The 72,089-nt window shown below is 42.5% G+C and overlaps 2 protein-coding genes across 3 annotated transcripts; both read right to left on the minus strand.

The window, feature by feature from the left end:
- Positions 1-13,389: 13,389 nt before the first annotated feature.
- LOC147120519 (5-hydroxytryptamine receptor 5A-like) lies at positions 13,390-20,213 on the minus strand. Its single transcript, XM_085986566.1, has 2 exons — positions 17,189-20,213; positions 13,390-15,619 (listed from the first exon to the last, which is right to left on the minus strand). Exons 1-2 carry the CDS (start codon positions 17,885-17,887, stop codon positions 15,287-15,289), a joined length of 1,032 nt encoding a protein of 343 aa, XP_085842692.1. The 5' UTR covers positions 17,888-20,213; the 3' UTR covers positions 13,390-15,286.
- Positions 20,214-20,355: 142 nt separating this feature from the next.
- Positions 20,356-60,543, minus strand: ddx18 (DEAD (Asp-Glu-Ala-Asp) box polypeptide 18). 2 transcript variants are annotated; one of them, XM_085986564.1, is made up of 14 exons: positions 60,271-60,543; positions 57,414-57,587; positions 56,406-56,561; positions 46,482-46,617; positions 44,001-44,101; positions 43,282-43,481; positions 38,711-38,825; positions 37,207-37,346; positions 31,976-32,137; positions 30,624-30,776; positions 25,441-25,554; positions 24,687-24,743; positions 22,425-22,602; positions 20,356-20,953 (listed from the first exon to the last, which is right to left on the minus strand). In XM_085986564.1, the coding sequence occupies exons 1-14, from the start codon at positions 60,383-60,385 to the stop codon at positions 20,808-20,810; spliced, it is 1,947 nt and encodes a 648-aa protein (XP_085842690.1). In that variant the 5' UTR covers positions 60,386-60,543; the 3' UTR covers positions 20,356-20,807. The 2 variants fall into 2 exon arrangements, with proteins under 2 accessions (XP_085842690.1, XP_085842691.1); XM_085986565.1 differs by having other exon boundaries at positions 60,295-60,540.
- Positions 60,544-72,089: the final 11,546 nt, after the last annotated feature.

Consider the following 72,089-nt stretch of genomic DNA (forward strand, 5'->3'; position numbering starts at 1 on the left):
CCGCTCCCCTACCACAAGAATAACGTGAGCCACTGCTACAGCTGGGCTCCTCCCGCTCCCCTACCACAAGAATAACGTGAGCCACTGCTACCCCTGGGCTCCTCCCGCTCCCCTACCACAAGAATAACATGAGCCACTGCTACCCCTGGGCTCCTCCCGCTCCCCTACCACAAGAATAACGTGAGCCACTGCTACCCCCGGGCTCCTCCCGCTCCCCTACCACAAGAATAACGTGAGCCACTGCTACCCCTGGGCTACTCCCACTCCTCTACCACAAGAATAACGTGAGCCACTGCTACCCCCGGGCTCCTCCCGCTCCCCTACCACAAGAATAACATGAGCCACTGCTACCCCCGGGCTCCTCCCGCTCCCCTACCACAAGAATAACGTGAGCCACTGCTACCCCTGGGCTACTCCCGCTCCTCTACCACAAGAATAACGTGAGCCACTGCTACCCCTGGGCTACTCCTGCTCCCCTACCACAAGAATAACGTGAGCCACTGCTACCCCTGGGCTCCTCCCGCTCCCCTACCACAAGAATAACGTGAGCCACTGCTACCCCTGGGCTACTCCCGCTCCCCTACCACAAGAATAACGTGAGCCACTGCTACCCCCGGGCTCCTCCCGCTCCCCTACCACAAGAATAACGTGAGCCACTGCTACCCCTGGGCTCCTCCCGCTCCCCTACCACAAGAATAACGTGAGCCACTGCTACCCCTGGGCTCCTCCCACTCCCCTACCACAGGAATAACGTGAGCCACTGCTACCCCTGGGCTACTCCCGCTCCCCTACCACAGGAATAACGTGAGCCACTGCTACCCCTGGGCTACTCCCGCTCCCCTACCACAGGAATAACGTGAGCCACTGCTACCCCTGGGCTACTCCCGCTCCTCCACCACAAGAATAACGTGAACCACTGCCACCCCTGGGCTCCTCCCGCTCCCCTACCACAAGAATAACGTGAGCCACTGCTACCCCCGGGATACTCCCGCACCCCTACCACAAGATTAACGTGAGCCACTGCTACCCCTGGGCTACTCCCGCTCCCCTACCACAGGAATAACGTGAGCCACTGCTACAGCTGGGCTACTCCCGCTCCCCTACAACAAGAATAACGTGAGCCACTGCTACCCCTGGGCTACTCCCACTCCCCTACCACAAGAATAACGTGAGCCACTGCTACCCCCGGGCTCCTCCCGCTCCCCCACCACAAGAATAACGTGAGCCACTGCTACCCCTGGGCTCCTCCCGCTCCCCTACCACAGGAATAACGTGAGCCACTGCTACCCCTGGGCTACTCCCGCTCCCCTACCACAGGAATAACGTGAGCCACTGCTACCCCTGGGCTACTCCCGCTCCCCTACCACAGGAATAACGTGAGCCACTGCTACCCCTGGGCTACTCCCGCTCCCCTACCACAAGAATAACGTGAGCCCCTGCTACCCCTGGGCTACTCCCGCTCCCCTACCACAGGAATAACGTGAGCCACTGCTACCCCTGGGCTACTCCCGCTCCCCTACCACGAGAATAACGTGAGCCACTGCTACCCCTGGGCTACTCCTGCTCCCCTACCACAAGAATAACGTGAGCCACTGCTACCCCCGGGCTACTCCCGCTCCTCCACCACAAGAATAACGTGAACCACTGCCACCCCTGGGCTCCTCCCGCTCCCCTACCACAAGAATAACGTGAGCCACTGCTACCCCTGGGCTACTCCCGCTCCCCTACCACCAGAATAACGTGAGCCACTGCTACCCCTCGGCTCCTCCCGCTCCCCTACCACAAGAATAACGTGAGCCACTGCTACCCCTGGGATACTCCCGCACCCCTACCACAAGAATAACGTGAGCCACTGCTACAGCTGGGCTACTCCCGCTCCCCTACAACAAGAATAACGTGAGCCACTGCTACCCCTGGGCTACTCCCACTCCCCTACCACAAGAATAACGTGAGCCACTGCTACCCCCAGGCTCCTCCCGCTCCCCCACCACAAGAATAACGTGAGCCACTGCTACCCCTGGGCTCCTCCCGCTCCCCTACCACAAGAATAACGTGAGCCACTGCTACCCCTGGGCTACTCCCGCTCCCCTACCACAAGAATAACGTGAGCCCCTGCTACCCCTGGGCTACTCCCGCTCCCCTACCACAGGAATAACGTGAGCCACTGCTACCCCTGGGCTCCTCCCGCTCCCCTACCAGAAGAATAACGTGAGCCACTGCTACCCCCGGGCTACTCCCGCTCCTCCACCACAAGAATAACGTGAGCCACTGCTACCCCCGGGATACTCCCGCACCCCTACCACAAGAATAACGTGAGCCACTGCTACCCCTGGGCTACTCCCGCTCCCCTACCACCAGAATAACGTGAGCCACTGCTACAGCTGGGCTACTCCCGCTCCCCTACAACAAGAATAACGTGAGCCACTGCTACCCCTGGGCTACTCCCACTCCCCTACCACAAGAATAACGTGAGCCACTGCTACCCCCGGGCTACTCCCGCTCCCCTACCACAAGAATAACATGATCCACTGCTACCCCCAGGCTCCTCCCGCTCCCCCACCACAAGAATAACGTGAGCCACTGCTACCCCTGGGCTACTCCCACTCCCCTGCCACAAGAATAACGTGAGCCACTGCTACCCCTGGGCTACTCCCGCTCCCCTACCACAAGAATAACGTGAGCCACTGCTACCCCGGGCTACTCCTGCTCCCCCACCACAAGAATAACGTGAGCCCCTGCTACCCCTGGGCTCCTCCCGCTCCCCTACCACAATCGTTCCTCCGGACCTATCTTTCTGCCAGCAAGGCAGTCTCCAGGCTGCCTGAATTGTACTGGCCCCTTTGGCTCACCAGCAGCCTTGTAATAAGGCCCAGACCTCAAAATGGGCTGAATCTCCTTCCTGGCAGCATCAGTCACCCCATCATTTAAAATGTACACCCTCCAGTTTTAACAGTCCATCTACTATATGCATACAGCCATCCCTTTGATACTCTTGGTGCTTCAGAAATTGGACTTTCTGTCACCTTGTATCTTCAAAATTATTTTAGTTGGCCTTTACGTTTTTGTGAGCCTGGCTCCTCCTATATAAATTCTGTTTCTCACAGACATATACCTTATTTCCACATCTCTAACGTAGCTTTTCTGACATTTTATTTTCTAATTTTACCTGCCATCTAATCCTTTCTCGAACTCTTCTCATAGCCAAAGTCAAAGTCTTGCCGATCTGTATTAATTTTATTCTTAGACTTCACCATAATATAAAATTTAGATAAATAATGATTACTAGAACCCAAGTATTCATCTGTTTCTAGGTCACTAATCAATATGGTGGGCTAAGCACTAAAATATAATATTGCATCCACTCAGTACCCTGCTTCATGTGTTATATTAAAAAAACAACTATTGAATTATCAGTCACAGACGGTGAAGCACATTTGAAATGGACCATTGTCCTATGACCTTATGATATCATCTGTTCTTTGCTGTGATGCATGCTGCCAGTCAGATGGGTCTGTTTTTCTGATTGAATGAGATTTAATGAGTGTAATATCAAAGGAGCAATTTTATGGACTTTTCAATTAGGATAATTATGGAGAGCTCTTTCATTTCCATCCAGGCTATGGGTGGTACTATGCTAATGCTTGGTGTTAGAGATCTATTAACAGCAAACCAACATCAATAAACCACAGTCCTAGAAAATAGAGGTGTGGAGTTACTTGAGAATCATTCAAAATACATCAGCAACTGCATCAAATATATTAAATGTTAACTTTAGTTATTTGATATTTAACACTTAGAATACAGATGCTTCCCAAATAAAAGCGCGGTTTGAGTAACAGGAGCAAAATAGCCTGAAAAATGGTAGCCAGATCCACTTTAGTTGTATTGACTAAGAAACAAAACTCCCAGCACTCAACAATGAATTTATGTGTCTCTAATTATCTTTGAATGGATCACTGCACAGACTGCTCCTTCAGTGTTGCTGATCAGTTCAGTAGTATTCTATTTTTTTTTACTGAACTATAAAGGCGGTTTTATTGCACTGCTTTGTATGTACAGTATTTTCCTCACTAGGGCTTTACAAAAGAAAATGTGGAATTGTTTTCCCTTATTTTTTTCACAAGCAGCAAATAATGATTCCAGTTTAAAATTGGCAAGTCTGACTACTGAATGTTCCCCATAGCCTTGAATAGCCTGCCTAGGCTCACGGGTAAAGAATCGCCCCTTGGATAAGTACAGTCTCTGGCACTGTAATCCAGCAATGAGTCCATTTTTGAGGGAACAGTAGAAAATTGGTTGAAGAAGATAGAATAAGATAAAAGTTAATGTTTTGTTGATTAACATCTTTATTTAAAAATAATCCTGAATGATTATCCAGACGGGACCAGGGTTAAGGAGTATAAGCACATACTGAATACTCTGTGACATTTTGAATGCTGCGTGTAGCATAATGGTTTCTGAGGTGCTGAGAACATAGCAACATCAAGACAGTGCAAACAACTAGTCTAGAAAGAATAATGTAGGGTGCATAATTTGATTCATGTTCTGCAGTTTGCTCCATTTACTTATGGAGGGCAAAGGTAAACTTTGTAAAACTTTTAGGAAAAAAGAAGCTGCATTTATGCAATATCATGTCTCTGAAGAACATCGCAAGGCACTTCAGATGCAATAATTTTTTGAACTTCTATGCCTGTTATGTCGGCAAATGTGCCAGCCATTTTTCACATAGCAGGATCTCATAAATAGCAACCTGTTTTTGATGTGTTGGTTGAAGGAGGAATATTGGCCAGCAAACTGGGAGAACCTCCTCCACCCCTTCAAATTGTGCCATGAGTTTTTAACATCCATTGGAACCACCAGAGCAAATGGACCAGACCTGGGTTTAATATCTTGTCCAAAGGTGACAACATTAATTGGATAAAATCATGAAAGAGCATTGATCTGTTGAAAAATGGGCTCAATTGACTGGTCTTTACTTCTTCCAAGCTTTCTTATATTCCTATATATATTACCTTTCTGCATGTACACTCCTCCTAAGTATTAACAAAGACTGGGGTTCCAAGTAAGAATATAACTAACTTCTCAATTTCCATACAAGTTGTGGGAAATAATTATATTCTTCCTGGGGCTGCATTATATTAGTATTGTATGGCACTAAATTATTATTTTATAATGACCCACTTATTCTGGATTCATTTTAAATTAATATCTTGCTCTGTACTAAAGAGTAGTACAAAAAGCACTCAGGAAAATATATAAAAATGCTGACGCTAATTTATTTGGTATTGAGTTGCCAATAAATGTATTTTGTTTCTTAATATTTGCCCCAGCTAGTAGTGCCTAGTTACTACTAAGCGATTTGATCTTGAAAGGTTTATATATTGCAATTAAAGTTTTTGCGTTTTTGTTGAACCGTTTTTCCTTCAAATTGCTGCTGTATTGTGGATTGCTCGATTGGTTTAATTGGTCTTTTGTTTATCCACCTACACAGTGGGTACTAATCTCCGCCTTGCATCGACTATCAATGATTCTATTGTGCTCCGCATCAAGCCTCCCACTGCTATGTGCTAGTGAAAGAAATGAAAACGTCTGCAACCATTGCTTTTGTATTGAATTTACCTCAGTGCTATTGAATTTAGTTATTGTTCCTTGTGCTGCCTGCTCCTTACAGAATTGTTTCTTGTTGGATTGCTCACTTTCTCCTCTGTTTTTGTCTCCGTTGCTTTTCATTATTCCACTCATTTCTTTTTCGATTTAATCTGCGTCCTTGCTCTTTTGTACGTTGTTTCTTTTAGTTTTTCCCTTCTCTCCCTATTTTTGTAAGTGAATATTTGAATAGAACTCCTTGTAAAAGAGAGTGTTCCGCAAGAAAGGTCCTCATCCCTGGCACAAGACCACATTTCATTCACGATAAACGGTCGACTGCCACCGGTGCAACATCCAATGCGATGTGCTTAGTAGCAAATGAAAACGATTTAATACATCCACAAAATACATTCGAGCACCGTTAAAGAAATTTAATGCAAGTAATTCAGTATTTCAAGATCAACAACCAGTGAAGAGAAAATTTTGTCACGACATAGGCGATTCAAAGTAAGAAGTGAAAGTTTTCTTTCTATAAAAAAATCTAGATCATATAAATAAAATGATCCCAATTTCTTACGGTGAAAGCTGAGGTATGATACCTAAATCTACATTGTTGCATGAAGAGAAAAAGAATCGAGGTTCTCGACCAGAAAACCTGATGCGTTCTCAGGTGGCCAAAGTGTAGACGGAGACTGCAGCCGTACTTTCTGTAGTGCGAAAGGGTTTGCATGGAGAACAGGCTTTGATCTTGTATTAAATAATTATATAGACTGAAGCCTGTTGGAGAAGCGCAACGGATTACAATATTTATGTATTCATAAGGCGTGAGATCAAGTACTGTATTCTACTGGCGTATTAAGAATTGAATTGTATATACTGAATGCATTGTCAGTTTAATAGGTATTCAAGAACTCCTGTAACATATTAACAAAACCAATATCCAGAGAGCGAGGAATCTCAGATCAGCGAACTTTCTTGGAATTTTGAATAGCAGCTGCCAGGAGAGGATCCCAAGGGCTCTGGGTGGACTCTGCTTTACTGCAGCTTCAGACGGGCCAAGATTGGTTTGATTAAATTGTGTAAGAAGCTGATCCTGCCGCATCTGTTAAATCCTGTCGAGCCGACCCTACAAAGAGAAGTATTATGTTGTTTCTAGTATTGCTAATCTGTGTGTTTATTGCATTTAGTCGTTGTTAATAAAGAAATGAATTGATTAGAAATCTTGTTTCCTATTGACCGATAATTGCTTTACCAAGGCTGGGGCGCCAGACGTAAATATTTATGCATTTTCTGTTGTTATTTCGGATTTCCAGCATCTGCAGTATTTTGCTATCGTAAATATTTATGCAATGTGTAATTAAGTCCTATTCTTACATGGGAAATTAGCATAATTTAGAGTCTACTCGTAATTTAAAATCGATCTGAATTCAATTGTTTAGCACTAAATTCCTGCTTAATTCAGATTAATGAATAATTCACATTTTAGTGCAAAATATCTTTAAATTATCAGGAGTAAACTGTTTGTCAAACACAAAGGACTTCAGGACTTGAAATAAAAGTACTGCAAACTATTGATATCACAGTGGTAATTTTATATATTTTAAATAGTTTGTTATGGTCCTATCAGAACAATTAATATTCAAGCACAATGTAAATTATGGACATCAATAAATATATATCCCTGATTAAAGGCATATCTCCTAAGTTCAGCCACTACACTGATATTGCCATTTCTATCATATGCAAAGTCTGACATAACTAACTTTATTGTTTACCTCAACCTATTCCATTTAATAACAAATTTCAATTCTGCATTATTTTAAACTGGTTATATTTGTCTATCATGACTGTGCTAGAGGATAAATATTGGGTACAAAAGAACATAAGTCCATTGATAATCCACTATAAGAAATATGGCGTAATCTTTCAAACAAATGTTTTATTTCCATTTAGCTTTCATTGAATAAATAAATGTACAATACCTTGCCTGTGATGGAGTGTTATGACATATTTCATGTGTAAAGTATCTATAACTCACAAACACTGTAAATGTGAATGAGCCTTTTGAACAAGGTGAGATTGCTGGAATTTGCTATCACTGGAGATTTAATGGATACTTAAAGGGGAACGTTGTAATATTTAGTTGACCCCATTACTGACAAATAATACTTTTATTTGATTGTTTCTGTTCTCTTTGAGGTGAGAGATGTTAATACTGAAAAATAAATCATTTTTCAATTTTTAGACTTCCAGTGGCAGAAGCAGCAAGTTGGATGTAACATAACCAAATGCAGAATTAGGCAACATTTATACGATAAGTATTTGGACATGCAAAAAAGGAAGTGGAAGAGACCATCTGGTCCATCAAGACCACAGCATCCAGACATGGTGCAGCCGTGTACAATTCTCAACTTCCCCCATAACTCCCACCCCCACCCACAGTTAGACAATCTCCTAAGAGACAGTTTATAGCCAATTTAGGAAAAAAGACTTTTGGAAATACCTTTCTAACCCCTAAGGCACTCAAATAAGCTCCGGAAGACAGTGGTAACTCACGCGTCTCCTTATTCCCAGCTACCTGAACTGTCCTCCTCTTATATTACACAATGTAGCATTTGTGCAAAGCAAAACCATTTTGCATCAATGCTGCAATTATAGTGGGAATGCAACCTGAATCTGGAGTCAGGACCTAACTAGAACAACACGGAGGGAGCCTCGGTCTGCTTCACTCTTGAACCAGGTCTGGCCTTAACACTGGATTTATTCTGTTCAAATTTAGTGTCAGTAGGAAGCTGAAACCACTTTGTACCTACACTAAACTTGTAGTGTAAACACACCCTTGTACTACAGCCAGGCAGGACTGTATTTATTTTGCTAGACTTCCACCTGGCTGGAGCACTTATCTGTCCTGCTCGGGAGAGAGCTCTGTACATGTCTGAGTTCATGAATGTGCAGATATTTAGAGAGCAGGGGAATATATTGCTCTCTAAACTTTTAAATTAATGTTAATTAGGTTTGATATCATACTGCAATTGCACTCAATTTGGGGGATACCCAAGGAGAGAGGCGGGTTGAACCAAGGCTCCAGATTCACACTGTAGCTTTATTATTGGTGCAAAGTCAAAATTGCTTCATGCCGACACTAAAATTGCAGGGTTAATGAACAATAAAGCTTTACTCCAACAATATGCCTTAGTTCCTACTTCAGAAGAGAACCCCTGAGCTGTGGCTGTGAATATTTACATTTCCCACACTAGACATCCAGGTTACCTTTCTGTGTGGGGTTGCTGGTTTGTCAAATTCGAGCTGTTAGGCCACTCCCATTAGGAACTGTGTTGAGAATACACCAAGTCATTTTATGTAAGAATTTTTTATAACCAGCATGCCGTTAGTCCACATTGGATCTGAACCCATTTTATAAAGGTTGAAGATCAGTCTGCTGAGCCACCACACCACACCACATAATCCTCCAGTTACTAATGAACATTTTCTTTGTAAGTGAATTACACTTGAATATTCCACTGATCCGTATTCCCTATTGCACATGTACAACATGTGTGGATTCTTTATTAAGTCTAATAAAAATGATTTTTCTTTCATTGTGATATGAATTGTACAAGCATTAGAGTATTAACACTTCCCTTTATGTCATGTGGGCTGTTAATGGTAATTGTATTGGGAGTGAGCTCAACAGTGAGAGTAAAATGATTTGTTTCATGTTGCTGTGGGGTCTCAACACTCAATTAAGATTTTGGAAGGGGCATCAAACCAGAAAGTATGATTCGGGTGTTTTGGCCTAATTACTATTTTTTTCATCAATTAATAATGATGGTAATGGGAGTATTTAACCCAGCAAGTTGATTGTATTTTCAAATTAATTGTTGACATTTGTGTGAAAAAGCCAGATTTGTTGTTTCAGTTCCATAAATTCCAATGGGCGCAAGTATTAAATTGTTGCTGTAAGGCGCATCAATATGGTAAATTTATGGCAATATAGAATAAGAGAAGGAGGCCATTCAGCCCATTGTGCCTGTGCCAGCTTTTTGAAAGAGTTATCCAATTAGTCACACTCCCCTGCTCTTTCCCCATAACCCTGCAATCTTTTCCTTTTCAAGTTACAATTGAATCTGCTTCCACCACCCTTTCAGACAGCACATTGCAGATCATAACAACTTGCTGCGTAAAAATAAAACACATCTCCCCCACCAAAGATGTGCAGGTTAGGTTGATTGGCTATGATAAAATTGACCCTTAGTGTTAGGGGGATTAAATATGTAGGGGTTACGGGGATCGGGTGGGATATGTGTCGGTGCAGGCTCAATGGGCCGAAATGGCCTCTATCTGCACTGTGGGGTTTCTGTGATTCACCCCCTCCCAGCTCTTTTGCTAACTATCTTAAATCTGTATCCTTTTGTTACCGACCCTCCTGTCAGCGGAAACAGTTTATTCTTATTTACTCTATCAAAACTCTTCATAATTTTGAACACATCTATTAAATCTCCCATTAACCTTTTCTGCTCTAAGAAGAACAATCTCAGCTTTTCTTGTCTCTCCACGTAACTGAAGTCCCGCATCCCTGGTATCATTCCAGTAAATCTCCTCTACAACCTCTCCAAGGCCTTGACATGCTTCCTAAAGTGTGGTGCCCAGAATTGGACACAATATTCCAACTGAGGCCTAACCAGTGATTTATAAAGGTTCAGCATAACTTCATTGTTTTTGTACTCTATGGGGTCGATTTTCATTAAGCTGTCGGGGAAGGAGGCGGGACTACAACTTTCGGGTTTTAGTCGCACCTACATCGACGTCCGGCCAATCCACGCGGTTTTCCCTTGATTGACCTTGTTGAGCCCACCCAGCGGGCTCAGCAGGCCAATTAAGGGCCACCCAGCAACAGGTGACATCACAGACTGAAATTTCATCTGTCAAGAGGTCTTGACAGATGAAATATCAATGTTTCACAGCTGTTTGAAGCTGTCAAACACTGACAGTCTGACTTCTAACCTGAGTCCTTCTACACAGACTCAGTTAGAACTCTCACCGGCACTAAAAGCTGAAGGCTGTCACTTTTGACAGATCGCAGCCATTCAGCTTTCAGTGCCGGCTGAGTGATGGACTCCCGAAGCCTACAGGAAGAAAGGCTGTTAAGGTAAGTACTGGTAATTTAAACTTCTTTACACACTTTAGACACACCAAACACACTTACCTTTGCACTCATGCACCCTCCACTCACCTGAACACTGACATCGCGACCCCTCCAAGTCCTTCAACCCAACGCCCGCCTGCTCTAACCTGGCGTGGTTTGGAGCCGTTGGGAATCCCATACGACACCCCTCAAAATAGGGATTAGGCTAAAAACTGCCTGTTAACTATCTGTTAACAGGCAGTTAATTGGCACTAATCCCTTCCCGCCTCGGGTCGGCGGGTCCCAGTGCGGGGCGGGTACCCGCCTCCTCTGAAACTTACGTGGAGGCGGGTTTTGGGCGGGATGGTGTCGGGACCCCTGAATTCGGGATTTTTGCCCCCCACCCGCCTAAAAGCCCGCCTCACGGCACATTGAAAATCTAGGCCTATGTCTCTATTTATAAAGCCAATGATTGCATATGCTTTTTAAACAACTTTATCAACTTGTCCTGCCACCTTCTAATATTTGTGTATGTGATTCCCCAGATCTCTCTGTTCCAGCACCCCCTTTAAAATTGTACCATTTAGTAGTATTTTGTGTTGTGCTCTCTAATTACTGAATTGAAGCAGTAAGGGTAGGTTTTCTTTGTATGCAGTAGCAAATGATTTATTAAATATTATTTATATGGATCATGAAGCTAAACATTCTTATTTAGTTCATGATTCTGCTAATCAAATCAGGTCTGTACCACACATGGTGACGTTCCCAGGTTTATGTATATATGTAGCAGAACAGAACTTGTACAAAGCAGAATTGATAGATCACCTTTCACGACAAAGCACTTTACAGCCAATGAAGTATGTTTGAAGTGTGGTCACTGTTTAAGTGTAGGGGAACAGGGAAACCAATTTGCACACAGTAAGGCAGCCACAAACAGCAATAAGATAATGACCATCTGTTTTAATGATATGATGTTGGCCAGGACACCGAGAGAATTCCAATGCTCTTCTTCAAAGACTGCCATAGAATCTTTTACATCCACTTGCAAGGGGAAATAGAGCCTTGGTTTAACATCTTACCCAAATGACAGCACCTCTGAAAGTGTAGCACTCCCTCAATACTGCATTGAAGTGTCAGCCTACATTATATGCTCAAATCTCTGGCGTGGCCACAAACTTCTGAGTCGGAGGCAAGAGTGTTACCACTGAGCCAAGGCTGATACTGGTGGCAGAACTAACCACTCATTATTAGTTATGGTAAATACATTGCTCATAATATAGCTGCTGTACATACTCTTGTCTCAGTGAATTATACTACCACTGACCCAATGGATTTATTACCACATCAAGATGTGATATGTATGCATATTTAGGGCTGCAATTACCTTATACTATAACTGTGAGCCAGGAATATAGGATTCATTTTGGAGACTGAACTGTAAAGAAAAGAAACCATTCGAGTAGTGATCTTATCGCTTCTGTCTTCTTCTTAGGCAGTCCCGTGGAACCGAGGATGACTTGCTTCCACATTAAAAGTTAGTTGTCAGGTGACTAATGAGTCCATTGCGGGACCTACTGTCTCTGTCACAGGTGGGGCAGATGGTGGTTGAAGGGACAGGTGGGTGGGATGCTTGGGTTGACGTGCGCTCCTTGCGCTGCTTGCGCTTGGCTTCCGCTTGCTCCCGGCGAAGAGACTCGAGATGTTCGGCGCCTTCCCAGATGCTTCTCCTTCACTTTGTGTGGTCTTGGGCCAGGGATTTCCCAAGTGTCAATGCACTTTTTCAAGGAGGCTTTGAGGGTGTCCTTGAAGCGTTTCCTCTGTCCACCTGGGGCTCTCTTGCCGTGTCGGAGCTCCGAGTAGTGCGCTTGTTTTGGGAGTCTCGTATCGGGCATGCGGAAGATGTGACCCATCCATCGGAGCTGATCGAGTGTGGTCAAAGCTTCGATGCTGGGGATGTTGGCCTGAGCGAGAACACGGATTTTGGTGCACCTATCCTGCCAATGGATTTGCAGGATCTTGCAGAGGCAGCGTTGGTGGTACCTCTTCAGTGCTTTGAGGTGCCTGCTGTATATGGTCCATGTCTCTGAGGCATACAGGAGGGTGGGTACCACTACTGCTCTGTAGACCATTAGCTTGGTGCCAGGTTTGAGGTCCTGGTCTTCAAACACTCTCTTCCTCAGGTGACCAAAGGCTGCACTGGCACACTGAAGGCGGTTTGGACTTCGTCATCGACGTCTGCCCTTGTTGACAGTAGGCTCCCAAGGTATGGAAAGTGGTCCATGTTGTCCAAGGCCTTGTCATGGATTTTGATAATCGGGGGGCAGTACTGTGTGGCGGGGGCAGGTTGATAGAGGACCTTTGTCTTACAGATGTTTAGTGTAAGGCCCATGCCATCGTACGCTTCTGCAATAAGTGTGGTATTACAGATGATAAACAATTGAATACAGAGTTTCTAGCAAGGGGGTGAGTTGCATCAGCTGATGATTACAGCACGGGGAGGAAGGAGAGTTCTTTGCAGCATTAGAGTGTGAAATATAAATATTTAAACTAACACCGCAACACATTCTTAAAGTATATGCTTTGGATCAATTAAATGAGGTTGTTTAGGGACCAAATGGAATAGGAAATTAATTTGTTCCTATATTTGAACAAATAATGCAATGATCTGCAGTCCAAAATTGAAGGTATAAATTTTGTTTATTCTACAGGTTACAATCTCCATGTATGATCTTAACATAGAATAATTCTGAAATATTATCAAAAGAATAACTACTATGGTCTATAAAAATTACTTCTTGCAGTCACAGAATGAGAAATAGTCAGCATTAACTAAATATGTATTTGTACTGTGCATATATATGGGCATTAGAAAGAAAACTGCAAAAGCTCAAAATCTAAAATAAAAACAGAAGCTGTTGGAAATACATAGCAGTCAGCATCTTCAAAAAGAAAATATAGGTATTGAGTGTATATCCTTCATTAGAACTGAAGACTAAATGATAAACAAGCATTTTAGAAAAGTTGGGGGAAAGGGGGTAGAGAGACAGGAATCAATAGATAAACCAATCACAGAAAGGGATTTAATGGGTTAAATGATCTGATGGGCAATTCTTAAATAGCCCTGCCTTACTGATGGAGAGCCATGTACAGAAGCTGTTCTGATTATGTGTAAGATGCTGCATCTGCAAATGTACCAGTTACCAGCTTTAACAGCCAATGGAGCACAAAAAGTAAATAATATTTATACCAGTTAACAGCCTGTAAAATGAGCAGAATGCAGCCAGCAGTTCAGAGCAGACACTGTAGAAAATGAAGAGATGCAGTACTTTACACCTGTAACTCAGTGAGCTGTCCACAGGTTTATGAGGCAAACTTGAATCTTCAGTCATTTAAACACCTGACCCAGTGACATAACTCCAACCCTTTTTATTTTAAGATCAATGTTTTCCAATAGTTACATAAATAAATATTATAAATATTATGATAAAATAATTAAGTAATTTATACACACGATATTATTAGCAATGGTACAATTCACAGGTGCATGATAATACAATATATTAAAAGGTTGCCATTTTTCTACCTGTGTAACTTTAACTCTCATGTTAAAAGCAACTAGATGTGTGACCGTGGACAGGATGAGGCTCAGCTGCTCGTCCCTCACCCCTCAATGTGGAAAAGCCTGCTGATACCCACTGTCAATGCTCAGGCATGAATGATCAGTTGGGGTCAAATATCGGAGGACACTAGCCAGCACTGATAGCTCAGGAAGCAGTCAGCACCTCCAGGAGAGATGGGGATGGGGAATTGGGGGGAGGGGGGACGGACAGTAAGTTTCTCCTGGAGTTATTTTACAAAACACCCGAAAGTTTCAGTATAGCGTCAGAACAGTAAATTTACTAAACTGTGACCATAAACCAACTATCCATTTACAAACTATCATATTATAAATAAAATACCACTTTAACAAGTATTCCCTCAGCCTATCTACTAAAAGCACACTTATATTCTAGGAGTATGAAACAAAAAATTGTATACATCAATATTCAAAAAGGATTTACAGTTCACTCAGAAACACGGTTTCAAAGCTGCAATTATTCCATCATATATTAAAATAACAACTTCTTGAAAATATAACTGAGAATATTATATAATTTTAAATATAGGCAATATCTTAAATAATAAAATACCGATGTGTTTTATTTGGGATTGTATGAATAATTTCGATCGGGAGCTGAAAGATGTTAGTGTCGGTGTCTTGGAGAGTAAGCTCTCATTGTAATTATATACAGTAGGTGATTCTGTTCCACGAAGGGAACCCCCCCCACATCACCTTTCATTTAATGAGTACTTTTCGAAATAATAATCAAATCAAGTATTGCAACAACACACAGTAAAATAGCTGATTTGATATGTTTTTATAATTCAGACTAGAGATCTCTAAGCTTTAGAAACAGAGATGAAATAGAATGAAGTATTAAGCATGTTTTGTCAGTTACACGGGCGGAATGTTACTGTTGTTCAGTAACTTCAGGACACCGCCAAGGGCAGATTCATCCGTTTACATCTAATCTTTTATCGCTGCTTTATGAATAAATATCTGAAGGCGTTGTTGTAATTTTTGTTGAAAGCTGTGTAGATGAGAGGATTGAAGAAGGAATTGGAATAACCGAGCCAGACAAATATACTCTTCCAGACAGGGGGGATGTTGCAAGAGCACAGGGGACTGATGAGTTCAGTGATGAAGAACGGGGTCCAGCACAGGACAAAGACCCCGATCAAGATCCCCACCATCACCGCTGCCTTCTTTTCCTTCTGTTGACGCCAAGCTTCTCCGTCCGCCTGGAAGGTCAGGGCAGCGTGTCGGACCGCACACTCCATCTGGGGCTGGTGACTGGCTTCTTTCACCTACAACAAGGTTCACGGGTTAAAAACATCATCATCGCACGGAGCAGGACAAAAAAAATGCAGTGCTTCTTCCGCGTTGAATGTTCAAACCCCCCTGAATACTGCACCAGAATATAATTACTTATACCATATAATAGTAACACTCGCTCATACTGACCATTTAAGTCATCAGTGTGGACTAAGTTGTCACCAATTAGAAATCCATTTACCTTATTTGTATCTATGCAATATTAATTCTAATGCCCTGTCCTCATAATACTGTGCTTTAAGAAAACGGATCAATAAAACCAACGTGTAAAGGACTGGGGCGAATTACTGAGAACTGCATTCGGTGCTCAGCACCACTTTCACAATTGAGGTACTTATTATCAGAGAGAAATTCCAATCAAAAATATAAACTCAGGTACTGTAGCACATTGTGAGAGTTACTGGACCACTATTTTTTTAGTCCAGAATTCAAACTAAACAGACATCTTCGGATTACACCATTGCAAAATTCAGTGTTGCCCGAAAACACAGGGCGTTTGCTGCGAAGTTCTACCCCCGCGATCCCAACTTTTCGTTTGATGCTAGCTGCTCGCTGCCTTTTCATCATCCCGCGCAAGCCGCTGACTCCGCGACCCTGCTTTGTTTTCGGCTAAGGAATAACACAAACGACAGCCTTGCCCTTTTAACACCTTCTCCCTCCAGCAGCTTCTCTAACGCCCCGTCCCCTCTCCACAGTCACAGCCTCCTCCGCCCACTCGACAGCCGGTGAAACAGTCAGCGGAAGCTCATTTTGAAGCGCTGTCGATACCCAACCTCTGATTTTATCCGCTGAGAATCTCGACAGTGTTTCTACAATTAGGCATTTTAAAATCTAGTCCAAGAACTTTACTTTTATCATTTGGAAAGATTGCGTGAAGCAAAAATACGTGAATATGTAAACTGTGGATGAGTTTGCCAGGTTAATAATAGTTTTGCCTGTTTTTATACTTTTGATACAAAAATATTTTAAACTGTACCGATATTGCACTTTGAAAATAATATGCGGTTGTTTTTGACCTTGCTCTATGGCCTGAGTTTAACAGTCAATTGTTGCTGATTATTTGAAGGAATGCTGAGACTGAGAGGGAAGCCCCAGCACTTGTCCTCGCGGTTTAGGAAGTTTCAAAAAGCACTAGAAGCCACATTCCCGACTCGGTTCAGTCCTCCCCTGTCTGTTCTGCTGATCAGCTGTCATTTCACACCAACAAATCAGCAAAATACACTTCGATAGGTTATATTACGACATATATGAAAGCGCATTAGCAACCCGGCGTTGTGCGGCTTTTAAGATTGCAGTAGAATAAATATTTTACCAAAATATATTATAATTATCGTTCTAATAGCGTAATGAGATAACCGGCTGGCAATAAGGACGGTAACTCGCCGGGCCTTTGTTGGTTAGAGAAGTACTGACAGTAGATGCCTCCTCACTACATTTATGGTCGTTGGATATCATCGCTGCTGGATATGCTTCTGTACATGACAGATCTGTTCGTTATGGAAGAGCAGCAGGATCTGCAGCAAATACAGAAACTCTTTTACCTGCAGTATTTCGGCCATGGGGATAACAGCATTCCTCTTGCGGTTCCCTATCCTGAACTTGGCAGCCTTATAGATTTTCCAATATACGAACAAAACCACGCACAGAGGCAAGTAGAAGGCCACAAAGGTTGAAAAGATGGTATAGGAGGGCTCCTGGCTGACTTGGCAGTTCTCTTCATCGGCGGAGTAAGCCTCTCCCCATCCAAAAAGGGGAGAGAATGAGATGACAGCGGAAAGCGCCCAAGTCAGGACGATCATGATATTGGAGATCCTCTTTCTAGTCTTTAGCGTATACTCGAGGTGCCTGGTGATGGACCAGAACCTGTCCAGGGCAATGGCAGTAACGTTCCAGATACTTGCCGTGCAGCAGAGGACATCGAAAGAAATCCAGACATGGCACAGGACCCTGCCCAACCTCCAGCGTCTTCCCAACATCTCGTTGACCAGGCTGAGCGGCATCACCAAGGCGGCCACCATCACATCAGAGACGGCCATGGAGGCCACCAGGTTGTGCGGGACTCGGTGAAAGGTCTTCACTCTCAGGATAGTTACCAATACCAGCAAATTCCACACGAAGGTGGCGATGATGAGAAGGGCCAACAGAGTCACGATCAGGATATGAAAGACCGTAAAAGATTCTCCCTTCAGGCAGCTGCCCTCCGAGCTTTCATTTAGGAACAAGGATCCGTTGATGCACATGATTCACAGCTTTAGCGAAATAATACGCAAGTTAGCTTCATTCCCAACAACCGGCAATGGTAAGGTGCCCTCTTGCAGCGAGTTGAGTCTATATGCCCCGCCACAGCAAATTATGGCCCAACATTTTTTATATCTTATTTTATATATCTTCCATGGTTTTCAACTTGATCAAAGACGACCAGTGCATCCTGAATTTTTTAGTTGGTGCATTTATTTACCAAAAACATAGAAGAGAGCGAGCTTCTTTAACATTACCACTTCAAAGCTCTCCCAAGAAGCCCACACCTGATGCTGAGCGGAGCATCAGCGCTCTATGCAAATACCGTTCAAGGACTGAGCAATTTGTGACATAAAACCCTCTACGTGATTACCATGTTGATGAGACACAGAAATGGAAGAAACCTGTTCCCAGAAAGAGATAGACTCTTGGGATCATGTTTCCGTCTTTACATACTGACATGGGACGAATTACCTGTTACTCTATGGCATGATTTCCCTCTGATCTAAACATGGTTAGCTGAGTATTGCTTTCGGATTTATTATTCGCACTAAAATCACGACAATCCACTTAACATTAGTGATAGTAACAATAGGATTCGTTAAGCCTGCAGGTAAAGGACAATTGTCATTTTTCGCTTTAAGTATACTTAGAACATGCCCTCTTTCACTCTTATTGCGGATTTACCATAGCAGGGAGGAAAATAGACTCGGGTGAAATTCCCACTGTTCATAGCATGCACTTACTTCCCAACACGCTCCTCTCGCTTTATGTGGCAACTAAAGTATTAAAGTCTGGGATGTGCACGAAGCCTTCCTCGCCTCAAGCATCTATTACACACATATACACAAACATTACATCGATTCGTGACTGGTAAATACAAAGGATATATTAATAAAAACAGTATTTCTATTTTAAAATGTCAGAAGTGGAGGGAAGGTGTTCTAGGTGTAGGAAAATACTACAGCATGCTTTACGAACACATTCACGCTATTGCTACATCTGGCACGTTAGATATATTTACCTCGAATCAATATTTACATTAGAAAAAGGAGGATCTTAAGTTATCTTGGGAACTTGGCTTAATAATGATATAGGATTGGAGGCAGATGAACTTGCAAGGATACAACTGTTTTATAATCAGGCCTTGTCTGCCCTCAGGTCGACGTAAAAGATCCCATTTGAGTAAGGGAAGACCCACTAAAGCTGTCAAAACTAAGCCACATCCACAGAAACTTTTCTTTTCCATTGAGATTACCTGTTTAACGTTAAATGTAAGTGTTTTTTAATGTTTTTAAAAAACTTTTAGAAACCATTAAAACCTTTAGAGATTTGAAAACTCTTGATTCTTTCCTGTGAGATATATATAAATGCAATCGGAGTTATTTTCCGGGCTCCTTATTTTCTCTTTCAAACGGGAGATTCACTACACTGCTGCCTGAGTGAACCCATTCCCCAAATTAGAAAATAATTTGTCTTCAGGTCTTCATTACGTATTGCTCCTTTACAGCCGTTCTTTCTGTCGCAGTCAGCGCCACTGCAGATTGTTCTCATCTGTTTCTACTTTTACGAGATGGCTGTAGTTAGTGAGCTGTCAGTGCAATGGCAGGGACTTGGGCGCTATGTGCGTGTGTGCATTTTAAAGTTGCACAATCAATCAGTCAAGGTTCTGCATCACCCCACGATTTAATTTCTTCAGCTGCAGAGGAAAAACAGAGCGGCTTCAAGTAAACATCAGGAAGTTGTATTAGTGAATTAGCCCTAATCACCGTATTCTGGGCAATTTCACACAGCAATTTTAAAGCATTATAAGGAAGGCTAGTGAACAGGACGAGGAGGGTGAACGGAACTAGGAGGGTAGGGGTGTTGTAAGTTACACTGGAGGACCCCCAAAGCTACAAATATTCCAAGAAATAAAATCGAAACCAAGCTAGTTTTTAAATATTTTAAAAATTAATTTGCCTTCTATTAATTTTATCATAACACAGTTCTTCGAATTTTAATTTGTGCTTTTACTACTTATTCAGTTTCATGGGAATGAAGAGATTCAGCAACCTTAAGAGTTTTGTCTGTAATTGCTGGGCAGTTGGTTGGCAAATAACTCCACTCTGTGCCAGCAATTGTGAATTCCAAGGCGGCGGATGATCTGTCAAGGCATACCACTGGGTGCTCAAAGTGAAGCTTATGCTATTTTCAAATTGATATGTTTCAGCTTAATAATCACAAGTAAAATATAAAATGCATCATAAATTACTTTAGCAAAAGGAATAATGACTTCAGAACACAAACTATGGAGAAGACAAAGTAACAGTACAAATTGTTGCAAATGGTAGAAAAAACTGAACTGCTAAAGCTTTATACTTGGCAAGTGCTCAAAGACCACATGTCCACTAAATGGCATCAAACTCTTCAACAGGAAGTGTCCCAATGGGTTTTCTTCTTTTGGAAGACACTTGCATTTACTTGTATGTGGAAACATGGAATAGTTTATTACAGTCAGAAAAGTAGACAATTTTATATACATCTCCAGATTATTTAGTCAATGAGACACAAAGCTATCATTGTCTCTGGTCCTGTTAAATATCTTCATTAAAAAGATGCATTAGAAAGGGGAATGCTTTGGTTGATCTTAATACAAAATATGTCAATGAGTCATTTAATATTATTCAATGTATTCTAAGGATGCCACAATTGAAAGATTCATTATAAACAGGGCTTTAACGTTCAAATTAAAACTCATTTAAATAGCAAATTCTATACATGAGCAAATGTGTAAAAAAAAAGGTTTACACAAGTAGAACTGTGACCACGAGTCAGTTACTGAGCTTTAATCAGTACAGGTCTGAAGGAAGTTTCCAAAGCTGATTAAGCTGAGGCATATAACTCAAGGGATGGATAATATTGCAGTTGTGGTAGGGACATCTAACGAGAAAACTGTCTTTTGTCTGATTTATTCTTGCCAATTTGCTTGAAGATCTTTGCTTTACGGACATTTTTGGACTTCTGATACCCAAATCCACCTCCACCCCCTCTCTTCTTCAGTTTCATTCCTCTGCTGGCATTTACATCTAAAGTACTCTGGTTAAGAAAAAATGCAAATACAAATACCGAAGTTTAAACTACAGCAGGAATGACTAGGAAGAAATTCTCTCAGCACCATTCCAAACGAATGACAAAATTCAGGTATGTACATCATTAAAGGTGTAAAACAAAAAAAAAACTAAAGTTAAATCGACAGATTACTATCAAGCCAAACTGACATACAAGCTGGAGACATGTTGTTCAAATTACATTTAGTGAGTTACTTTATCCCTCCTCCTTTCAGAATATGAGCCAGATCATCATACAAATTGGAACAGTAAACCAAATGACTCAATAAATAAATGCACGGAGGTTATATATACACACACATATAAAATAATATATACACACAAGAAAAGTCTGAGGCTTAATCTCTAGATTGTGCTAAGTTAGCCAATTTAACCCAAGGATAATACAGGGGAGGGTGTGCAGAAGGTAAAGTCGTGGTTCAACTGGCTGGGAAGGCAACTGCCCCTCCCCCCAAAAACCTGGTTATGACCTCCAATCCAGACAGCTATCCAGTGAGCCTTTCTAAAATGTCTATTCACCTCAAGTACTACCACAAGGAGTCGTTGAGGCGAATAGCATGGATGCATTTAAGGGGAAGCCAGATAAGCACATAAGGGAGAAAGGAATAGAAGGGTATGCTGATAGAATTAGATGACGAGGGGTGGGAGGAGGCTCATATGGAGCATAAATGCTGACATAGACCAGTTGGGTCGACTGGCCTGTCTCTGTAAATCTATGTGCTGTTGGTGAGAATAGCCCCATGACTGGAAAATTCCCAAGACTGCCCACCCTCAAACAAAAAATTGCTACTGGGAGAACAAGGGAGAAATGTGGAAAGAGAATCAGAATTAAGTAAAATCTACAGCTAAATTAGTGACAGAAAAACACATGTTCTGTATTTATGGTCGTAATGAACATTCTAGTTTGTTTTCAATTGGGACTTCTGATTTAACCAACCCTTGGGTCAATATTCTAGCACAAAAAGATGCTACAATGTTTAAGAGTTTGCTATTTTTGAACAGTATTCTACCTTATTTTGCATTATTTGAAAGGAAAAACACTATCAATATGTCTAATTCTGTTTTAAAGCAAGTGGTGACTTTGGGACAAGCTGGTCAAAAAAACAAAGTTCATAAACATCTCAAAGTACCTCTCACTTGTGATGTTTGTTGCAAAAATTACATTTTCAACTAAAAATAAACCTCACAGGCACTTGTACCATTTTTTGCAATTACACATATATAATATCCCATGAAATACCAACTTCAGTGCCTTCACTTGAAACAGTTTCCACCCTCTTAGAAACAGAAAGTTTACTTTTTCTAAGACTGACAAAAGGCTAAAGACAAAGTAAAATAACTAATTTTTTTTTGAAGGGAGGGAATGCTGTTATATAACTTCTTAAATTTAGAATTGCACTACCAAAATAACGTAATTGCAGAAGGATACTGAGATCGACATATGGTGGTACTTTGAAGCCAAATGACAGAGCCACTTTGGGCAGATCCAGGGTGCTGACACTGTAGATCTCTTTCAGAGAATGAGAATCATAGGAACGGATATAAGACTTGTAAGCTTCCTGTGCCGATTTGTGCAAGTAGTAATTTTTCTCAATTAGTTTTTCAAGCTGTAAAAAAAAAACATGTTTAGATTCAAGGTGGTGAAAAGTGAAAGACAATCGCCAGGAATCTGTGGTCTGTACACTCATTACTCATCATACAGCCTCCAGAAAGTCTATATTTTCTAATGTTGAACAAATTAGAATTGAAGAAAAAGGAGTATCAACATTTTGTGCTGAAAGGAGTAGTTTGGTGCCAAAATACCGTACAACAGATTAGCAAGATGCAGTTCACCTCGTAGTTACCCACACGGCAAGTTCCAATCTCAGAACGGCTGTTTTGGAAAGGCAAGGTGCTAATTCAAAAGTAGCATTCACCGTTGCGTGGTTATCTACCCCACCCCCCAACTTCCCAAAGTCATGCACTAAAAGTTCAATTCCCAAAATATAAATGTTTTCACAAAATAGCTTTACATAAAAGGCAAAAATATTGTGCAGAGACTTCTCAAAAACAACAGTGATGTACTTCAAAATGCACCAAAATTCTACCAGGCACTTTCTAAGTTACTGCTGCAGTTTCCGGCTTTTGTCGAATGTGGAGTTCTTTACACAAGATCCATAGTTGCAGAGAAACTGCTCTACCCCTGGGAAAGAGCCAGGTAAGCATTCAATCCCAGAGATAGAACGGTTTCCCTGCCGCTATGGATGCTGGGTAAAGAGCTCCCCATTCCACAAAAGCTGTTTCTTTCACCTGCTGCCACCTCGTGCTGACTTGCGTGTTCCGGGTTTTAAGTTGTAAACGGACTTGGTACATTGAAGGCTGTCCGTAGTTCGGAATTTGCGAGTGTCCGAGGTTTAAAGGTGCAGCTTGTATCGATTACAATGCAAGTTATTTAGGATTTTCAGCAAGTGTCTGTTTTTGGGAGTGTCCGTTTGTATAGGTTTCACTGCACCAAAAGGAGCATAAAAATAGGAATGTTGCAATACTTAAAATTTAGATTTCATTTTACATCACAATCTATTTGTAATGCATGGCTCAAAATATGGTTTCTGAGAGTCTTCCCTGGATTTTCATTTAAGGTCAACTATCTATAACAATTCTCACTGTCCAAAATTCACATATAAACTAGCAATTAAAAAAAAGAAAAAATGGGTGATTAAATAGATGTAGTTTTTGAACTGCTATTTTCTACCAACTTGCAAAATCACATCTGCCTTGGATGAAAAAAAATTATATGCACATTTTTAACACTCCTAATATGGACAAAAGTGCCCATTATTAAATTACAGCAGCTTGAACGAGGCCAATTCAACTTTGGAGCCTATGGGAAACTGTAACTGTTTAAGAGCTTGCCAGGCAATGTCGTTATTTTACTGTGGTAAGTAGAGACAATTTACTGTGGTTTGGAAGCGGCTGAAGATGCTTGCAGATCAAATATGTTTGCGTAAAATTACTTTATTCTCCCCATTACACTCAGTGTTCAGATCTCCCTGGGCCATGCATCTCCTGGGGCTTTCCTGCAACCAGTTGCCGCTCTGCAGCCAGCTGCGGAGTTTTGTTACAGCAGCTATTTGACAATCGCACAGCATCAAAGATCAAGAACGCAGAGTAAAGGATAACCTCAGAAAGCTCCAAGTCTCTGTTGCATGGTACTGCAAGTTGTTGCTCCAATGTTTACCACCATAACCCCATACACACCAGAAAGGGTTACTGGGCAGATTTAACTTTCAAAAGCACACAATTATCTTAAATATGCAAAACACTGATTCACATATAGTTAATCTTAATTCAGAAATAGTTTCCGTAGCCCAATTGTATTCGTTCTTACTATTACAGCCATTTTGTTTCATTCCAAGATTGCCCACCAGTACAGTATGACTAATCCCTTCCCCAAATTCAGTCATGATCAGAGAGCTTTCCTTTTCCTGACTCCTACCCTGGCTTTTACAGATCACAGGATTGTAAGCAAACATGCAGTTCCAGATCTAAAGGATTAATTTTGTTACTTTGCATGATAGCTTCATTGGATGCATGGAATTGGTAATTAATTCTTGCAAAACTAATTTTTGAATCCAAAGCTTTGTAAAAAAAAAAAAACCTCTTAAATGAACACCATCACAATATATACATGCCATAACTATTGTAATTTTACCTGAACTTGTATGTTTGAGATCTTGCTCCAGGAAAAGTCAAACTCATTCAGAGGTACCTAGCAAAATAAAATTTAGCACTGTGTAAAGGTTATGCTATATATTTCTGCCAGCAACTAAAAAGATAACCCAAAATATATGTTTACCATAATATGTGAATTCCCTACATTACAACAGTGACTACACTTTAAAAGTATTTCATTGGTTGTGAAACACTTTGGGATGCCCTGAGGTTATAAAAGGCTCTGTATAAATACAAATTCTTTCTTTCTATTACAAAGCCAATTTGTTTTGGACAAACTCCTAGTTACACCAATAGACAAAGCAAAACTACAAATATTCCATGTTTCTATTTTTGAATCTCTTCCCACTTTTCAGCCCGTCACCATTAAACAGTAGATAGGAACTAGCAAGGTGAAATTACAGATTACAAATTTAGAGAAATTCTATTCTACCGCCATTAATAATTCCTTAATTTTTCTTCAGACTACATGGGCTCCTGAGTACTTCAATGGGACTCAAAATCTGTGGCTGGCTCAAGGATCATCAGACTGACCCGGTCTTGAAAGAATTTGGAAATTATGCAAAACATGCAGTAACACATGGGTCTTTACTTCCACTTTTGTAAAAAAGAATAACTTTTAAAATAGAAGCAAAAATTAGGAATTACTTGACTAGTATGAAAATGTTTAACTAGGTTATTGAACCTTGAATTAAATCCCATGTCCCATGCGAAAACAAATAAAAAACATTTACCCTGGCCTGTTTGAGATAACGAAGGAAACCCAGTTCTTCTGCTCTCAGGATAAGTAACGCATGTCCTTGTGCATTAATTCCTCGTGCAGTCCTACCCACACGGTGGATATATTCCTGGTAGGATAACGAAAAGGCAGAACATAATGGATTTTTATTTCATTTGGGTAGAAGTACAGCATAAGTATCTAAAACCACGTAAATCCTCCCAACAAGAGCTGCATAAATGGTGTATATGTGCTTCTCTTCTATGCAGTTAATAGTCACAATACAACACTTGAAGCTGTCAACATTCAAAAATTGCAGTATGTTTAGTACAATTTAAAATGGGATTCCTTCTCTTCTGCCTTGTTGTGACCAAGGCAGTCCCAAATCTGTGACCTCTACCACCTAGGACAAGAGCAGCCGACGCATGGGAACACCCTCCAAGTCATACACCATCCTGACTTGGAAATATATCGTTCCTTCATCGTCGCTGGGTCAAAATCCTGGAAATCCCTCCCTAATAGCACGGTGGGAGTACCTTCACCACACGGACTGCAGCGGTTCAAGAAGGCGGCTCACCACCACCTTCTCAAGGGCAATTTGGGATGGGCAATAAATACTGGCCTTGCCAGCAATGCCCACATCCCTTGAATGAATAAAAAAAGTTTTAAAGAGTCAGAAACATGCAAGGCCCATCAAAACATGTGCCTTTAGTATTTCAAAAATTCCAGTCCAGCATGCAACTGTATTTTGAAAGTCCATAATGTTATCTCTACTGCCCTCCAATACATTATTCCAAACATTCAGCATTCTGTGTGTAAAGAAGTTCTTTCTAATAGGTTTTAAAATGACATTTCATCTAATGTAATTCTTATATCCCCTGCTTGTACTTGGCTGTCTTATGAAGTAATATTGAAATGATATTCTTGGTTCACCTGTTTGTTCAACAGTCTTCTATGGACTATATAAAGATTGTGCTTTTCCAATCTTTCCCCACAAGTCATCCCCATTACATTTAAAATCACTTTTGCTCTTCTTCTTTGCACTCTCTTCAATAAATATACATCCTGTTTGTAGTGTGATAACCAGAAGTGAACAGTACTTCAAGTCCTGTCTGACCAGTTCATTGCAAAGCCTCAGCATAACCCCTGGAGAGTATATAATGTCGATCAGCCATCAAAGTATCTGTCTATATTATAACTCATATCTGCATGCACTTCCTGTCAACACCACCACTGGCAGCTGTAACTATAGCGTGACATGTTTATATAGGCAGTTTCCACTATAAATGTGGACATAGGAATTTATGACGGTAAAAAAGACAAGAATTATGCACAGGTGCAAGATTAATATAACATGGTATTTAATTTGATATTCTCTATCTACATAAAAAGGAACACATAAGAAATAGGAGCAGGAATAGGCCACTTGGCCCCTCGAGCCTGCTCCGCCATTCAATAAGATCATGGCTGATCTTGGGCTCAAAGCCACTTCCCAGCCCGCTCCCCATAACCCTTCACTCCCTTATCTTGCAAAAATCTGTCTATCTCCACCTTAAATGTATTTAATGACCCAGCCTCCATGGCTCTCTGGGGCAGAGAATTCCACAGATTTACGACCCTCAGAAGAAATTCCTCCTCATCTCAGTTCTAAAAGGGCGACCCTTTATTCTGAAACTATGCCCCCGAGTTCTAGGTTTCCCCACGAGGGGAAACATCCTCTCTGCATCTACCTTGTCGAGCCCCCACAGTATCATATGATTCAATGAGTATAGGTCCAACCTGCTCAACCTTTCTTCATAAGTCAACTCCCTCATCTCTGGAATTAACCTAGTGAATCGTCTCTGAACTGCCTCCAATGCAAGTATATCCTTCCTTAAATAAGGAGACCAAAACCGTACACAGTACTCAAGGTGTGGTCTCACCAATACCCTGTACAGTTGTAGCAGGACTTCCTGGTTTTTATACTCCAACCCCCTTGCAATAAAGGTCAACATTCCATTTGCCTTTTTGATTACTTGCTGTACCTACATGCTAACTTTTTGTGTTTCATGCACAAGGACTCCCAGGTCCATCTGAACTGTAGCATTTTGTAATCGCTCTCCATTTAAATAATAATTTGCTTTTTTATTTTTCCTGCCAAAGTGGATAACCTCGCACTTTCCCACATTATACTCCATCTGCCAAATGCATACCCACTCACTTAACCTGTCTATATCCCTTTGCAGATTCTTTGAGTCCTCTGCACAACTTGCTTTTTCACCCATCTTTGTATCATCTGCAAACTTGGCTACATTACACTCGGTCCCTTCATCCAAGTCATTAATGTAGATTGTAAATAGTTGAGGCCCCAGCACCGATCCCTGTGGTACCCCACTAGTTACCGTTTGCCAACCGGAAAATGACCCATTTATCCTGACACTCTGCTTTCTCTTAGTTAGCCAATTCTCTATCCATGCTAATATATTACCCCCAACTCCGTAAGCTCTTATCTTATGCAGTAACCTTTTATGTGGCAACTTATCGAATGCCTTCCGGAAATCCAAATACACCACATCCACTGGCTCACCCTTATCCACCCTGCTTGTTACATCCTCAAAGAACTCCAGCAAATTTATTAAACATGATTTCCCTTTCATAAAACCATGCTGACTCTGCTTGACTGCATTATGATTTTCAAAATGCCCTGCTACTGCTTCCTTAATGAAGGACTCCAGCATTTTCCCAACGACAGATGTTAGGCTAACTGGTCTGTAGTTTCCTGCTTTCTGTCTCCCTCCTTTCTTAAACAGGGGTGTTACATTTGCGGTTTTCCAATCTGCTGGGACCTCTCCAGAGTCCAGGGAAATTTGGTATATTGCAACCAATGCATCCACGATCTCTGCAGCCACTTCTTTTAAGATCCTGGGATGCAGGCCATCTGGTCCAGGGGACTTCTTGTCTTTTAGTCGCATTATTTTACCAAGTAATATTTCCTTAGTGATAGTGATTGTCTTTAGTTCCCCCCCTCCCTGTGGCCCCTTGATTATCCATTATTGGGATGTTGTTGGTGTCTTCTACCGTGAAGACAGATACAAAATATTTGTTCAGAGTCTCTGTCACAACATGCACAATGTATGACTTTATAAATTTGGTTGGCGAAGCGCCTTGGGACGTTTTTCTACATTAAAGGCGCAATATAATTGCATGTTTTGTTGGATGGTGGGAGTAGGCCGACATCAAGAAAATGTAAATAACAGATGTAAATTAGAAAAAGTTGGAAAGATGGTTGATAGGTAGAGAATATTGAAAAAGTAAAATAAAAATAAAAAGTAGAAAGGTAATTGGGAGTAAAAGGAAAAAAGGAGGGGACAGGATAGTTCAGCTGAAAGGATTGTTTTTTGTTAAACAAACAGAAAGTGAAACTGTTTTGGCATCAGTAGGTTGGGGTCAACATAATTTTTTTTGGGTGCGTGGCCCCTTTAAGGGGCTGCGCGACCAATTCAGTTTTGCGCATTGGAAAAGCCAGATCCCAGGCTGCGTGAGACCGGCAGAGAGCTACGCGGCCATGCAGCTTGGAGGGAATGTTGGCTAGGGTTATTATATCCATTTCTGGAGTCATTTTATTACTTAATATACACATTTTTCACGTAAAATTAGAGACAGGAGTTCCCAGAGACTGCCAGCATTATAGAGGTTAAATTATTTCAGTGAAGGCATACAGAATTTACCAGTCATATTATCAACAAGTCTGATACAATGGGCATTGAAATTTAAAATAGTTAACATCCACTGAACTCACCATAACCCTTTGCATGCCATGTGATTGGGCTGTGTGGATCACTAAGTATACTGAGCAGCCTTTCCCTGTCTATTTTTTCATTATAAGTTAATATGTCTGCTTTTATAACCACTTGCATTAATATAGCACCTTTAACGTAGTATAACATCCCAAGGTGCTTCACAGGAGTTTTATCAAACAAGATTTGACACCGAGCCACATAAGGAGATATTAGGACAAATGACCAAAAGCTTGATCAAAGAGGTAAGTTTTGAGGAGAGAGGCGGAGAGGTTTAGGGAGGGAATTCCCGAGCTTAGGGCCTACACATCTGAAGGCACACCTGGTAATGGTCAAGTGACTAAAATCATGGATGCGCAAGAGGTCAGAATTGGAGGGTCTTGGGTTGGAGGAGGTTACAGAGCTAGGGAGAAGTGAGGCCACGGAGGGATTTGAAAATAAGGATGAGAATTTTAACATGCGGCATTGCCAGACCAGGAGCCAATGTAGATCAGCGAGCACAGGGCTGATGGTGAACAGGACTGGATGCAAGTTAGGATACAGGCAGCAGAGTTTTGGATGAACTCAAGTTGATGCAGGGTGAAAGGCCAAGCAGGAGAGCATTGGAATAGTCGCGTTTAGAGTTAACAAAGGCATTATAATGGAACCTGCCGATATAAACTTGTCACCCTACCACTTCTCTACGGTTTCTCTTTTGATATGTCAATCTTTACAACTTTTCCATTCAAATGGCTGAAAACAGATCTTTAGAATGGTTTACAGCCAATGGTCTATTTATTTGAATTTGCCCCCACTTAAAATGAGGAAGAACAGGAAAGCAGTGGAGTGGTTCTGTTACTGAACTAGTAATCCAGAGACCTGGACTAATAATCCAGAGAACATGTGGTCTGAAAATTTGAATTCATTTGAAAAAACACCTGGAAATAAAAGTGATCATGAAGCTGTTGGATTGTCTTACTGTCCTTACCTGGGCTGGTCTATATGTGACTCCAGTTCTACACCAATGGTTGACTCTTAACTATAGGTTGTATTCAACAAATAGGCCAGAACAGCAGACAACTTGGAAGACATTTTGTTTAGCTTGAAAGCTGTTTCAAACATTTATCTAAACATACCTAGGGCTATTCAAATGCAATTTGCATCTAAGAAAACGAATGGGTCTGAAGCAATGTTCCCGTTAAGCTGAGCGGCCGCGGTCTGGAACTCCCGCACAGGCCACTCAACGGCTAAACAATGGAAAACCGCGCATGCGCGGAAGTTTGAATGGGATATAAAGAGGCCATGCACCCAAAAAATTTAGAGGGAATATTGGCCTGAAGCACTTTGATATATGAATAAACCCGGAAACCCGGTGAGAAAGCTTCCAACAAACTTTAGAATTAGTATACTAACTTTAGTGCTCATTTTATGTGAAATAATATACCTTTGGATCATCAGGGGGGTCATACTGTATAATCCAGTCTACTTCAGGAATATCCAGCCCTCTGGCAGCTACATCTGTACACAGCAATATTCCATCGTTTGCATTACAGAACTGGAAGAAGGTGGATGTACGTTTTGTCTGCTTTTGTTTTCCCTAAAAATATTGGGCAGAGAAAATTGAAACACTTATTTAAATGAAAATCATTTTCCTTGTTAGAAACATTCTGTAAATCAAGTCGCTGTTTTCAGTAACCACTAATGTACACAGAACTTGTGTCCATAATCTAGGTAGACACTTCAGTGCTGCCGAGACAGTACTGCAAAGCAGGTGTCGTCTTTCAGATGAGACATTAAACCAAGGCCCCTTCTTCCTGTTCAGGTTGATGTAAAAAAAAAAAATCAGTCAGCGATTTTCAAAGAAGGCAAGAGAGTTGTCCTGGTGTCCTGGCCAATATTTAGGCTGTGAAACACTTTGGGACATTCCAAGGATCTGAAAGGCATTTCATAAATGCAAGGTCTTTCAGGAAAGGGAATCTGCAACCATTACTCACTGTTACCCTACATGTAATTCCAGTCCCATGCTATGTCGTTGCCTAATCGCTATTTATGGACCAGCAACACCTTATCAGGACAAGTACAAATGGCAATAAATGTCTCTTGCCAGCACTGTCCACATCCATAATTGATGAAGCAGCTAAGTTTTTTCTAAACGAATGGAAACGTTAGTCAATGGATAGCTCAGAAATGCAATCATTTTAAACTATATTTATAGAATACATTTGTGTATTTTTTTCCTAAGTAACTAGCTAGAAATTACTAACGGTGCTACCATAAGGGAGAATTTAAATTATTAAGAGTACATTTCCATAAACGGGCACGTCCAATACAAAACGCAATAGCGTTATCATAAGCTACCCAGTGCAATCAAGACACAATAGAGAGATCCCTGTTTCCATGGCTCAACAGGTTTGTTCACTGATCAGATGCATCATACAGACCAGGAAGGCTCCAAGCCAATGTCTGGTCTGTGCTAAGTTAGCTGATCTCAGTGGTAGCACTAAGAGTACTACAAATAGCCTTAATGTCCATGGATTAGGGAGGAGAAAATAGGCTGGAGTTCCCACGCTTGATCACTATTCAGTGACTATGCTAAAAGGGTATGTGGGTACACCAGGCTTGTTGAAATTTCCCTCATGGTTTGAATAACCTACTCAACACCCATAGCTCACATGTGAGTGATTGCCAGTTGGATGGAGCACCAGAGGCAACTGGCATGTGTGAAACCATACCCAGCAACAGTTTCCGAAATGATGCAGAAAGAGAAGATTGGCAATTTTTTTTTTTTTTACTCACATGAATTGCCATAACAGGTAGGTCGATGTAGTTCAAGAGCTCATAGTGATACTTCACAGACATGCATGAAGAGAAGAAAACCATGAGCTTCTTCTTACGGTTCTTCTTTAGAAAAGTGAAGAGCAAGAGGAATCTTTTCTCAGATGGGCAAACTACATAACCCTAAACATGAAGGCAAATCAGTCAGTATTTAATTAAGTATTGCACATGAACTGTATATCCTTCAGCAAGTAAAATACATATAGTGAAATATTTTGTTTCATTGTGCTGTCTTGTGGGTTTTACTGTTCTGTGGACAATGCACCAGTCTTTTTAAAACTGCAGGATTACTGGTATATTTAAAGGTGATCAGTTTTAACTTTCTAAGGGGAAAAAAACGTTACTGGGAGTGGTATATAGACCTCTCAACAGTAAGGCGAAGGTTGGGGGTGGCATTAAAAGGGAAATTAAAGAAGCGTGCAATAAGGGCACAGCAGTCATCATGGATGACTTTAATCTACATATAGATTGGGCTAACCAAATTAGTAACATTACTGAGGAGGAATTCCTGGAGTGTTTACGGGATGGTTTCCTGGACCAATATGTCGAGGAACCAACCAGAGATCAGGCCATCTTAGACTGGGTATTATGTAACGAGAAAGGATTAATTAGCAATCTTGTACGAGGCTCCTTGGGTCGAAGCGATCATAATATGATCGAATTCTTCATTAAGATGGAGAATGAAGTAGTTGACTCAGAAACTAGGGTCCTCAATTTAAATAAAGTAAACTACGATGGTCTGAGGAGCGAGTTGGGTAGGATTGATTGGGGAATGGCACTCAAAGGGTTGACGGTGGATAGGCAATGGCAAACATTCAAAGACCGAATGGATGAGCTACAGAATTTGTTCATCCCAGTTTGGCATAAAAATAAAACAAAAAAGGTGACTCAACCGTGGCTAACAAGGGAAATTAGGGATAGCACAAGATCCAAGGAGAGGACATATAAATTGGCCAGAAAAGCAATAATCCTGAGGATTGGGAACAGTTTAGGATTCAACAAAGGAGGACAAAGGGATTAATTAAGAAAGGGAAAATAGAATATGAGAGTAAGCTTTCAGGGGACATAAAAACTGACTGTAAAAGCTTTTATAGATATGTGAAGAGAAAAAGATTGGTGAAGTCAAGTGTAGGTCCCTTGCAGTCAGAATCGGGGGAATTTATAATGGGGAACAAAGAAATGGCAGACCAACGAAATACATATTTTGGTTCTGTCTTCACAAAGGAGGACACAAATAACCTCCCAGAGATGCCGGGGAACGTAGGGTCTGATGAAAGGGTGGAACTGAAAGAAATCAGTATTTGTAGGGAAATGGTGTTAGGTAAATTGATGGGACTGAAGGCCGATAAATCCCCAAGGCCTGATAATCTACATCCCAGGGTACTTAAGGAAGTGGCCCTAGAAATAGTAGATGCATTGCTGGTCATCTTTCAGAACTCGATAGACTCTGGAACAGTACCCATGGATTGGAGGGTAGCTAATGTTACCCCACTATTCAAAAAAGGTGGTAGAGAAAAAGAGGGGAATTATAGACCGGTAAGCCTGACATCTGTAGTGGGGAAAATGCTAGAGTCCATTATAAAAGATGTAATAGCAGAGCACTTGGAAAGCAGTGACAGGATCGGAAAAAGTCAACATGGATTTACAAAAGGTAAATCATGCTTGACTAATCTACTGGAATTTTTTGAGGATGTAACTGGTAAAATAGATAAGGGAGAACCAGTGGATGTGGTGTATTTGGACTTAGAAGGCTTTCGATAAGGTCCCACATAAGAGATTAGCGTGCAAAATTAAGGCACATGGGATTGGGGGCAAGGTATTGACTTGGATAGAGAACTGGTTGGCGGACAGAAAGCAAAGAGTTGGAATAAACGGGTCGTTTTCCGAGTGGCAGGCAGTGACTAGTGGGGTACCGCAAGGATCGGTCCTAGGACCCCAGCTGTTCACAATATATATTAATGATCTGGACGAGGGAATTGGATGTAATATCTCCAAATTTGCAGACGACACGAAGCTGGGTGCGAGGGTATGCGGTGAGGAGGATGTCGTGAAACTCCAGTACGATTTGGACAGGTTGGGTGATTGGGCAGAAACATGGCAAATGCACTATAATGTGGATAAATGTGAGGTTATCCACTTTGGTGGCAAAAACAGGAAGGCAGATTATTATTTGAATGGCAATAGATTGGGAGAAGGGGAAGTGCAAAGAGACCTGGGTGTTCTTGTGCACCAGTCGCTGAAGGTAAGCATGCAGGTGCAGCAGGCGGTTAAGAAGGCAAATGGTATGTTGGCCTTTGTAGCAAGAGGGTTCGAGTACAGGAACAAGGATGTCTTGTTACAGTTGTACAGGGCCTTGGTGAGACCGCACCTTGAGTATTGTGTGCAGTTTTGGTCGCCTTACCTGAGGAAGGACATTCTTGCCATGGAAGGAGTGCAGCGAAGATTCACCAGGCTGATACCTGGGATGGCAGGAATGATGTATGAGGAGAGATTGTGTCGATTGGGCTTATACTCACTGGAGTTTAGAAGACTGAGAGGGGATCTCATCGAAACCTATAAAATTCTGTCAGACCTGGACAGACTAGATGCAGGAAGGATGTTTCTGATGGCCGGGGAGTCCAGAACCAGGGGTCATAGTCTAAGGATAAGGGGTAAGCCATTTAGGACTGAAATGAGGAGTAATTTCTTCACCCAGAGAGTGATGAACCTGTGGAATTCTCTGCCACAGAGGGCGTTGGAGGCCAGTTCATTAAATATATTCAAGACGGAGTTGGATATATTTCTTAAGGCTAAAGGGATCAAGGGATATGGGGAGAAGGCAGGAACAGGGTTCTGAATTTGGATGATCAGCCATGATCTCATTGAATGGCAGAGCAGGCTCGAAGGGCCGAATGGCCTACTCCTGCTCCTATCTTCAATGTTTCTATGTTTCCCTCCTCAGAGGAAAATTTGAAAAAAACTTTTGGAGAAAAATATCATTTGTGTTTCAAGATTTAAAAGACCACTGTGCCTTCCTCTTAAATTCCCTGCATCACTCTTCACATAGGGTGATCTCACTAGCATGTATATATGATCACCTTTAAATATACCAGTAATTTTGGCAAAATTAGAATTGGAAAAAAAGGAAAAGTTTAGACATTATTCTTATGAATCATACACTTGGAAAATGAGAAGTCACATTAACTTGAAGCACTGATCAGGGAGGGAAAATGCATTGGTGCAAAAATGTATTATGTGGAAGGAAACAGCCTTAATTTTATTCATGCATACATCAGCTTCATGTAGTCATTATTATGGAGCCGACCCCTGTTGCTGTGCTGAGGTTAGTTATCGGCAGATTAGTTGTTCCCTGAACTCCGATTAGTGAAAACAGAAAGTACGAGATATAAATGAAATAGGGAAAGGACAATATATTGGACGGGGAATACTTTCAGTAGGACAACAGCATAGAATGATGAATGCATTCATCACCCAATTATCGGATGATTTCCCCACCGTCCACACAAAAATATAACCCCTTAAAAAACATTTATTTTATCATAATAAACATGTTGAGTTCACTTGGGCACAGTACAATCCAAAACACCCCAAAATTAAAAGTGCTCTGGTGTTTTGGACTAGAACAAAAAACTTGTTTTAGATAAACTTATGACATTAATTTTCTAGAACATAAAACACAAGAATTTATACATAATTTAGAAATGAAACATTCTTTTGACGTGCCATGGTATAAATTTCAACTGAAATGTTGATTTCATTTTAACTTCAGACCATAGAGAACATTCGAGGATACTGTAGGCTGGTTAATTGAGGCCATTGTGAAGTTTATGAACAGCTGCAATTCCACTATATGCCTGCTGATGGTACTACTGGGCTTGGCTAAGCCACTGCTCAAGTCGGCAGACACAATAGCACTGAAAGCCTCTGTTATAACTCGGAAATTAATGAGTTACTTCATATGACCAAATAAAATGGAGAGGAGACAAGAAGAAGCAAAAGTGATGTCAGGTTAGGTACATCATCACGAAGCAACAATTAATTAATGGGTTTTAATAGTCTCTGTAAGCAGGTTTCTTTCCTCTTTAAAAAAACCTAGAAAGTGGTGAGAAATAGCTGAATGATAAAAACAAAGATCAACTCAAGGAGCCAAAATATGTGGTTGGAAGATGAAACAGAAAAGAAAACAGCAGGACAAAAGCAAAATACCGTGGATGTTGGTAATCTGAAATAAAAATAGAATATGTTGGAAAACACTCAGCAGGTCAGGCAGCATCTATGGAGAGAGAAAGAGTTAACATTTCAGGTCGATGACCTTCATCAGGAAAATGGAGGAGACAGCCAAGTTGCTAATGTCAATGTTCAGGTCAAAATGAAGATGAGATACTGTTCCTTAAGCATGTGTTGAACATAATTGCCAAAGCCAGAAAGATCAGAATGGGAACAGCAGGAAGTTCATGTGGCAAGTTACAGTGAGGTCAGAATCTTGTTAATGGATAGTACAGATGCTTATCAAAGTGTTCGCCCCTATGAGCAGTGAAGAAATATAAATAAATTGCTGTCTCAGATGGAAGACATGTTAGGGTTCTGACCAATGACTTGTGAAGGCACAAATGGACAGATGTTGCATTGGCTACACTTGCTTGGGAAAGTGCCAGGTGGTGATTGAAGCGTATCCTGAAAGGAATTGACCCTTCAGACAGTTTTAGAAGACCTTCAGGAAGGGAAAGAAGCAGCAAGACAAAGTCTTTGGAAGAAAGTTCCAAAGAGTAACCTCTGAAGATGGACCGGAAGACCAGGTTAGGGGCAGTAATCAAGAGTCAAAAGCAGAGAATTAGCTCCACTGAGGTCAGGTGGAGTGAGACCATGGAGAGAGTATGAACAACAGCCTCAAGAGAAAATCTACCTCTTCTCAGAAGATCACAGAACTGAGGTTGTAAGGCATTGTGGATCACGGTCCAGAGCATTTCCCGCCACTGGCACAAATCTGCTCACTATTTTCAACTGCTTTGGCAAGTAAATTGCTAAAGAACTGTGGGAAAACATTGCGTTTTGAACTACAGGTGGTATATTAAATTTAACCCCAGTAACTTCTGACAAATGTTGTCATGCGTGTATTTGCTTGATCAATAACCCAATATGTAAATACAAGCAAAAACAAAAACACAGTACTGAAAAAAAGGCATTCATCTCACCTGTTCAAGGCCATCTACAGTTGCAGTTTCTTTGTCGTCATCAACACCCACATACAAAGGTTCTTTCTTCAGTGAGATTTTGGCCAAATCTTCCACTTTACGAGTTTGTGTAGCAGAGAAAAGCATTGTCTGCCGCCGCTCTGTAAAGGTTTTGGAGTTACTTCAAATTAATTTCCTTTTGTTTCAAACATCTTCATTTTCTAGGGCATATTTTTCTTCAATTGCTAATATTAGCAAAAAGGTTGGTGTTTTTTGCCAGTCAACAAAGTAAAATGCACCCTTAGTATTAAATTAGAACCAATGTTCATATCCGAGAAATATTTATGAAGGTCAGAACGAAGCAAATTTAAGCTAGTTTATAAAGTTTACCCACAAACGGTCAAGCATCCAAAAATATTTGCTGTTAATTGCCGTGGAGTGATTGGAGAAAAAAAAACCCTTGTACTACTGCATCTGTGCCATTCCATTCCTTTTCCTTCCTGCAGTAACTTCTGACCCTGTAACAGATTGCTGCATTGAATTTGTGTAGCCTTTCGTTTTGTTACCTAACTTTGTACAACTTTTTAGGCATGAAGGCAGATACAACTAATCCTTAAATTGAGAAATTAAAAATCTACAAACTAGGGAAGAGATGGAGATGGGATTTTGATTTTTGCAGGGACCCTGCTGGAAAGTACATGTTGGGATGTTAGGTGAAAACAGGGTCAAGCTTGGTTTGATGACTTCCATGCTTGTATTCACAATCAAGGCTCACACATGAAAAATATCCATTAACTCAGGGTACTGGATGACCGCTGGTACTGGCAGAACCATGCATCAGCAAGGTGTCAGTGACTTCAGAAAAAAAGAGGTAAAATAGGAAGACAATGAATAAATTGCAAACACACTGAATATTCAGGCAAGACATAATGAAACAGAACTGAAAGGAAAAAAAATCTATACAAATGCCTCAAAAACACAGGCACTTCCCAACTCCAGGCCAAATGATTGGGTTAGTGTCAAAAAAAGTACAGCATACCACTTTTTTAAGGAACCAGCCAGCTACCGCAACATGCCAAATTTAAGAATGCTAATTAGTGAAGCATAATCAAAGGGGAAAGTACTTAAGTACATCCCTGCACATAGTATCCTTTCTCTGAGTATTTAAAAATCCAAATAAGTTAATACATATTTGCTTAAAACAGATTAGGGATTTTCGCTATGAACAAGCTAGATTCTAATGTGACGACAAATCAGGGTGGCAAATTATCTTAGGCTACATGAACGTTGAGACAGTTTGTCTGAAGATTGTAAATGCAGTGATGGAATGACGAAGTCTTAAGTTATCCTGACTAGAAAGGTGAAAATCAATTTGAAATGGGAAATATTTTGTATTGTATTTCTGGGATCTTGGAAAAAAAAATTATCACAGTGAAAATGAAGATTAAGAATATTTTAAAATATATTGCACCCATCGTTCCGATACAGTAAAAATAAAATGATTGGAATGATTGGATTAACGCACTTGGCAGAAGTCTGATGATCTGTTTCAATTCCTCTTCAAATCCCACTTCTAGGATACGGTCCGCTTCATCTATTACCAGACACTGCAGGTTCTTGAACATAAACCCTGGTGTATTCTGCCAAGAAGAGATTAGCAAAATAAGATCATACATTCACGGTCTCAAGACATCCAAATATTTTACGCACTCTGTGTCTAAGTGGAAGATTTTTCAATCTCATTATCTGAACATCTTTCCCCAGATTTTATGAATTTTTCAAAAATACATACAACTAGGCGCACACACATACAATATGAGGCATTCAGAGGAAAAAAGAACATTAAGGCAGATCCATTATGTGCGATGCAAAGTTGGGAAGAAATGTTCTGCTCAATGAGAAAGGAATTAATGCGATTTGAAAACATCAAGATTAGAAGTTCCAGTTCTAGGTCAATCCAATCCAAGTAAAACAATCAGAAAGGAATATTATACAAAAACAAAAACAAGCACATGGGCAAAGGAATAAAGGAAGCCAGAGAGTTACCAAGCACTAGGGTTTATTCCTAGAGGGATAGAATTGAAAAGTAGGGAAGTTATGCTAAACTTGTATCGAACCTTGGTTAGACCACACTTGGGAGTTCTGCATACAATTCTGGTCGCCATATTATAAAAAGAATATAGAGGCACTGGAGAGGGTGTAGAAGATTTGCAAAGATGATACCAGAAATGAGAGGGTATACATATCAGGAAAGAATGAATAGGCTGGGTCTCTTTTCTCCTGAAAAAAGGCTGAGAGCTGACCTAATAGAGGGCTTTAAAATTCTGAAAAATTTTGATAGAGGGGTAGAGAGAGAATGTTTCTACTTGTGGGGAAGAGCATAACTAGAGGCCATCAATATAAGGTAGTCACCAAAAAATCCAATAGGGAATTCAGAAGAAACATCTTTACCCAAAGAGTGATAAGAATGTGGAACTCGCTACCACAGGGAGTGGTTGAAGCAAATAGTATAGATGCATTTAAGGGGAGGCTAGATAAGCATATGAGGGAAAATGGAATAGAGGGTTATGCTGATAGTTAGAGGAAAGATGGGAGGAGGCTCGTATGGAGCATAAACGCCAGCATGGACTGGTTGGGCCTAATGGCCTGTTTCTGTGCCGTATATCCTATGTAAAGGATAAGCTTAAGATATTGTCTACCATAACATGGAGATGAAAAAAACCAGTGCCACAGGCTCCTTCCTTTTACGCCCAAGCATAGACACCCAACTTTTGTCATATGGACCCCTACTGATTGTGATCTCCCATTTTGAAGTACTGCAAAGACATGAATCTAACCTGGTTTAAAGTGGAGCGTGTAAACTATACCGTCAGACCAGCTTATTCTCCTGAGCATTTGAATCCTAACAGGCCGCTTAGCAACACATGAACAGCAAATATGTTCTGAAGGTACACAGCGGGTCAATTAGCTAGCCAATAAAATCTGACAAGTAGTTATAGAAAACACTAGAATGGAGTAGCTTAAGCCAATCCTGTCATTATCTTGACCTCTCTTAAAATCATAGCCCAGAATGGTTGAATTATAGACAAGCCCAAAATTATGAGATTGTTGGGTTCCAGTAGCCTCATCGATATCTCTCAAGCTCAAGAGAATTCCGATTATGCACCAACAACTTGTAACGCCTTTATTAATGTAGTAAAACGTCCCATGGCGCTTCACAGGAACATTATCAAACAAAATTTGATACCGAGCCACACAAGATGGTATTAGGGCAGATGACCAAAAGCTTGGTCAAAGAGGTAGGCTTTAAGGAGCAGCTTAAAGGATGGAAGTAGAGAGGCAGAGGGGCTTAGGGAGGGAATTCCAGGGCTTAGGTGCTCGGCAGCTGAAGGCACGGCCACCAATGGTGGAGCGATTAAAATCGGGGATGTGCAAGAGGCCAGAATTGGAGGAGCAAAGCTATCTCGGAGAGTTGTAGGGCTGAAGGAGGTTACAGAGATAGGGAGGGGTGAGGCCATGGAGGGATGCTGTGTACAGTAAATGTCATGCAAGATAGTCACCCATCCGTCCCTCAGCCAATTGCTAAAAGTTCACGCTGCTGTACAAATGCTTGCCCAATCCTTATTTGAAAGATATTTTCCCAGATATGCCCTCCTACACCATTCATACATGACTAGTACTCTGAGCCAATTAAAGTAAGTCAAAATAAAAAGGAAAAACAAATTCCAACATTGCCAACAGCTAGGAGACACAATCCAAGGCCCTGGCATGAATAACAGTGTCAGAACCGAAGAAAGTGATAGCAGTCACCACTTTCCAGGGCAATAACAGACATCACAGCCAGATTCCTTCTCCACAAATTTGCCAATGGTCTTTAACTCATCATTTGTTCAATTCATCCCCAGTTGGAAAAATATCTGGGTCTGTCTTGGAAGAGGCACTCCCTTAGGAAATTAAGAACATATGCTGAATGGAACACCTTCTTTGCAGTAGCTAGCCAGATCCAGGAACATCTGGACAAAGAGTTTGAGCGTATTGTTCTAGATACTGTAAAAGGTTTAGAAATACATTTTGAAATACAAAATTAAATACAAAAACATCACAGACCATGAACATTCCAGATTCAGTGCCCAGGCTAGGCCACGCTAAACCAGCTGATCTCAGCCAGGGCAGCTGTTGGAACACTACAAATTCCAGCAGCACCTTTCAACTTGGAAAGTAATTCCTACTGGAAGTGTACATCTATGGATACTGGATGGGGATGGATTGGGCTTGGCTGCAATGACCCTATGATGGAATAGCATTCTGACACTCCTATGTCAAGGCTCATACACTGAGCAAGGTGCTAAAGGGCGACCAGGACCTGTGGAACTATTAAAAAAGCGAAATACTGCAATGCTGCAAATCCTCAACAAGTCGAGCAGCATCTGAGGAGCGAGAAACAGAGTTAACGTTTCAGGTCGATGACCTTTCATCAGAACTGCTGAAAGGTCATCGACCTGAAATGTTAACTCTGCTTCTCTCTCTCCACAGATGCTGCCTGATCTGATAAGTATTTCCAGCATTTTCTGTTTTTATATCTGTGGCACAATGCCACATTAGGAGCCAATGCCACCAGAAGAGAGAAAATATAGTGAAATATATTTTAAAAATGTGAGTATTCAGGTTCAATGAATACTGTAAAGAATAATGTTTGATAACATTTTATAAATGTCAGTGGTACTCACTCATTCTCGTCTGAGTCAGAAGGTTGTGGGTTCTAGCCCCACTCCAGAGACTTGAGCACATAATCTAGGCTGGCATATCAATGCAGTACAGGAAACTTTCGATTAACCGGCAATGTCGGTTAACCGGCAAAATTCAGGAGTCGGTTTCAGCTAACTTTTATTACTTGCACAGCAACAAATTGAGGAAGGCAAGGGTTTGGCTGCAACTGTTGCTAAGCCTCAGAGACACTTGCAACTTGTGGACGTTCTTCTGAAGCTGTTGCTAAGCAACAGGGTTTGTTGCTTCGCAACAGGGTTTGTTGCTTCATACGGAGCTCTAAGATCTGTATCTTTCACTATAGCGTTCGGTTATCCGGAATTGTTGCTGAACCAGCATCACGTCGGTCCCGTCCGTGCCGGATACCAGAAAATTTCCTTTGAGGAAGTGCTGCACTGTTGGAGGTGCTGTCATTCAGTTGAGACATTAAACCGTGGGCCCATCTCCCTCTCAGGTGGACATAACACTATTCGAAGAGGAGTTGGGGAGTTCTCCTGGTGTCCTGGCCAACATTTATCCCTCAACTAACATCACGAAAACAGATTTCCTGATCCCCACTATTGCACTTTACAGGTCATTCTAAAAATACATAATTGGCTGTGAAGTGCTTTGTGATGTCCTGAAGTCATGAAGGGTGCTATCTGAATGCAAGCCCTTTCTTACATAATAGCAAAATACTGCGGATGCTGGAAATCTGAAATAACAACAGGTAACGCTGGAAAAACTCAGCAGGCCAGGCAGCATCCGTGGAGAGAGAAACAGAGTTAACGTTTCAGGTTGAAGACCTTTTGTCAGAACTGGAAAAAAGCAGGAAATGGAACAGATTTTAAAGCAAGTTTAGGGGCTGGGAAATGGGGGAGGGGATGAAAGAACAAAAGGGAAGGTCTGTGATAGGATGGAAGGCAGGAGAAGAAAAGAGGCATTAAGAGGCACCAAGGCAAGGGGAGATGGCAATGGGACAGCTTAAGAAACAAAGGATGGCTCTAGCTGAAGTGAGAATTGCGCTGGCAGAATGAAAGACAGCTGTCATGTGGGAGGGAAGAAAAAAAGGCACAAACAAAAAGTGTGGATAAAAAATATATATATGATAGGGGCCGAGGTTATGATCTGAAATTGTTGAGTCCAGAGGGCTGTAAAGTGCCTAATTGAAAGATGAGGTGCTGTTCCTCAAGCTTACGCTGAGCTTCTGTGGAACAATGCAAGAGGCCAAGGACAGTGAGGTCCGAGTGGGAATGGAGCGGTGAATTAAAGCGACAAGCGATCGGAAGCTCGGGGTCACCCTTCCTTTCTTACATATATTTACTCAGAGTTGAAGTGATAAATGCATAATACCTGCATATGATCCAGAAGTCTGCCTGGCGTTGCTATTATGATGTTGATTCCATTTGCCAATCTTTGTGCTTCTGCGGTTCTGTTGCTGCCTCCCATGAGCAAACCATAAGTGTGAACATGGTGTGCCATTAGTTCTTTCAGAACACCGTATGTTTGCATGGCTAATTCCCGAGTAGGTGAAAGAACGAGGACACCCGTCCCTGAGGAAACAAACTTATTTTCAATTACCGACCAAAACCTCAGCTTAGCTTCACGAACAATATATCTTATCTATTTCTGCTTCAAAATTAGGATGACTTTATTAGCAAAGAATTATGATATATTTAGGGTGGAGGGAAGGAGGCGGAAATCATCTCAAAAACAGGCTCAATGAGGATACTTTCTATAGCATTACATATTTTAATGGATTTTTCCAAGAGAATACATTTGTAAGGCTTGAAATAAGGTTAACCAGGGAGACAATTACTTACTCTACACTCATAACTGATAAGTTCTTCTTTCAGAAACAATTTCAGCCACTGATCCAATGAGTTTTAAAATTAATGCTCTTATCTAGAATGTATAAGCATATTGTTCCAAACACAAAGAATTAAACATGTTCTATTTGAATAATTAAAATCTTTTTTATAAATTATACTAAACTACTGTGTCAAATAGTGGATGTACATGCATCTAGCTTCAATCAACTAAAGTAGTTACAACTTGAGCCATTTGTTTACCGTTTCTAGGCATGAACTTAAGTTTGTAGATCAGTTCAATGGCAGGAATGAGGAATGCCAACGTTTTCCCACTGCCTGTCTTAGCAGCAGCCAGAATATCCCTAAAAAACAATAGGGAAAAGATTTAATTTTATAGCCTTGGCTCTAGTCATCTCTTCCTCACTTTTATTACCGCCTCTATTGAATGAATATGCAGTACACAGGAAAACACGTCTTACAAATTTACATCCATTAACAGGGAACGATTTATTGGATCAAATACTGTGAACAAACATGGCAACTGCAGAAAAAGGATATAATTCACTTTAAATATGTTTTCAAAGTAACAGCACCCTCAATTCAGATCATCTTCTGCTGCGTCAACACATTGCATTTATTTAGTATCTTTAATGTAGAAAAATGTCCCAAATGCATAATCAATAAAAATGACACCAAGCCAAATGAAATATTAGGGTGGGAATGACCAAAAGCTTGATCAAAGAGGTGGGTTTTAAAGAGGCTCTTAAATGGAGTAGAGGGAGGTCGAGGAGTTTAAGGGAGAGAATTTCAGAGTGTGGGACCTGGGAAGCTAAAGGCATCGCCGCCAATCGTGGAGCAGAGAGAAGGGAGCATGCACAAGTGGTCAGAGGAACAAGAGTTTTGGGGTGGGGGGTTGCAGGGCTGGAGGAAATTCAGAGAGATAAGGAGGAGCGAGGCCATGAAGGGACTTAAATTCAAGGATGAGAATTTTAAATTTGAGGCCAATGTAGGTCAGTGAATACAGGAGAGATGAGTGAGCGAGTCTTGTTGTGGGTAGGGTATGGGCAGCAGAGTTGTGATAGCCGAAGTTTACAGAGAGTGGTGGATAGGAGGCAGGCCAGGGGAACATTGGAATAGGCAAGTCTGGCACGACAAAAGCATGGATGAAGGTTTCGGTAGTAGAGGTGTTGAAGCAGGGGCGGAGACAGATGATGTTATGGAAGTGGAAGTAGACAGTCTTTGTGATGGTGAGTCACAGAGTCATAACGGCACAGAAGGAGGCCATTCGGCCCATCGAGTCCGTGCCAGCTCTCTGTAGAGCAATCCAGTCAGTCCCATTCCCCTGCTCTATCTCTGTAGCCCTGCAAGTTTAGTTCCCTCAAGTGCCTATCCAGTCTCCCCTTGAAAACATTGAGTGTCTCCGCTTCCGCCACTTCCATCGGCAGTGAGTTCCAGGTCCTCACCACTCGCTGCGTAAGAAGTTTTTCCTCACATCCCCCCTGTATCTCTTGCCCAAAACCTTAAATCTGTGTCCCCTAGTCCTTGTATTGTCAATTAGTGGGAACAGCCTTTCCCCATCTAGCCTATCCAAAACCCGTCATAATCTTGTACACCTCTATCAAATCACCCCTCAACCTCCTTTGCGCTAATGAAAACAAATCCAGCTTCTCCAACCTGTCCTTGTAGCTAAGATCCCCCATCCCCAGAACTATTCTGGTAAATCTCCTCTGCACACTCAAGTGCCTTCACATCCTTCCTAAAAAGTGTGGTGACCAGAACTGGATGTAATACTCCAGTTGTGGCCTAACCAGCACTTTATAAAGGTTCAGCATAACTTCTCTACTTTTGTACTCAATACTTCTATTTATGAAGCCCAAGATCCCATATGCTTTGCTAACCACTCTCTCTCACCTTCAGGGACCTATGCACATTAACTCCCAGGTCCCTCTGTCCCTGCACACTCTTTAAAACTGTGCCATTAAGTGTATATTGCCTCTCCCTGTTCCTTCTGCCAAAATGCATCACCTCACACTTCTCTGTATTAAATTCCATCTGCCACTTGTCTGCCCTTTCTATGTCCTGCTGCAGTTGATTAGTATCATCACTGTTTGCCACACCCCCAAGTTTGGTGTCATCGGCAAATATGGGGTTGGAAGCTCCGCTCAGGGTCAAATAGGCTGCTGAGGTTGCAAACTATCTGAGACAGTGGCCAGGGAAGACAATACAACTGTTAGCTATGGTACTGAGATTGAAGCAAGAACCAAAGATGATGCCTTCAGTCTTCCCAGATGTTTAGATGTAGGAAATTGCAGCTCAAAGGCTGGATGTTGGACATACAGTCTTACAGCAAAGAGGCAGTGGAGGAGTCAAGTGTGGTGGAGAGGTAGAGCTGGGCGTCATCAGCATACAGGTAGAAGTTGAACCCACGTCTGCGGATGATGCCACCAAGGGGCAGCAGACGAACAAGAGGACAGCGCCACGGATAGATCCTTGGGGACCTCCGGCATAACGCTGTATGGGCAACAGTTTCTACACCGCCATTTTCTGTGAAGGAGGAAAGCTCAAAAGAGAGGTCTATCTTATGCTACCTCTGATGTTTTATCCGAGTGATGTAGTCTAACTTGCCCACCAGGACGACAAAACAGTGACAGGGGGATAAGGTACAAAAAAACCCGGCACTTTTAAAAATCAGTACCCAAATAATGTTGAGCATGTACTAAATATATGATCAACACATCTTACCTGCCCTCCAGCAAAGGTCGGATACTTTTCTGTTGAATTAGTGTCATATGAGTAAAGTTCATGTCAGTAATGGCCTTTAAAGTATTCTCACTAACCAGGTCAGCCAAGGAAGAAAAAGCAGTGTCTTCAAAAGCTCCTAAACACAAAGAATATGAAATTAGCTAAAAGGTATCATCTGAAGGGGCAGCTATTCATCACATAAACATCAGTGACACTTACCACTCCTTTAGAATCACATTTTGTTAAAAAATTTCAAAGCATAATCACCCCAACACACATTAAAAATGCAGAAATGCTGTCACAAAGTTACAAAGTATTTACAGCACAGAAACAAGCCATTCGGCCCAACTGATCAAGCCAGTACTTGTGCTCCATATGAGCCTCCTCCCACCCATCTTCACCTAACCCCATCAGCACAGCCTTCTATTCCTTTCTTCCTCTTGTGCTTATCTAGCTTGCCCTTGAATGCATCTATGCTATTCGCCTAAAACTACTACCTGTGGTAGCGAGTTCCACATTCTGACCACTCTCGGGGTAAAGTTGTTGGCAGTGATGTATTACAAAACTGTAACTTCCTTAAATATCCTCACAAGGGACCAACTGTCACTGCCACTATACTGAGCAAGTCACCATCATACAACAAATATATTCTTCTACAATCTTACACATAAGTAGGCTCATGTGTTTTCATTCACAACCTATGTATTTTTCAAATGACATTTGCTAGCTATTGTACAGATATGACAATATTATGTGGCATTCTAAAACATTAGACAACTTGTGTATCTGACAAAGGATGCTTGTGACTTACCTTTTTTAGTGTCTTAGAAACCTCCTTTTCTTTCTCACATGTATTAGAGGTACAACTTCCTAAACTGCGTGGCATCGTGCAACTTTAGATTATACATTTTCTCCAACACACTGATGCGAGAAGTTTTTCTATCTGCGCTATGTGGGAATTCAGGGACACTGCTGGTGTCCCTGACGACCATGTGTGCCAGAAATGTATCCAGCTGCAGCTTCTAGCAGACCGCATTGAGGCACTGGAGCTGCGGATGAATGAGTTTTGGAGCATTCGCGATGCCGAGAGGGTCGTGGATAACACGTTTAGTGAGTTGGTCACACCGCAGGTAAGGGCTGCACAGGCAGAAGGGAAATGGGTGACCATCAGGCGGAGCAGTAGAAGCAGGCAGGTAGTGCAGGGGACCCCTGTGGCCATCCCCCTCTCAAACAGGTATACCGATTTGGATACTGTTGCGGGGGATGACTTACATGGGGAAGGCAGCAGCAGCCAACTTCCTGGCACCGGGGGTGCTTCTGCTGCTCAGGAAGGGAGGAAAAAGAGTGGGAGAGCAATAGTGGCAGGGGATTCTATCGTAAGGGGAACAGATAGGCGTTTCTGTGGCCGTAGACGTGACTCCAGGATGGTTTGTTGCCTCCCTGGTGTCAGGGTCAAGGATGTCACTGAACGGCTGCAGGGCATTCTGAAGGGGGAGGGTGAACAGTCAGAGGTCGTGGTTCACATTGGGACCAACGACATGGGTAGCAAGAGGGATGAGGTCCTGCAGCAAGAATTTAGGGAGCTAGGTAGCAGATTAAAGAGCAGGATCTCAAAGTTTGTAATCTCTGGATTACTCCCAGTGCCACGTGCTAGTGAGTATAGGAATAGGAGGATAGAGCAGATGAATGCGTGGCTAAAGAGTTGGTGCAGGAGGGAGGGCTTTAGTTTCCTGGATCACTGGGTCTGCTTCTGGGGAAGGTGGGACTTGTACAAGTTGGACAGGTTGCACCTGAACGGGACAAATATCCTTGCGGGGAGGTTGGCTAGCACTGTTGGGGGGGGGGGGGGGGGGGGGGTTAAACTAACTTGGCAGGGGGATGGGATACAGAGTGGAGCTATAATAGGGGGTGATGTACAGCCAAATATAGAGGAAAAAACAAGTCAGCTTGGAAGGCAGAGCAAATATGTAACGGCACAAGGGAGTAGGGCAAGGCTGGATGGCATTTATTTTAATGCAAGAAGTCTTGCGAATAAGGTGGATGAACTGAAGGTGTTGAACACATGGGAGTATGATATTGTTGCTATCACGGAGACATGGTTGAGGGAGGGGCAAGACTGGCAGCTCAATATTCCGGGGTATAGAATCTTCAGGCAAGACAGAGGGGGGGGGGTAAAAGAGGAGGGGGTGTCGCAATATTAATTAAGGAGTCAATTACTGCTGTAAGGAGGGATGATATATTAACAGGTTCCTCTAATGAGGCCATATGGATAGAACTTAAAAAAAAGGGGGCAAGCACTTTGCTGGGAGTGTACTATAGGCCCCCAGTCAGGGGGAGATAGAGGAACAGATATGTAGGCAAATCTCAGAGAAATGTGCAAATAATAGGGTCATAATAGTGGGGGATTTCAACTTCCCCAATATTAACTGGGATAGTCAGAGTGTGAAAGGCTTAGAGGGTGCAGAATTCTTAAAGTGCATCCAGGAGAGCTTTTTGAGCCAACATGTAGAAAGTCTTACAAGAGGGGGTGCGGTACTGGACCTAATTCTAGGGAATGTGGCCAGGCAAGTGGTAGAAGTGTTAGTAGGTGAGCACTTTGGTGACAGTGACCATAATTCGGTGAGATTTAAGGTAGTCATGGAAAAGGACAGAGATGGACCGGAAATAAAGGTTCTAAATTGGGGGAAGGCTGATTTTAATATGATAAGGCAGGATCTGGCCAAAGTGGACTGGGATCAGCTACTTGTAGGAAAATCCACATCGGAGCAATGGGAGTCTTTCAGAAAGGAAATTGAGAGAGTACAATGGCAACATGTTCCCATAAAGGTCAAGGGTGGGACCAACAAGCCCAGGGAACCTTGGATGTCAAGGGATATACAAGAATGGATTAGGAAAAAAAGGGGGGCTTTTGGCAGATACAAAGGACTAAAGACAGAGGAAGCCCTAGGAGTATAAAAAGTGCAGGGGGATACTTAAAAAAGAAATTAGGAGAGCGAGGAGGGGCCATGAAATAACACTGGCGAGCAAAATAAAGGAAAATCCTAAGGTGTTTTATAAGTATATTAAGGGCAAGAGGATAACTAGGGAAAGAGTAGGGCCCATTAGGGACCAAAGTGGCAATCTGTGTGTGGAGCCAGAAGATGTAGGTGGGGTTTTAAATGAATTTTTTGCATCTGTGTTCACTATGGAGAAGGACGATGTAGACATAGAAATCGGGCAGGGGGACTGTGATATACTTGAACGTATTAGCATCGAGAGGGAGGAGGTACTAGCGGTTTTAGCAGGCTTAAAAGTGGATAAGTCCCCAGGCCCAGACGAGATGTATCCCAGGCTGCTGTGTGAGGCAAAGGAGGAGATTGCAGGGGCTCTGACACAAATTTTCAGAACCTCTCTGGCCACAGGGATGTGCCAGAGGACTGGAGAACAGCTAACGTAGTACCATTTTCAAGAAGGGTAGTAGGGATAAACCAGGGAATTACAGGCCAGTGAACCTAACATCAGTGGTAGGGAAATTATTGGAAAAAATTCTGAGGGACAGAATTAGTCTCCACTTGGAGAGGCAAGGATTAATCAGGGATAGTCAGCATGGCTTTGTCAAGGGAAGATCATGTCTGACCAATTTGATTGAATTTTTCGAGTGGGTGACTAGATGTGTGGATGAAGGTAGTGCAGTGGATGTGGTATACATGGACTTCAGTAAGGCTTTTGATAAAGTCCCGCATAGGAGACTGGTCAAGAAGGTAAGAGCCCATGGGATCCAGGGTGCCTTGGCACATTGGATCCAAAACTGGCTTAGTGGCAGAAGGCAGAGGGTGATGGTCGAAGGTTGAAGGTTGTTTTTGTGACTGGAAGCCTGTGTCCAGTGGGGTACCGCAGGGATCGGTGCTGGGTCCCTTGCTGTTTGTGGTCCACATTCATGATTTGGATGTGAATGTAAAAGGTATGATCAGTAAGTTCGCAGATGACACGAAAATTGGTGGGGTGGTAAATAGCGAGGAGGGTAGCCTCAGTCTGCAGGACGATATAGATGGGTTGGTCAGATGGGCGGAACAGTGGCAAATGGAATTTAACCCTGAAAAGTGTGAGGTGATGCATTTTGGCGGGACTAACAAGACAAGGGAATACACAATGAATGGTAAGACCCTAGGAAAGACAGAGGGCCAGAGGGACCTTGGTGTGCATGTACAGGAACCTTTGTATTATCCGGAGGTTAACTGTCCGGAATGCTCGAAACACCGGCAAAAATCAGGAGCCGTTTCGTTAGGTTTTTTTGTTGTTGCTTTTTTCCCCCACCAGTCAGGCTCTGCAAGGTCTCGCTGAAGCTGTTGCTAAGCTACAGAGACGCTTGCAAGGTACTGCCGACTGTTTAGAAGCTGTGGGTTTGTTGCCAGATACGGAGCTCAAAATCTCCGTATGTTTCAACATTAGCACTGGTTTGTCCGGCAGTTTTGATGGGACGGCAACAGCTTGGTCCCGTCGGTGCCGGATAGCACAAAGTTTCCTGTACATAGATCCCTGAAGGCAGAACAGGTGGATAAGGTGGTTAAAAAGGCATATGGGATACTTGCCTTCATTAGCCGAGACATAGAATATAAGAGCAGGGAGGTTATGATGGAGCTGTACAAAACGCTGGTTAGGCCACAGCTGGAATACTGTGTGCAGTTCTGGTTGCCACACTATAGGAAGGATGTGATTGCTTTGGAGAGGGTGCAGAGGAGGTTCACCAGGATGTTACCTGGGCTGGAGCGCTTCAGCTATGAAGAAAGACTGGGCAGGCTGGGGTTGTTTTCCTTGGAGCAGAGAAGGCTGAGGGGCAACCTGATTGAGGTGTACAAAATTAGGAGGGGCATAGATAGGGTAGATAGAAAGGAACTTTTTCCCTTAGTAGAGTGGTCAATAACAAGGGGGCATAGATTCAAGGTAAGGGGCAGGAGGTTTAGAGGAGATTTGAGGAAGAACTTTTTCACCCAGAGGGTGGTTGGAATCTGGAACTCACTGCTTGAAAGGGTGGTAGAGGCAGGAACCCTCACAACATTCAAGCAGCATTTGGATGAGCACTTGAAATGCCATAGCATACAAGGCTACAGACCAAATGCTGGAAAATGGGATTAGACAGGGCTTGATGGCCGGCGCGGACGCGATGGGCCTCTTTCTGTGCTGTGTAACTCTGACTATTTACAATGCAAGATCTTGAACATAAGAAATAGAAGCTGGAGTAGGCCATTTGGCCCTTCGAACCTGCTCCGCCATTCATCAAGATCACGAAGATCAAGATCTTCTACCTCAACTCCACCTTCCCGCACTATCCCCATATCCCTTAATTCCCTTCGTTCCCAAAAATTTATCGACCTCTGTCTTGAATATACTCAACGACTGAGCAGCCACAGCTCTCCGGGGTAGAGAATTCCAAAGATTCACAACCCTTTGAGTGAAGAAATTTCTCCTCATCTCAGTCCTAAATGGCCGACCCCTTACTGTGACTGGGATCTCATGTTCTAGATTCCCCAGCCAGGGGAAACATTTTCCCAGCATTAACCCTGTCAAGCCCCTTAAGAATTTTATGTGTTTCAATTAGATCACCTCTCATTCTTCTAAACTCTAAGGAATATAGACCTAGTCTACTCAATCTCTCTTTAGACTGGTTCCAGGGGTGATGGGATTGCCCTATAGTGAACCTTTGCTGCACTCCCTCTAAGGCAAGTATGTCTTTCCTTAGGTAAAGAGACCAGAACTGCACACAGTACTCCAGGTGTGACCTCACCAATGCCCTATATAATTGTATAAGACTTCTTTACTATTATACTCTAATCCCTTTATAACAAAAGCTAACATACCATTTGCTTTAATTGCTTGCTGTGCCTGTATGTTAACTTTCTGTGATTCATGTACAAGGTCACCCAGTTCCCTCTGAGTGCAAACATTTCCCAGTCTCTTACCATTCAAAAAATATTCTACTTTTTTGTTTTTCCTACCAAAGTGGATAACTTCACACTTCCCCACATTGTAATCCATTTGCCATGTTCTTGCCCACTCAGTCAACCTGTCTATATCTCTCTGCATCCTCCTCACAACTTACTTTCCCACCTAACTTTGTATCATCAGCAAACTTGGATACGTTACACTCAGTCCCTTCATCTAAGTCATTAATATAGATTGTAATAAATAGCTGAGGCCCAAACACTGATTCTTGTGGTACCCCGCTCGTTACAGCCTGCCAACGTGAAAAAGTCCCGTTTATTCCTACTCTGTTTTCTGTCCATTAACCAATCCTCAATCCGTGCTAATATATTACCCCCAATAACATGAGTCCTAATTTTGTGTAATAATCCCTTGTGTGGCACCTTAGCAAATGCTTTTTGAAAATCCAAATACACTACATCCACTGGTTCCCCCTTATTCATCCTACTAGTTACATCTTCGAAAAGCCCTTAACAGATTTCCCTTTCATAAAACCATGTTGAGTCTGCCTAATCATATAATTTTCTAAGTGCCCTGTTACCACGTCCCTAATAATAGATTCTAGTATTTTCCCTACTACTGATGTCAAGCTAACTGGCCTGTAGTTTCCCGTTTTCTCTCTCCCTTTCTTAAATAGCGGGGTTATGCTTGCTTTTCCTTAAAATTGACACTACTGAAGAAAATACCTACTTTACATGGTATGAAAAATGTATATACAAGCATAGCAAAATCTACTTAAATAACTATTGCTAATTCCAGCTAAAACGGTGTACAAATCCAGGCTGTGCATTTAACCATTTCTCTCCACCTCCTAACAGATGCTCCATTGAAACAGATGAAACAACACACCAGTGTTGAGGAGATAAAAGCAAATCACCTGACTTGAATTGGTTTAAGCTTTTGGCAAAGTGAAAGAGAATCAAAACAAAATGCATCTCAGATTAGAATTTGAATAACTTCTTCAGCAGTTGAAGTTTAAAGAGGAAGTAGTCATTTTTAAAATTTCTAACAGGGTTTAAACTTAAAAAAAAAAGGCTGGCAAGGTACAATGTCAGCATGCAGAGTTAGAAATTAGGGGTTATCTAAAATGTATATGGTTATGCAAATGAAATTGTGATGCGAATAATACTGTGTTTAGATGATTGCATTAGAACTTGAGACAAAAGTGTCTCTTCAGAATAGCTGGATAGATGCTTAGAATTTGCTTATGTTTTTAATTCCCTGCAGATGCGATAACATTTTGTACTGTGGCGATCACATATGACCTTGCTTCCCAGGCTAGCTGTCTGCTGTTTGTGTGCTAGGAAGGTTGTTGACTGTATCTCTGATTTGGCCAATCTATGTTTCTTCCATTACTGCTAATAACTATTATAATACTAAGTTAGGATTTTGACTTTGTTTAAAAAAAACTTTTAAAACGTGTAAGTTAACCAGTGTGCGAGAATAGAAGATATCTTTGGGAATTTAATGATTCATTCCATGGTACAATAGTCTGATAATGGACTTAAAGTTAGTTTTGCATATAAAACTAACATAAATAACTGATAACAAGCAGCTATGAACATCTGAAGGCCGAGAATGGCATGTCTGACTCCAAACTTGGGAGGATAAGGACAGGAGAGATAGGAGGAAATCAGATGGATGGGCTTTCAGAATGTATAAACAGGTAAGACATGTGAGGAAAAGCATGAGACCCCTTCGGGGAGGGAGGGCCTTTATCTGAAAGTTAAAACAAAAAACTCGACATACCATTGGGCACCTTGTCTTAAGGGGAACCTCTATAGGTTAAATGGTCCTGCCCATATTCTACCCCAGACCCACCCACTAAGAAGAGAATAAAAGCAAGACCCGAAAAGCCATTAGCACAGGCAGCGGAGTGAGAATTCCCAAGGGTGGACATCATGCTGACTTCGGTCGAATACTCTTGGACAGTTCAGAAAGGACTCCTGAGGGTGGATACCATACTGACTTCAGTGTAACGCTCTTGGACAGTTCAAGAGACAGAGAGACACGTGAGACAAGGCGAGCTATTCGCGCACGTGAGACAAGGCGAGCTATTCGCGCACGCCAGTCGTCTGTCTGATCGGGACGGGTACCAGCTGCTTGTCACGGTCATATGTTTTTGCTGTATAACTAGTGTGTTATATTCCGTCTTAACCTCCGATTAAACACAATATACCCACCATATTGGTTTGCACCCCATCCTGATTATTTGAAAGACCTGAGATAATCTAATCTCAACAGCACGCATCAAATAATTGCCTTGAAGCATCATAACTGACTGATTTTACTCTGTACAACCAACAGATCAGAAGAACAAAGCTTTGCAACAACAAACAGCAGAGCAGGATCCAAGAATATCACCTCCTCAACCACACTAGAGCCAGCACAAGTGCAAGAAACAAAGTTGAGGGTCTTTGCAAGCATCTTCAGACAGAAGTGCTGAGTGTATGATTTTACTCGGCTGTCCCAAGGTCCCAACCATCAGATGGCAAAGTCCAGTCAATTCAGTTTATTCCATGTGACATTCAAAAGTAACCAAGTCCACTGGGCACAGCGAAGGCTATGAGCCGAGACAACATCCTGGCTCTGGTGGTGAAGCCCTGTGCACCAGCTGCTCCCTTAGCGAAGCTGTTCTATTGCAGCTATGACACTTGAATCTAACAAATAACGTGGAAGATTGCCCATGTATATCCTATCCACAAAAATGGATAAATCTATCCTGACATATTATCATCCTATCAGCCACGTCCCGATCATCAAGTGATGGAAGGAGTCATCAATTGTGCCATCAAGCCACCAGACCCACTTCTCTCCAGACTGCATCACAACCTTGATCCAGACATGGATGCAAGAGCCGAATGCCAGAGGAGAGGCGAGAGCAGCTGCCCTTGACATCAAGACTGCATCTGACCGTCCATGATACCCACCTGCTCTATCAACCCCATTCCCACTAAACTACTAACCACCCAACTTCAGTTCCTCGCCTCCATGCTCGTTGGCATTGTATACAGTTCCCTCTCAAGTACAGTCCCTTTCAAAATTATCGCCATCAAAAAACCTACACTGACCCCTCTGTCCTTGCAAACTACTGCCCCATCTCCAACCTACCTTTCCTTGTGTCCTTGAACATGTTGTCAGCTCCCAAATCCATGCCCATCTTTTTCACAACTCCATGTCAGAACCTCTCCAAATCAGGTTTCTAACCGGCCACAGCACCGTAACAGCCCTAATCAGTCACAGATTACATCCTATATGACGGACAGCTGTGCACCTCATCCTTCTTGACCTCTCTGTACCTTTTGACATGGTTGACCATACCATCCTCCTCCAGCGCCTCTCCTCCACTGTCCAGCTGAGTATGACTGCCCTCAATTGGCTCTACTCTTACCTATCCAGTTGTAGGCAGACAATTTCTAGTTCTTTTCCTGCCATTACCACTGGAGTCCCCAAGAGTCTATACTTGGCCCCCTACTCCTCCTCCTCCTCCTCATCTACATGCTGCCCATTGGCGACATCATCCGAAGACACATAGAAAAATATAGAAGATAGGAGTAGGCCATTCGGCCCCTCGTGCCTGCTCCGCCATTTAATGAGATCATGGCTGATCATCCAAATTAGTACCCTGTCCCTGTCTTCTCCCCATATCCCTTTAGCCTTAAGAAATATATCTAACTCCTTCTTGAATATATACATATGATGGCGGCATCAGATTTGACATGTAAGCTGGTGACACCTAGCTGTACCTCACCACTCTTGACCAATCCACTGACTCTTGTTGTCTGCCTGCTTATCCAACATCCAGTCCTGAAGATCCGCAATTTCCACATACCAACCAAACACTTGTGATGAAGAGGAAGTTGATGTACTCTGCTGAGATATTTTTGGCTTACATCATTATAGCTTGCTTTTGCACATAGCAGCAGTGCATCAGCATTCAAAGGTTTAAACCTCAAATAGATTTACCTGTCAACCCCAAAGGCAAAGTTGGCCCATCACCATCTTCAGCTTGCTCTTCATTTTCCTCATCCCTTTGATCTTGCTCCACTTCTAAGTCATCAGCTTTGTTCACCTCTAGCTCACCATCCTCCTTCAGTTCTGCATTTTTTGGCTTTTTGGTTTCTACAATAAAGAATAAAACAAAGTTGGCCTATGGTCAGGTGTGTTACTAACATTGGCAATATTAAACTAATTCTCTTCCTATACTGTGAACATCTTAATGCGTCATTATTCTCTCCATAAGGGCGCAGCTGTACTGACATTTTCTCGTCAAATCAAAGCAGTTTTGGCTGTGCATCGATGCAAACGTGCAAGTATAACTCCAGAATCAGAACTGGTGGAGTTCTCGTCTGACAGAAACACAAAGCCCACAACACAACAGGTTAATAGCTGTGTTTTGCATTCCAGCTACCGTTTTCTCCAAATAGTGCAATATAACTATATACACACACTATACATATTTTCCTAATGTGCTGAATCAGCAAAATGGCTCATCAGGTATCAAACACGTTCAGGTTACGTATTGCACAGGTTAGATACACAGCAACATTTCTGTACTATGCCTAAATAATGTACTTTAACCCCAAATCAGTTTTTTCACTAAAAAATTCAAATTATCCAATAATTTGAATTAAACAATGTAATAACACAGCTAAGTGGTAATTTAGTTCTAAAATCTGAATTAAGCAACTTTGAATGAAGAGCAGAATGTATTTCCTAATGTAGTTAATGGGAAACAGATCAATCGCATGGCATCTCTGTCCCATCAGTGTCCAGCAACAAAAACACTTGGGACTCATTCGGGGCAAGTACTTGCTGCTAAGTTTGCTTTTTCTCAGAGTTTCCTACAAATTAATTACTGCAGTATTTTAGATTTGACTAATTCCAAGTTAAACTTCTTATTCATTCTATAATTTCAATGACAAATTATTGCATATATGCATTATTGAAGTACTCAAACTGAAATTAACTTACCAGTTTCCTGGATGTTAGTTCCAAGTTTTCTTTTCTTTTTTATTTCTGGAACAGATTTATGTTCAGTCTCATCCTTCATAAGCCTCGGTTCCTTTTTTAACATTTTTGCAGTTTTTTCCTGATCAGTTGACGCCTCTTGTGACATTTCATTTTCCACTTCATTTTGTTGGACCACTGTCAACATAAAGTTTGATTTTGTTCATACGAATCCACATCCATTGAAGGTTCAAGTATTAGATGCTCAAACTGGCACAGATGTCAAATTTGGTTACAGACGATGAGCAATCTTAAATTGCTGTACGCCCGAGCTGGAAACTGACTGTAAATGAATCAGCTCCAAGACCAGTATGAAGAAAGGAAAAAGACTTGCATTTATACAGTGCCTTTGGATATTAAGGGAATCAAGGGATTTGTGGATAGTGCAGCAGGCTCGAGGGGCCAAATGGCCTACTTCTGCTCCTATTTCTTATGTTCATGGCCTCAGGTCATTCCAAACCACTTTACAGTCAATTAAGTACTTTTTTTTTTGACGAGTAATCATTGTTGCAAGGTAGGAAAGATGGCAGCCAATTTGTGCACAGCAAGGTCCCACAAACAGCAATGTAATAATAACCAGATAATCTGTACGATAGCAAAATACTGCAGATGCTGGAAATCCGAAACAACAACAGAAAATGCTGGAAAAACTCAGCAGGCCAGGCAACATCCGTGGAGAGAAAATAGAGTCGACGTTTCGGGTCTAACCCTTTTTCAAAACTGGAAAGGAAATGAAATAAATTGAAAGGCAGGGCTAGGAGAGAACAAAAGAAGTGAAGAGACATTAAGAGGTATTCCTTAATGTCTCTTCACTTCTTTTGTTCTCTCCCAGCCCTGCCTTTCGATTTATTTCATTTCCTTTCCAGTTTTGAAAAAGGGTTAGACCCGAAACGTCGACTCTATTTTCTCTCCACGGATGTTGCCTGGCCTGCTGAGTTTTTCCAGCATTTTCTGTTGTTATACCAGATAATCTGTGATGGTTGAGGGATAAATATTGGCCAGGAAACCAGGGAGAACGCCCATGCTCCTTTTCGAAATAGTGCCACGCGATCTTTTCCATCCACCTGAAGGCAGACAGGGCCGGAGTTTAACATATCGTCTGAAAGATAGCACCTCAGACAGTGCAGCACTCCCTCATTTCTACACGGAAGTGTCAATTATGTACTCAAATCTCTGAAAATTGCAGCCAAATGTTCTTTATGGAGTTTAACCCCACTGAAGTATCCCAAGAGGGAGGTTAGATCTTCATTGTTGCACCAGGTGAGAAAATGAACCTTAAAAAAAATTCAAAACACATGCTGGAAACACTCAGCATGCTGGTGAACATCAGTGGAGGTAACAGATAAGTTAGCATTTCAGGTTTAGACCCTTTGTCCGAATTAAAGTGTTAACTTATCTATTCACTCCCTGGATGGCAACTAACCAGTTGAGTGTTTCCGGCATTTACTATTTTGGTTTCAGATTTCCAGCATCTAGTTTATTCAAACTTGATTTTAACTATCTTTTTCAGTAAATAAAGGGAGAAAGTAATAAATGCTGGACTTGCCAGCGACACCCACATCCTGTGAAAGAATAAAATAAATCTGCTAATCAGAGCAGACACGATTAAATCCAAGTGGTTTTCCTAAAGTAAAGGCATCATCACTGTCGACGCTTAAAAACAGCAAAGTGAGGCGATAGAATCCATTTATCTGCATCGCTTGCTGCCGCTCGCAGACAGACCCCATCAAATAGAAACATAGAAGATAGGAGCAGGTCATTCTGCCCCTCGAGCCTGCTCTGCCATTTAATGAGATCATGGCTGATCATCCAAATTCAGTACCCTGTCCCTACTTTCTCCCCATATCCCTTTAGCCTTAAGAAATATATCTAACTCCTTCTTGAATATATTTAAATGAATTGGCCTCAACTGCCTTCTGTGGTAGAGAATTCCACAGGTTCACCACTCTCTGGGTGAAGAAATTCCTCATCTCTGTCCTAAATGGCTTACCCCTTATCTTTAGGCTGTGACCCCTGGTTCTGGAATCCCCATTGGGAACATCCTTCCTGCATCTAGTCTGTCCAGTCCTGTTAGAATTTTATAAGTTTCAATAAGATCCCCTCTCATTCTTCTAAACTCCAGCGAATATAAGCCCAATCGACCCAATCACTCCTGCCATCCCAGGTATCAGTCTGGTGATTCTTTGCTGCACTCCCTCCATGGCAAGAACATCCTTCATCAGATAAGGTGACCAAAACTGCACACAAATACTACCCCGCTTTCACACAAATTTTGTCTAGTAACAGAATTTAACTCCAAAAAACTAGCAATATCCTCAAACACAGCCCTGCCGCATACCAAATCATTTTGGTTTTACTATTTAATGTATCCCAGTCTCAAACAACACACCACGTGTTTCAGTAAGTTCCCAATCGAACTCATAGAATCATAGAACACAGAAGGCGGCAATTCGGCCTATTGTGCCTGTACGGGGAAAGGGCAGGGGAGTCGGACTAAGCGCCCTTTCCCCGTCGCCTTGCAAAACTTTCGCCTTCAAGTCTATCTCCAATTCCCTTTTGTAAGTTACTATTACATCGGCTCCAACCGCCTTTCAGGCCGTGCATTCCGGATCATAACAACTCCCAACATTTCTTGGGAGGTTGATAGAGGCCTGGACGGTGCAGCGATTGCAAATTCAGGCCAGCCCCGGAGTAATGAGAGGAATTAAACCCCCATGTCCCCAGCGCGGCGCGGACGGGAGTGGGGGCCCGGGGTCGACCGCTCACTTCCCCACATGGCTTTCTCGGACGGGAGGCGTCGCTCGGCCGCGGCCTTGTCTACCTCCTATAGCCGCCTGGCGCTCACCCTTTCCGCCCGCTGCTAGGTTGATCTGTTTAAGTTTCGCGTTCTTCTTCTGCAGCCTCCTGCGGATGATCTTCAGATGCAGATCCGCCATCTTGGCAACAACACGTGAAGGTACAGGACCCAGCGCTTGGGGTGGCTGTGAGAGTACCCGCTAACCGGAAGGAACGACTCGGTGAATTCCCGGATTATGCGCTTTAAAAAAAAATCTCTGCTTTAATTAAACATATTCCTTCGTGAAAGTACACTCGAAGAGCTTTTCAATAATTGCCATTTCTCTGGCGATATATTCAGAGCGCTATCAATCGCGCAGGCGCAATCGAGTTGACAACCGGCGGCGCGGCAGGGCCAATCGGCTCACTCTGAACAGGGAGGCATGGCAATGAAATAGGCAAGCACCGCAATAAAAATAAGGATTCTGGAATCACAGTCAGTAATTGTAAACATGGTGTGGAGATGCCGGTGTTGGACTGGGGTGCACAAATGTAAGAAGTCACACAACACCAGGTTATAGTCCAACAGTTTTATTTGAAACACAAGCTTTTTAAGTCACCTGACAAAGGAGCAGCGCTCCGAAAGCTTGTTATTCTGTCCGTGTGTAATTGAGACACGCAGGAGTTGGTTATAACAGGTCTTTACTGAGTGGAGACAAACTGGAACTACTATGCAAAAGTTACTACACAGGCTTATATACAGGGGTGGTCACTACTGGTACTGCAGTATACAGTGGCTGCAGAATATAGTTCCTTCTGCAAAGTACATACACTACAATTCCTCCCCTTTTAGCTAAACAGTACATAACATTCGATTAATAATTAAATAACATATTTACAATTACAGTTGCTAGATACATTAGCTGAGGTTAAGCAATTATAAGTTCAGTCTTTCAGGAGGCTTCCTGATTCTGTCTGGATAACGCCTCTTTGGGGTATCAGGTTCTTCTGGCAAAGTTCATTCGGGATCAACGTCGTTGTTTGGTTCGTCTGCTTCCAATATCACCGATTCTGAGGTAGATGCAATTGGTACTTCGGTTTCATCACCAGGTGTAGCGGATCATGGTGTGGAATTGACGTTTTCCAGTGACTCTAGAATCTGGTCAGCATGGCGTCTTACAATGCTCTCTCCAACGTCCACGGTATACATTAGAGGTCCTTGCCGTGTACAGATCGTTCCTGGCTGCCATTTCTCTGTGCGGTAGTCCCGGGCCAAAACTGGTTGACCTATCTTAAAACTCCTGGTCGGCCTTTCATTCATATTCTGAAACTGCCTGTTCTCCACATCTCTTCTGATGTTTGGCTTAACCAAATCCAAGCAGCATCGTAGTCTTCGATTGAAGAACATCATGGCTGGAGTTTGGTTGGTAACCGCATGTGTCGCATTCCGGTAGGCAAACAAGAAGTTATCCACCTTGTGTTGTAGGGGTATGTCTTCATTACACATTGCCTTGATAGCCTTCTTGAATGTTTGAACGAACCTCTCAGCCAATCCATTGGTGGCTGGATGATATGGGGCGGATGTGTAATGCTTAACACCATTGTTCTTTAAGAACCTCCGGAACTCTTCAGACACAAACTGTGGTCCATTGTCGGAGCAAATCTGTTCAGGCAGCCCATTTCTGGCGAATATGGTTTGTAAGACTGATAGTTTTTTCTCTGGTGGTTGAGGATATTTTTATTACCTCTGGCCACTTTGAATGTGCATCCACCGCAATTAAAAACATCGAGTCCATAAATGGACCAGCAAAATCAATGTGCACCCTTTGCCATGGAGATGAGGGCCACTCCCATGGATGTAGAGGGGCTTGTGGTGGGGCGTTTTGGACCTTCTGGCATCCTGTACAGCTCTTGGTCATCTCTTCGATTTCTCTCGATTCCCGGCCACCACACAAACGCTTTGGCTAAGTTCTTCATTTTTACCCCTCCCAGATGACCCTCATGAAGCTCATTGAGCACTCTATCCTTCAATTTGGGTGGAATTACTACTCTGGATCCACACATCAAGGTTCCTCGGCATACTGACAGCTGTTCTCTTCTCGGCGAGAATGCTGGCAACAGTGGTTCGCCATGTGCTGGCCATCCCTTCACCGTTAAATCATAGACCCAGGAGAGTGTCGGATCATTTCGTGTTTCCTTTTCTATGTTTGCATTCGTCACAGGGAGACATTCGACTATGGTCGAGTGGAATATCTCCACTGGATCCACTGCAGGTGCTTCTTCCACCGTCGGCAACGGCAGGCGCGACAATCCATCAGCATTCCCATGCTGTTAAGTTCCTTTGTACTCGATGTCATATTGGTGTGCCCCTAGGAAAAGGGACCACCTCTGTAGCCGTTGTGCTGTCATTATCGGGACGCCCTTCTGAGGGTTGAAAATGGAGACAAGAGGTTGATGATCAGTTAGTAGAGTAAATTTCTGACCGTGCAGGTAGTGATTGAACTTCTTCACCCCCCACACCAGGCTGAGGGCCTCTCTGTCAATCTGGGCGTAGTTACGCTCGGCTGAAGTTAACGAGTGTGACGCAAAAGCTATCGGCCTCTCTGAACCATCAAGGAATTTATGTGACAGTACCGCTCCAATGCCGTAGGGAGACGCATCACACGTCAGTCTTATCGGTAGTGATGGGTTGTAGTGAGCCAATACTTCTCTTGAAGTGATTAGGTCTTTACTCTTCTGAAAGGCCCGCTTACATTCATTGCTCCAGTTCCATGCTACTCCAGTTTGTAGTAGGGCGTTCAGTGGGTGCAGAATTGTGGACAAATTTGGCAAAAACTTATGGTAGTAATTCACCAATCCGAGGAATGACCTCAGTTGCGACACATTTTCAGGCGCTGGAGCCTTAACTACCGCTTCAATTTTTTCAGGGGACTTATGTAACCCCTCTTCATCAATCATGTGGCCACAATAAGATATCTGTTTCTTAAAAAACTCGCACTTGGGGCGATTGGCTCGTAGCCCATGTTCTCTTAGTCTAGTGAGCACCTGCTCTAGGTTGGCAAGGTGTTCACTGTCATCTTCACCTGTCACTAGGATGTCGCCCAAGTAACACTGAGTCCCCGGAATCCCTTGCAGGACTTGTTCCATCGCTCTTTGCCATATCGCCGGAGCTGATGCTACTCCGAATACCAGTCGATTATACTGGCAAAGACCTTTGTGAGTGTTTATCGTGAGATACTTCCTAGAGGATTCTTCAACCTCCATCTGCAAATATGCTTGTGCTAGGTCAATTTTTGTAAAACGCTTCCCTCCAGATAGTGAGGCGAAAATATCTTCTATCCTCGGGAGAGGATATTGTACTGTGTGAAAGACTGGGTTCACCGTCACCTTGAAGTCCCCACAGATGCGAACCTTCCTTGGCTCCTCAGACTTATTGTTTAACGTTTTCTTCATGACAGGAACGATGGGTGTCGCCCACTCGCTCCAGTCGACCTTAGACAACACGCCTGCCTTCTCCAGATTCTCCAGCTCTGCCTCGACGGCTGGGCGAATTGCATATGGTACCGGTCTTGCTTTGAAAAACTTGGGAATTGCATTCTCTTCTATTTTTATTGAGGCGGTTACGCCTTTAAGAGTTCCCAGTTCTTGTTGAAATACCTCTTTGGCGTTAGCTAAGATTTTTGACAATCGTCCAGGTGTGACGTCGTCATCCTTTTTACCAGCCACCGTCAGTGCCTGAATGGAGTGCCAGTCTAAACTTATCTTTCTGATCCATTCCCATCCCAATAACGGTGGTCCACCATCTTGCAGTATGTACAGATACAATTTCTGTATTTCCTTGCCGTTGTATTCGACAGGCACCCTTATTTTCCCTCTGGCGTATACTTTTTGCCCCGTATACATCTTCAAGGCAATGGATGTCTCTTTCAAGGGTATGTGTGAGAATAGCCGCTCGTAGTCTCGTCGATTCATGACGGTCAGGGCTGATCCTGTATCCAATTCCATTTTGACTTGGGACCCTGCTATCGTGAGGGTGACCCAAATGGTTCGGTGATCCTCTTTTGCGATTACGTTGTGAAGTTTGAGACAGCTTAGTCTCTTGTTCCCGGATTCACTATCGCTCATCTGGTCTTCGGAACTACTGTCCGTCATCTTTTGTACTTTCCTGTACTTTTCCTTAGTAGCCTTTTTGTTGTCGTTAGTCTTCTTCCCAGACCTGCAAACTCGTGCAATGTGTCCCATTTTTCCACATTGCCTGCATATTTTGTCCTTGGACCAGCAGTCCTTCTGGTCATGGGTTGTTCTGCCGCAGCGATAACATTTTTCAAATCCCCGTGTCATTTCGTGGGTGCCGTATTCCTGTGGCTTTTGCTGTATTTCTGCAGCTCCCCTTGCTGCTGCTTCGTACGATACTGCCACGCTGAAAGCCTTATCTAGTGTCAGCTCTTTCTCTGAGAGTAACCTCTTCTGGGTTCCTTCATTCAGGAGTTCACAGAGAAATTTGTCCCGTAGGGTATCTGCCAGTCCTGCTCCGAACTGGCAGTGCTTTGATAGCTTGCGTAGTTCCGTAAGGTAATCAGCATTGCTCTCATCTTTATGCTGATTTCTCCTGTGGAATTTAAATCTTTCTGCTATCAGCAGCGGTGTAGGATTTAGGTGTTCCTGTAGGATATCAACAATTTCGTTAACACTCTTCGCCATCGGTTTGGCTGGAGTAATCAGGTTCCGCAATAGGCCGTACGTTCTTGCGCCCATTAAGTTTAGTAGTACCGATGCCTTTTTCTCATCGGCTACTTCGTTTGCCTCGCAATATACTTCGACTCTTTCCACATACGTGGTCCAGTCTTCTATTGCATTATCGAAGGCAGTGATATTGCCAGTCTTCGGCATCTTGGAAATCTAAGATGGCGCCTCCCGCGCTTTGCCTTCTTCCCCGATTTAACAAAATTGCGCCTCCCGCGCTTTCCGTCTTCCCCGCTGCTGCTAGCGCTGTTGCTGGCGTTTTATGCCTTGATGGCGACGCCCTATGGTCTTCGCGCACTTCCCCCCGCGCTGCTGCTAACGCCACTCTCCGCGGTTCCCGTGGCAAACTGCAGCTTCTCGTGGCTTTCTGCGCTTCTAATTTATTTTATTTCCCCGTCGTCGGAGCAACACTGCGGGACACTTTCCTCCCTCTTCTCGGGTCTGTACGCTGCCCGGCTTCGTAGCACCGGCCGAGCCCTGTGTGCTCCACCCTCTCTCTCTCTCTCCTCTTCCCGACAACGCTGCTCGGCCCCGTTGAAAAGCCACCCGATCGAGCTCTAGACCGCCGCAGCCCAGGAAGGATCAGTGTACTACCTGCCACCAGCCCGATTAGCTGGAACACCATCGACAGGATAACCAAGCCCCGCTCTCGACAGCCTCTCCTGCAAATCTTCAACTCCGATGAATCAGAGGCGGTTGCCCACGGTCGACGCCCGTTTCTTCTGTTTGTTTTATTTATTTATTTATTTTTCTTCCTTCTGGCCTCGACCTCTGACAACTTCGCTTCAGGGATGGATCCCCATGAGGTGGTGCAGACTGTAGGTAAGTTCGGACCTGCTCGTCGCCAGTATTATGTCCGTGTGTAATTGAGACACGGACTGCAGGAGTTGGTTATAACAGGTCTTTACTGAGTGGAGACAAACTGGAACTACTATGCAAAAGTTACTACACAGGCTTATATACAGGGGTGGTCACTACTGGTACTGCAGTATACAGGGGCTGCAGAATATAGTTCCTTCTGCAAAGTACATACACTACACTTGTGATTTCAAATAAAACTGTTGGACTATAACCTGGTGTTGTGTGACTTCTTACATTAGTAATTGTAAAGAGGAGAGGCCGGGTTGTTTCGAGTGTGTGAGATTACACGAAGGGCAGTGGGTTTGGTGTTTGGGGCAATTCTCACAGGACACAGCGTCCTAAACTCAGCTCAGCGCCAACATCTCCAAACCTCTCTCTGGGCTCGGACTCTAAAGGAGAGGTTTCATCATGAAATTACAGCACAGGAGGAGGCCATTCGGTCCCTATTGCCAGTGCTGGCGCTCTCTCCTGTAACCACCCCCCCCCATTACATTCCTCTTTTTCAAATATTTATCCCATTCCCTTTTAAATGATCTAGTCTCCGCCTCACTAGCCACTTGTGATGAACCATTCCATGGTCTAATAGCTCTCCGTTCAAGAACCTTTCTTTTTCTCCCCCCCCCTTAGTTCCTTCAATGAGCATATCGTCTCGGCTAACACATTACTGCCAGAGGTACCGTCTTTCGGATGAGATGTTAAACGGAGGTCCCATCAGCTCTCTCTGGGACATAAAAGATCCCATGGCACTATTTGAAGAGAAGCAGGGAGAATTCTGTCCCAGCCAGTTTTTATCCCTCAACTAAATCACTAAAACAGATTATCAACAGCAACAACTTGTATTTATATAGCCCCATTAACGTAGTAAAACGTCCCAAGGTGTTGGTCATTTATCGCTGTTGTTTGTGGGACCTTGGTGTGCACACATTGGATGCTATGTTTTCCTATATTACAACAGTGACTATATTTCAGAAGTACTTCATTGGCTATAAAGTACTTTTGGACATCCCAAGGTTGTGAAAGGCTCTATATAAATGCACATTCTTTCTGTTTACCAACGCTGACTCTAAACTGCTTGAGTTTTCCCAGTTTATATTACATTGATTGATTGAAGTCTCCCATTAATTTTTTTTTTCCAGTTTTCAAATAGCCTTCCTATCTCTTCATAGAGGAAATTGTCAGAGGCACATCAAAAACAGCAGAAAAGGGATTAACAAAGCAGAAAAAAACCAAAATGCTGGAAATACTCAACAGGTCAGGCAGCATCTGTGGAGCGAGAAACAGAGTTAACGTTTCAGGTCGGTGACCCTTCGTCAGAAAAAAGCAGAAAAAACCTGGAAGGCTTGTTCATTATTCAGGTTTGGGAGGGTCTGAATAGAAGTCCTGAGTTTAAACATGGTTGTTTAAGTTGAACCTTTTAGTAATGTTAAGTAATGATGCAGAGATAATTGCTAAAAATGGAAGGTGCAATTTAGTTTAATCATTTAAGTTTTATACTTCTTGATCTTCATGATATTGTATGAGCTACTCTATTAAACTTTGAAATGAATTATAATACATTACCTTTGATCAAACATTGTATTTTGTGTCTCTAATCATGAAGGAAGTATAGAAGGAATTGTAGGACTGAATATTAATGTTTAAAGCTGTGTCTAAATTTTAAAGCAACAAATTGCATTTAAAATCCTTGTCTTCCTCTCGGCAGGCCAATTTAATGTAGATTTTTGTATATATCTGTCACTTTTAATTTCCTGAGAAAACCCTTATTTTATAACGCTGTTTGCTAGTTCACTATTGTAGCTGGTAGAGTTGGCCTGGCCTCAATGAGACCACCAGTGTGAAAGGACAATGTGCCAGAAACATGACATTAACTGCTAAGGTTTATTAGAAAGATCTAAGAATCTTACTGAAAATTTTTATATAGCACCCTCTGGTGATCAAGTAAAATAATTACGTCTGTTGGAGGTGATTTTGCCAGACTGTTTTACTGTGTAACGATGGCTACAATACATACAGTGCATATGTGTGCTACATGTCATTTCCTGTAATAATAAGTTACATTTCTGCATCTAGATATTGAATACAAAAGCTCATAAAGCTGTGACTGTTTGCTGGGGGGGATTTCAGTATTGTAGATTCATTTTTACCAGAACATATTATAAATGTTAACTATTAGCGACCATCCATAATCATTTGTCATCATTTTGCATGGTACACTCTTGGTAGGAGAGTAAAGCAAGAACACCCTTATTTTTCTGAGAACTGTGACAATTATGGCTAGCCCCTTAATATCCATTGTTGAGCGTTGATTTCCATCACTCATACAAGTGCCAAATTTAAACTCAGAAACCTGAAGCAAACTGATGCAGTTCTAAATAATATTCAGTGAGGTTGCCCAAAGGTATTGTCACTTTAAATTAGTAATTTAAAAAATACCAGCAGCATTGTTACTTTGGTCAAGCTCCAATTTCAGTAGAGTTGTTGAAAACAGTTCATGTTGCTAGATTTTATGCTTTTGCCTGATAAATTAAAGCCTAGTTCTAACTTTTTTGACTGAAAGAAATGTCCAGGTGCAGCTGAAAACTCATTCTGTACTTTGCAAAAGAGGGATGTTATTAGGTCTGCACCGAGCAATAAACACACACTGGAGAGAGAAATAGTTGACATTTCAGGTTGATGACATTTCATCAGAACTGGAAGATGTAGAGATTTTAACCAAGTAAACAGCCAGGGAAGGGGGCAGGAAAAGAACAAAAGGGAGAGAAATGTGATCGGGTGGAGGGCAGGAGTGATTAAATAACCAAAATTATGATGGTGCAAGAAAAAAGGAGGTGATAATGAGACAAGTGAAATAACAAAAGGTGGGTTTAGAGGGGGTGTAAATGGTTACAGCAGAATAGTAGAGGGGCAGGGAAGCATTGGAAAATCTGGCAAAGAAGAGAAGGCTCCCGTGGCCCGGGAACATGGTGGAAGAAAGGCAGGAAGACCCCAGGGGCGCTGACCATACCGAGCAGCAGCCCACACCTCCTCCACTCCCAGTAGCTCTGGTGTAGCCATCCTCCATTACCAGCACCTGCTGTGCAAGTGAAAATAGGAGTGGTGGTTAAGGTCTAAAGTTGTTAAACTCAATGTTAAGACTGGCAACACATGGTATGTTGCTTACCTCCTGCCAGGGTGAGTGACATCTCGAACCGCTTGAAAGGATATTGGAGAGGGAGGGGGAGGATCCAGTCGTTGTGGTCCATGTTGGGACCAACAACATAGGAAAGAGTGGGCAAGAGGCCCTGTTTGGAGGGTACTAGGAACTAAGTTAAAGAACAGGACCTCAAAGGTTATAATCTCTGGATTATTACCTGAGCCACGTGCAAATTGGTGTAGGGATAAGCAGATTAGGAAGGTGAACATGTGGCTGAGGGAGTGGTGTGGGAAAAGAGGGGTTCCATTTCATTGGACACCAGCATCAGTACTGTGACAGGAAGGAACTGTACCATTGGGACCAACTCCAGCTGAACTGGGCTGGGACCAGGCTCCTAGTGTAAAGGATAAATAGGGCGTTCACAAGGACTTTAAACTAGTAAATGTCGGGGATGGGAGAGGGCTCAAGTGGAAAAGGTAGTATAAATAATAGTTCTAAAACAAACAAAAGGGAAGACAGTAGAGTAATAGTCAGAAATTGTGCTTTAGACACTACAGGTAAAGGGAAAACTTAAAGATGTAAAGTAATTAAACCAGGAGAGCGAAATAAGAAACGTGTGAGTAAAATATTAGAGCAACATAGGTTGGGCCCAAATATGTGTTCTTTATACAAATGCACGGAGTATACAACAACTTGAATGTATTGCAGGTGCAAATTCAACTTGGTGGGTATGACATGGTAACCATTACTGAGACATGGCTGCAAGACAGCCAGGACTGGGAACTACATATACCAGATTATGGTGCGGATATGTGGTCAGAAGCTCAGCTAGGGGTGAAATATGACACCAAGGCTGCGAACAGTCTGGTTCAACCTCAGACAGTTAATAGGGAGAGGGCTGAAGTTGGTGGCTAGGGAACGGAGTTTGTGGCGGGGAACCGAAGACAATGGCTTCAGCCTTCCCAATATTTCGTTGGAGGAAATTTATGTTCATCCAGTATTGGATGTTGGACAAGCAGTCTGACAATTTAGAGACCGTGGAGGGGTCGAGTGACTTGGTGGTGAGATCAAGCTGGGTGTCGTCAGTGTACGTGAGGAAACTAACGCTGTGTTTTTGGATGATGTTGCCGAGGGGCAGCATGTAGATGAGAAATAGGAGGGGCCAAGGATAGATCCTTGGGGGACACCAGAGGTAACGGTGCGGGAGTGGGAAGAGAAGTCATTGCAGGTGATTCTCTGGCTACAACTGGATAGATAAGAATGGAACCAGGCCAGTGCAGTCCCACCCAGCTGGACGACGGTGGAGAGGCGTTTGAAGAGGATGGTGTGGTCAACCGTGTCAAAGACTGCAGACAGGTCGAGAAGGACGAGTAGGGATAGTTTACCATTGTAACAGTCACAGAGGATGTCATTTGTGACTTTGATAAGAGCTGTTTCAGTCCTGTGGCAGTGGCGGAAACCTGATTTGAAGGATTAAAACATGGAGTTCCAGGAAAGATGGGCACGGATTTGGGAGGCGACAGCACATTCAAGGACTTTGGAGAGGAAAGGGAGGTTGAAGCCTGGTGGCAAGATGAAGTGCAGTTCCTTGAGCTTGTGTTGAGCTTCATTTGAACCATGTAGGAGGCCAACGAATGAGAGGTCAGAGTGGAATGGAGAATTAAAGTGGGAAGCAACTGGAAGCTCTGGGTCACCCTTGCGGACTGAACGGAGGTGTTCATCAAGGTGATCACCGAATCTGCGTTTGATCTCCCCAGTGTAGAGGAGACTGCATCGTGAGCAGTGAATACAGTATACTACATTGGAAGAAGTACAGGTAAATTGCTGTTTCACCCGGAAGGAGTATTTGGGGCCCTGGATGGTGGGAAGGGAGGAGGTTAAAGGGTATGTGATGCATCTCCTGCACTTGTATGGTAAAGGTACCGGAGAAGGGGAGCAAGTGTTACATTTTTGATTTAGCTGTAGAAATTCTGCTGCAGTCTTTAGTGGGCTAAAGAGAAAAACATTATTTTTCTGACTAATTATTACTATTTGTAGTTATTTTTCTATTGTATTGCTCTCATGGCTTTAAAGACTGCTGGAGAGAGGACAGTTAAAATATCAGTGCTGGTTTTTCAAGAATCGGTCAGCTTCCTCAGCCTTTACTACCTCTCTTATTTTTTGTTCTACTTGAGAAATTTCGGTGAAAAGAATAGGAGAAAACCCGAGAAAAATCTGGAGGCAGTGTTCAGGGATACTAAAACTGCTTTTTTAAATTGTAGAAGAAATAGAAGCCTAAGTGAAGTGAAGTCTGCATCAATAAGGTTCTTTTATTACATTCAGTGATGAAGTAGGGTTGGAGGAGGGCCGTGTGGAGCATAAACACTGGCAAAGACCAGTTGAGCCGAATGGCCTGTTTCTGTGCTGTAAATTCTATGTATGTAATTCCATCATTATTATTTTATCTACATTTGGAATAAATTTACATCCTTGTCAAGATCAGGGTTTTTAGTTAGAATTGGTTAATTTTTCTCCTTTTTTCAGTATGATGATGACAACTTACATTCCTATACGACTCCTCACACAGAGATACATTTCTCAGTACTTTTAAAGAATGGGAAAAAAATCAGTTTTAGCCAAGCAGCAGTAAAAAACTGGGATAATGGAAAGGGAGGGAGGGAAAATGGCACAAAAGGCATGGTGAAAAGTATTTGGGCTTTTGAAAGTGGAGATGATTGAGGGAGGGGCTTCAAGAGGACAGGAGTGTAGTGGCTGGAATAGGGAGCAACGAACCAGGTGTAACCAAATGTCGACGCAGCAGGTTGCTTGTGGCTGAAAGACATCACTGAGGTAAGGATTAAGCACGGAGGGGTTTAAAGCTGAGGAAAAGGATTTTGAAGCTAATCTGATATGGCAAAAGTTACTGAGAAATTCTCAGCTTTTCCCTTCAGTGCTGCCCCAAGCTCCTACCTGAAGTTGCTGCTTCGTGGATGGAACTCTGCTGTGGGTGGGAAGTCCTACAATAATTTTGCAAGATCAGAAATTCCCACCAACAGCAAATTTCCATTCCCTAGAGCAGCAGCAGAAGTGTGGTAGCATGAATTTGCAAGGAGGGGAGTACAGGAAGAAGGATGTCTTGCTGCAGTTGT

Source organism: Somniosus microcephalus, chromosome 4 (assembly GCF_052327205.1).
Source record: "Somniosus microcephalus isolate GS21.2 chromosome 4, FLI_Smic_1.0, whole genome shotgun sequence".
NCBI classification, from domain to species: Eukaryota; Metazoa; Chordata; class Chondrichthyes; order Squaliformes; family Somniosidae; genus Somniosus; species Somniosus microcephalus.

What these genes read in the sequence shown, in the direction of transcription:
- LOC147120519 (XM_085986566.1), bottom strand. Translation starts at nt 17,887, where the DNA reads ATGTGCATCAACGGATCCTTGTTCCTAAATGAAAGCTCGGAGGGCAGC. An exon ending in CCATGGCCGAAATACTGCAG is followed by an intron (nt 15,620 to 17,188) that starts GTAAAAGAGTTT and finishes ACCTTGTTGTAG; the next exon opens with GTGAAAGAAGCCAGTCACCA.
- ddx18 (XM_085986564.1), bottom strand. Translation starts at nt 60,385, where the DNA reads ATGGCGGATCTGCATCTGAAGATCATCCGCAGGAGGCTGCAGAAGAAG. An exon ending in TTTGCCTTTGGGGTTGACAG is followed by an intron (nt 46,618 to 56,405) that starts GTAAATCTATTT and finishes CTTTGTGTTTAG; the next exon opens with GAGCTTTTGAAGACACTGCT. An exon ending in CGACCTTTGCTGGAGGGCAG is followed by an intron (nt 44,102 to 46,481) that starts GTAAGATGTGTT and finishes ATTGTTTTTTAG; the next exon opens with GGATATTCTGGCTGCTGCTA.